The following is a 72089-nucleotide window of genomic DNA, read 5'->3' as shown; positions in this document are numbered from 1 at the left end:
GATTGTATTAGTTTCGTACGAAAATGCCATCAGTGTCAGATACACGGAGATCTGATTCATTCTCCACCAATAGAATTGCACACAATGTCAGCACCATGGCTATTTGTGGCATGGGGCATGGATGTCATTGGGACTATTGAGCCGGCAGCTTCGAACGGTCACAGGTTCATTCTGGTGGCCATCGATTATTTTACTAAGTGGGTTAAAGCCAAAACTTTCAAGTCAGTAACCAAGAAGGCAGTGGTGGATTTTGTCCATTCCTATATCATCTGTAGATTTGGGATCCCGAAAGTGATAATCACGGACAATGGTGCTAATCTTAACAGCAATTTGATGAGAGAAGTATGTGAATAGTTTACGATTACACACCGTAACTCCACACCATATCGTCCCAAGGCGAATGGATCTGTTGAAGCAGCCAACAAGAACATCAAGAAGATACTGAGAAAGATGGTAGAAGGATCCAGGCAATGGCATGAAAAATTACCATTTGCATTGTTGGGTTATCGCACTACCGTCCGGACTTCAGTAGGTTCAACCCCTTATTTGTTGGTATATGGAACTGAAGCAGTAATACCAACGGAAGTTGAAATTCCATCCCTTCGGATTGTCGCCGAGGCTAAGATTGATGACGATGAGTGGGTCAAAACCCGTTTGGAGCAGTTGAGCTTGATTGATGAAAAGAGATTGGCAGCCGTGTGTCATGGCTAGTTATATCAAAGGAGAATGGCAAGAGCCTACAACAAGAGGGTGCGCCCCAGAAAATTTGAAGTGGGGCAACAAGTATTGAAACGAATCCTGCCACACCAAGTAGAAGCAAAGGGCAAGTTCGCCCCAAATTGGCAAGGACCATTCATTGTAACCAGAGTGTTGTCCAATGGTGCTTTATGTTTAACAGATATCGAAGGGAAATGCGTCGACATGGCTATCAATTCCGACGCAGTTAATAGATATTATGTATGATCTCTTTTGGTTGTAATTGTCATTTGTTTGTGGTTGGCATTTATCGGAGAATGAAATGACGGAGGCAATTCTTTCTTCTATCCAAACACTTTAACCTTTGCTTACCCTTTTGAGCCTTATTTATTCTTTCATATCCCTCTCTTGTAGTTAGTAATTAAAAAAAAGAAAAAAAAGAGAGAAAAACAATAATAAAGACAAAAGAAAAATCACAAGAAAAACAAAGGAAGTGAGAACTACGTTTGACCTGATTCCTCAAAGAAGGATACGTAGGCGCCTCACGGCTGGGTCATAGTGTAACCAAAAAATAAAAATCCCCAAGCAAGAAGAATTGGGGCAGAAGTTGTGAAAAGAAAGTTTGATTCCAAGAGTTGTACTGTTTCACCCCTCCAAATTATTTTAAACTTTTGATACCCCTTTTTCTTTTTAGCCATACACAATTGATGTCCAAAAAAGACCTCCCGATCAGTATCCGAGAAGTGTCAAGTTCATGCACGTGGAAGTCGGGAACAACACTCTGATCCCCAGCAGAGAAGATGATCATAAACTGGAAATGAACTGATAGCCGAAAGAATCCCTAACAAAAAGCGTCATATCGACAACACTCCAATCCCCAGCTGAAAAATAAAATAAAATGAGAGAGTCTTATCGGTGAAAACCTTCACAGGCACCATGAGGCGACGAGAGTTGAGAGAACTGAGAGAGTCTTATTAGTGAAAACCCCTCAAAGGGCACTATGAGGCGACAATGCGAGATTGGCGTAAAAGGTCCACATTTGACAAAAGTTGAGTATTTATTTATCCCCAGCGAGATGAGGCCATCTGAAAGATTCATTGATACGAATAGACTGGGTTGATCAATCCGGAATGCATGACATGATCATTGAGATTGGTTATATCATTCAGATAAGTTCTTTTCTTTTCTTTTTTCCCAGTGTTTGTTCAGAAAGACTTCTTTTTCTATCTTTAAAAATTATCACTCTTTCATTGCTTGGTTTAAAAGATTTTACTTCCCCAATAGTTTATTTTTGAAAAGGATTTTCATAGCTTACTACCAGTTGCCAAAATGGTGCAATTCAAAATGCAAATAGGACAAGCCAAAGATAACGCGACAAAGCGAAAAGAAGTTTGTCGCAAGACCAAATGATGAATGGGTCTAGATCCTAAGAGGCCCAAATTTCCAAGGGAAGTTATGGATCAAATTCCAAGAGGATCCCCAGCAGATTTGCGAGATACAGGAACAACTCCGACAAATTCTCGACCAGGTTCCACAATAGTCGGACAACATAGAGCGGGGAAGGAAGAGAAAATAAAAAACCATCCCCAGCAGGAACATCATCCCCAACAAGTTTTGTAGCAAAGCAGGGAAGAGAAAAAGGGAAAAACCATCTCCAGCAGAAGTGGCACGATCACTCACCACGTTTTAAACTAATAAATTTTTCTTTGATTTAAAGCAGGGAAAGGAAATATTATTGACCACATGAAGACAGGGTCACAAAGAGGATTATTAAACTGGGGAAGAAAATTTTCTCTCATTGTGAAAATTTTCTTAAAATCAGATAGCCATTTGGGAAATAGAGAAAATAACACAAGTTTTGAAGAAAATAAAATCCCCAGCAGTATACAAGAAGGGAGATACAAGTTTTAAAAGAAAAACAATCTTCGAAGAAGCAAGATAACCCAAAAATTGTAAAAGCAATGGCCTTTGAAGCAATATCATCCCCACCATTGTTAAAAAGGAGGAAGATAATTCCCCAGCAGTGTTATTCCCAGCAGGTTTCAGGGAAGCGAAAGCACCAACTTTAAAGGAAATAGTCTTTGAAGAAGGAAAATGACATATTGGTGAAATAAAATATCGGTGTTATCCCCAGCAATTTTCAGAGGAATAAAACACCAGTTTTGAAGGAAGCAGTTGTTGAAGTCAGGAGTCCGCCTGGAGAATGGAGGTTGAATTATTTTGAGAAAGTTGTTGAAGTCAGGAGCCCGCCTGGAGAATGGAGGCTGAATTATTTTGAGAAAGTTGTTGAAGTCAGGAGCCCGCCTGGAGAATGGAGGCTGATTTATTTTTCGAAGTTGTTGAAGTCAGGAGCCCGCCTGGAGAATGGAGGCTGAATTATTTTGAGAAAGTTGTTGAAGTCAGGAGCCCGCCTGGAGAATGGAGGCTGATTTATTTTTTCGAAGTTGAAGAAGTCAGGAGCCCGCATTGAGAATGGAGGCTGCATTGTTTCGAAAAAGTTGTTGAAGTCAGGAGTCCGCCTGGAGAATGAAGGCTGCATTGTTTTGAGAAAGTTGTTGAAGTCAGGAGCCCGCCTGGAGAATGGAGGCTGATTTATTTTTTGAAGTTGAAGAAGTCAGGAGCCTGCCTGGAGAATGGAGGCTGATTTATTTTTCAAAGTTGAAGAAGTTAGGAGCCCGCCTGGAGAATGGAGGCTGAATTATTTTGAAAATTATTAAAGTTAGGAGCCCGCCTGGAGAGTGGAGGCTGATTTATTTCTCGAAGTTGGAGAAGTCAGGAGCCCGCCTGGAGAATGGAGGCTGAATTATTTTAAGAAAGTTGTTGAAGTCAGGAGCCCGCCTGGAGAATGGAGGCTGAATTAATTTGAGAAAGTTATTAAAGTCAGGAGCCCGCTTGGAGAATGGAGGTTGAATTATTTTGAGAAAGTTGTTGAAGGCAGGAGCCCTCCTGGAGAATGGAGGCTGATTTATTTTTCGAAGTTGAAGAAGTCAGGAGCCCGCTTGGAGAATGGAGGCTGATTTATTTTCCGAAGTTGAAGAAGTCAGGAGCCCGCCTGGAGAATGGAGGCTGATTTATTTTTCAAAGTTAGAGAAGTCAGGAGCCCGCCTGGAGAATGGAGGCTGATTTATTTTTCGAAGTTGAAGAATTCAGGAGCCCGCCTGAAGAATGGAGGCTGATTTATTTTTCAAAGTTGAAGAAGTTAGGAGCCCGCCTGGAGAATGGAGGCTGAATTATTTTGAAAATTGTTAAAGTTAGGAGCCCGCCTGGAGAGTGGAGGCTGATTTATTTCTCGAAGTTGGAGAAGTCAGGAGCCCGCCTGGAGAATGGAGGCTGAATTATTTTAAGAAAGTTGTTGAAGTCAGGAGCCCGCCTGGAGAATGGAGGCTGAATTAATTTGAGAAAGTTATTAAAGTCAGGAGCCCGCTTGGAGAATGGAGGTTGAATTATTTTGAGAAAGTTGTTGAAGGCAGGAGCCCTCCTGGAGAATGGAGGCTGATTTATTTTTCGAAGTTGAAGAAGTCAGGAGCCCGCTTGGAGAATGGAGGCTGATTTATTTTCCGAAGTTGAAGAAGTCAGGAGCCCGCCTGGAGAATGGAGGCTGATTTATTTTTCAAAGTTAGAGAAGTCAGGAGCCCGCCTGGAGAATGGAGGCTGATTTATTTTTCAAAGTTGAAGAATTCAGGAGCCCGCCTGAAGAATGGAGGTGTTAAAATTTAAGAAGTTATTGAAGTCAGGAGCCCTCCTGGAGAATGGAGGCTGATTTATTTTTCAAAGTTAGAGAAGTCAGGAGCCCGCCTGGAGAATGGAGGCTGATTTATTTTTCGAAGTTGAAGAAGTCCTGAGCCCGCCTGGAGAATGGAGGTGTTAAAATTTAAGAAGTTATTGAAGTCAGGAGCCCGCTTGTAGAACGGAGGTCGTTATATTTTTAAGTTGAAGAAGTTAGGAGCCCGCCTGGAGAATGGAGGTGTTAAAATTTTGAGGAAGTTATTGAAGTCAGGAGCCCGCCTGCAGAACAGAGGAGTACATTTCAAGATCAAATAGAAGTCAGTAATGAGGGGGAGTACAATAAAGATCCCCAGCATACCAAGCTTTAATGTAGGAAGCGGTGTCCGCAGCAGACAGAACAGAATAATAATACTTATGTTCAAAAAGGCAAAAGGCCAGTGTCATCCCCAGTAGTTTTTCGAAAAAAGGCACTAGAGGAAACACAAGCCGACAAGAAAGCAAGGCAACCAGAGCAAGGGGAAGACAGATAAGATTTTGTAATTCCTAGCTTAGTCTAGCTTCTTATTTTCTTTTGGCACGGTGTAATAAGGAGATCGAAAAGCAGTAGCAACAGCATGTAGCAGTAGTAACATTGCAGTCCCATGGTAGTCCCAGCTACCAAAACTTCCCGAACTACATTGACTTGATTCCTGTTTAGCCCAGGATATGTAGGAAACCTTTGAAGCAAAGGTTTAGTCAAATCTTTTAAAATAAATAAATAAATAAATAAATAATAATAATAAAAAAATGCTTCGCACGGAGTACTCGAACGGGCAAAAATCGCTCGTATCCGCTCACTTTATTTTTGCACGAAAACTCTTTGTGTTTTCGGACAAAGAGGGGCAGCTGTGAGCACGTGATTTTGCCCTATATGAGAATTACTCCCAAATTTCAAAACAAAACAATTTTCCTTTGTGTGCAATTTTGTGTTCTTCGTGGCATTTCTGTGTAATTATTTGCATTTTGTCTATGCATGTTTATTTGTTAGATTAATAAAAAATATAAAAATATCTCGCATTTGCGTTTAATATTTAAGTAAGTTTGTTTACAAAATGAAGAAATCATAAAAATAATGTACGCTGCATTTTTAGCACTTAATGTTCAAATTGTGTGATTTTCTCGTTAGTCGCTATTTAATTGTGTCTTAATTGTTATTAAGAGTTAATTAGTATTTCCAGATAATTTTTGGTTTTATAATTTAATCTTAGCATTCTAGCTTTATTATTATTTAGGAAATTGAATAAATAGAAAAGGATAAAAATAGAAGAGATCGGATTGGGCCTTTTCTTCAATTTTAAGTCACAGGCCCAAAGAGACCCAATCTTCCCAAACGACCCAGTCCATTTCGAACTAGGTCGACCCAGTCCATTACCCAAAAGACCCCAACCCCTCTTTTCTTTCATTTTTCATAAAAAAAAAGAGAACAAAAACAAAAACAAAAAAAAAACCAAAAAACCCTAAGACTACCCGACCCCCCCTCTCTTCTTCTTCCTCTCCTTCTCCAAACTCTCCCATGGCTGCCCCTCCCCATTGACAACACACACACACGCACAACAACACACAGCAACACACACACTCACGCATACACCCTCGCACACACATACACACACAACGAAACACACACACTGCCGCGTCTTCTTCTTCTTCGACGTCTTCACGTCGTTCACTCCACCATCATCTTCTTCGTCGCTGCTGGTTGCTTCTTCTTCGTCGCTTCGCTGCTACCATGGATGCGTCCAGATGTTGCTGAAGCCCGTTGCTGTTTCTTCTTTGTCGATCTGCTTCACTGTCGTTGCTGCTCCATCGTGTTGCTGCTGCTGCGTTCGTCGTCCATGGCTGCTACTATTCTTCTCCATTGATGCCGCTGCTGCTCTGTTCTTTTTCTCCATAGCTGCTGCTCCCGTGCTGCTACTGTTTCAGCAGCGTGGCAGCAGCATGCTGCTACTGCTTCAGCTATCGTCATCGCCAAACACCCCTCCATCGAGCTTCGTCTATTGTTTAAGTTTCCGGGCAGATTCGAGTGATTTTGGTCTAATAATTGTCTCCGGACATATTTGGTTCCGTTCGAGTTCGTCGTCGCTTCGATCCGGTTAGTAGGTTTGAGTTTCTTTTTTTTCCGTATTTTGTTTTGATATTCTCGGATCTAAAATCGGTAAATGTTCGATTCTTGTTTTGTTCATGTTTATCGTTGAATTAATTTTCTAGTTTGTTCATATGTTTTGTTGATTTAATTTTCAGATTCAAATGGAACTTTGATTAATTAGTTTTTCAGTTTATTTCATGTGCTTTTATTTATTTTTGTAAAAGAAATTGTTAGTTTAATTTTAATGTTGTTAGATTCGAATTGAAATTTAATTAATTGTTTTTCAGTTTATTTCATGTGTTTTATTTGTTTTTGTAAAAGAAATTGTTAGTTTAATTTTTAATGTTGTTAGAATCAAATTGAAATTTAATAACTTATTTTGGTTTGTTTCATGTTAATTTCATTTATTTTTGCAAAAAAGAATTGTTAGTTTAATTTTAATATTGTTAGATTCAAATTGAAATTGTTAGTTTAAGTTTATTGTAAAAGAAATTGTTAGTTTAATTTTAGTTTAATTTGTAAAAAGGAATTGTTAGTTTAATTTTAATGTGGTTAGATTCAAGCTGAAATTCAATCAATTATTTCTTCTTCGGTTTATTTTTATTCGTTTAAAAGAATTTAGTTGTAATATAGAAATATGTTAGTTTAATCACTTGAATCGTCCATTTTTATTGATTAGTTTATATTAAATTCGTGTTCATCTTTTGGTTGAAGTTCGTTCTTAATCCGGTAATTTAATGTGAATTTATGTTTTAAATGCTTGATTTAATTTGAATATTCATCTTGGTTGTAATGTTGTTAGATTTAGTTTAAAGATCAATTGGCTATTGAATTTAGAAACTCAAATCTATTTGTTGGTTATGTTGAATTTGTTAATATTGTTGAATTTGCAAATATATGTGTTGTTAAAAATATCGTTCAGTCAAAATAATTATGATTGTTGATTTGTTGTTCACAGTTTAAGTTTGAATTTGTTGATTGAACTGGATTAAGGATTGGTTATAGCTGGTAATTTAATTTTAGGTTCTTAGATAATTTTGAAGTTGAACAGATTTTTGAATCGGGGCGTAATAGTAGTTTTAGGGGTAAAACAGGAATTAACCAATTACAGATTATTTAATTATGGTGGGGACCTGACATAATGATAAAAGCAAAAAGGAAAAGGTGGGTAATGATATCTTCTTTTCAAAAAGAGGGAACATCCCATTTTGACTACTTTTCACAAAGAGGGAACACGGGGGCCCACGTTGACTACTTTTACTAAAGTAAAAGTGTGGGTAATAAAAAAAGTTAAAGGGTGCACATAGTGGAAGAAGATTGAGTCTTGCTTTTGGTATATAAGAGATTCATTTGACACTTAAGAAAAAAGGAGAATTTTGGGGAGAGATAAAAATTTCAGAACTAAAGAGGACATAAGAACATACTTTTAATCTTGAAGAAGAGGATTTCTAAAATATCCGAATACTATTTCCATGTATTCCTGAATGTGATCTCTGCCTACTGTTTGCTTCCGGGATTTTCAATTGGCTTCTTGAGTTAACTGTTGGTCCTTTGTTATTGCTTTATTGAGTGGTTGCTGGAATTTCTGTTCGGTTTTCAAGTCTACTGCTGGGTTTTCTGACTGCTGGTTGTTTGTTGTTGCTGCGCTGTTTTTACTGCTGCTGATCCTATTCTTCCTTTCCTTGTATTCAAATACCAGGTACACGACTGTAATAGTAGCTATTGCAAGCTGAAAAATGTGAAGCATGAATACTTGAAGAATGGAACTTTGAAGTTTTAATTTTGTTTTTTTTTTCTTCGTTTCTTTTACTGATTGTATTTAGGTTATTTCATGTATTACTGTTTAATAATTGGAATAAGAGAAAAATAACATAAGTTGGTCTTTAGTGAATCAGCTTGACAAAAATGGGTTAATTCACTAGCTATGAAAGTTTTAATATGGTCAACAGTAGGTCAATCATGAATGGATAGTTAAATTTAGTTAAAGCCAAACAAGACTAGATAATGTTTAAGTTTAATAATCTTTCTAATAAGCATTAGTAATTATGGTCAAATCTAGTTTCAAATGGTGAATAATTAATTCCAATAGTTGTTTTTTTATATAACAATGCGAGCTTCAATCTAGCTATATTTGATTTCTTTTGAATATTAGTTGTCGAATTTCTTATTTTTATTTATAATTTCGATTTTTTTTTAAAAAAAAATTCTTTCCATTAATATTGGTCCTAATCTAGCAATTAGTATGTCACGTTCTTAAATTTTTTTTAGCTCCTAATTAATTAGGATTTTCTTTATTTATTTTAGAGACTAAACTTAATAGAAAAAATGTAGTCATTCTAAGATTAATTTTTTTTAATAAAAATAATGATACGAGCCTCGCCAAATAAAAATACAAATTGCGGGGCCCTCACAAAATGTACGTGTTAATTACTTAGAACTCGGGATAGGCCACTTAGTGAACTCCACGGCCTTACCCAAAATAACAACACGCTAGTTTCTTTACGACGCGTCTTAATTAATCTTACTTTCTTAAACTCGGGTGCACATTTATGTGACCCAAATTCAAATCCCAGCGGAGTCGAAATGTGTCTCTAATCATGGGTACATTGATTGTGATGTGGTTCGAGAAGCGTGTCCATGACGTTGCAAATTCCTTTTAAAAAATAAGAATGAGATGAGCCTCGCCGAATAAAAAATACAAATTTGCGGGGCCCTCAGTAAATATTTGCTTTAAAATTGCTTAGACTTCGGGATAGACCGTTTAGCAAAATTTCACGGCCCTACCCAAAGTAAATAATACGCTAGTCGCTTTAGGCGCGCCTTTAATAATTTAATCTTCTTAAACTCGGGTGCACATTTATGTGACCCAAATCCACATCTCAACGGAGTCAAAGTGTGTCGACGATCACGGGTACATTGATTGTGGCGCGGTTCGAAATACATTTTCATAACGTTGCAATTCCCTGTAAAATAATAATAATAATAATAATGACAGCGGTAAATAGTTAAAATCTGCACATAAGCTCATAATTGTATAAAAAATCTGATAAACAAGCCAAATATGACAATTGAGCGACCGTGCTAGAACCACGGAACTCGAGAATGCCTAACACCTTCTCCCGGGTTAACAGAATTCCTCATCCGGATTTTTGGTTCGCGGACTGTAATACAGAGACATTCTTTTCCTCTATTCGGGATTAAATTGGTGACTTGGGACACCCTAAAATCTCCCAAGTGGCGACTCTGAAATAAATAAACAAATCCCGTTTCGATTATTCTTTAATTGGAAAAACTCCTTGTACCCTCGCGGTGCCGAAAAAAGGAGGTGTGACAGGAAAGTTGTGATAAGCGGGAGAATCTAGAGAGTATGGGGAATCATCTGGCATTATGACCGAAGTTTGGGTAAGGGTAACATCTAGGAAGCTAGGTGGTGGCGGGGGTGGTGTCTTCCCAGTCATCCAAGCCTGATACATGTCCATTATGTGTTGTCTTAACATCCTTACCTCTTCAACCAACCCATTGTCCTGTTCAACCATTGCTTTTGGGTACCAGTATCAACCAACTCAATTCTGTCGTCATATGCCATTGCCTTTTGACTTTTTGTTGTAGAGAAGAGTTACCACTTTAAGAACCACAAACCAACCACCCTTCTGCTATAATGAAGATAACAAAGAAGAACCAAATGAAGTCATCATGTTAGCATTAGGGCATTTAACATAAGATAATCTCACTTTATGTGCTATGCACCTAGTCACAGTTATCGGTTCTAAAATGACTTCGAGGGTACGAAGGTCAGATGGCATCATCCCAATTTCACTCTTCTTGCCTTGTTTCCTCTTCCTTTTCCTTTCTAGCACCGCTTGGTTTTTCATTTCATTCTCCCTCTTTTCATTTTGATTATCGCTCTTTTATTTCCTCTCATTTCTCACATCCCACAACTTCATTCTCTCTTTTTCTCTTTTTTCTATTTTGTTTTGTTTTTTTAATGATGATTCAATCGAACCCTATGTAGGTTGCCTACGTATCATGTCCCTCATGAATCAGATCGAGCGTAGTTCTGAAAAGTAATAGATAAATTAAACTAAAAAAATAATTTTTTTTGGATTATTCATTACAACTTTTTTTTATTTTCAAATAAAAAACAGGAAATATGATAGCGAGAGACTCAACTTAACTATACTACGACAAACTCCGACACCAACTAAAATAATCATTACTACTGGATATGACTATAAAGTACAAGACAACATAAAAAGAAATAGACTCAAAACATTAAAAAAAATCTCCTTAAACAACTCCTGGATGCAATGGTCCTGACCAGATGATCCTGAGGTGTCTGTTATGCCCAAACTCCGGTAAGTAGATCCACACCTGTATAAGAAAACTAAAAACAAATAGAATTAAGGATTTAGAACACTATGTGAGACAATAACACTCCCTATTGGACACATGAAAGACATGATTATGCAATATAGCCTATGTGTCCAAAAGGTGGCTTTGAAATGCAAACTCAACAAAGGTGACCTCTAAGACATGGAAAAATTACTTTGCAGAAATGACCGATTTTGTAGAAATGGCCAATGTGGCCAAAAAATGGGTAAGCATGCAAATTCAATAGAATGGTCCTTAAACATAGAGGACACCTTGTTGTGGACTTAGGACTCTAAGACATGGGTTAATTGAACCACTTTTTGCAAAAATGACCCCATTTTGCAAGAACGGTCGATGTGGCCAAAAGCGGCTAGACATGCAAATTCGACAAGGATGGGCCTTAAAGTAAAGAGACACCTAATTGTGGATTCAAGACACTTAGACAATTTAACAAACCGCTTTTTGAAAATAGCCATATTTTGCAAAAACGGCCAATATGGCCAAAAGTGGCTAGATATGCAAGATTTGGCTACGACCCTCTAAGCCAAGAACCTAAGACTCAGAAAGACCGGACCCTATGTGGGTTGCCTACGTATCCCGCCCCGAGAGACGATAATCAGGTTCGCGTAGTTCGGGAAGATTGGATACGGGCGAGAATTAAATAAACATCTAATTTAGAGAAAATATATTTTTTGTCTTTTTTTTTAAAAATGATGAAACATGTAAACTCTTTTTGGATTTTCTATTCCTTTTTTTGATTTTTTTTTCGGAAAATGATGGGAAAGTACAAAATATTTTGGATTTCCATTTTCATTTTTTTGAATTTTTTTTCCTTTTTCTTTAAAAAAATGTGAAAGAAAAATATAACTGGGTCCTACTTGCTTTATTTTCACATTTCACCCCCTTTCTCTCTCATTTACCCTCAACTATCATTGGTCCGCCAAATGACCCTTTTTACTTTTGAAGAATGGAACATGTAGCACATATGATGCATCAGGAAGATCTTTTATTTTTGGGTACACCTGTCCTAGATGGACCCAACCCCTGTGTTGAGTCCCCAAAGTCAAATGCACATGATGCCAACAACGTTCCTACTAGGGATTCGGCATGAGGTTATGTCATTCTAGGTTGAAACCTGGGGTTATGTTCTAGAGCTGGCTTAACCGAGTGGACAGCTCGAGCCGAGATGGGGGCAACGTACCGGGAGCACGAAAGTCTACCCGACCTTGTTGCTGCCCAACCTCACTCTATTTGGTATAACTTCTAATAGAAAAGTGGGCCACACGAACGTGTGCACCATTTTTTCGAAGACTCAGATGGGAGGTGTAAGAAGACAGTTTAATACAATTCAAATAATATCAAAGCGGTAAATAAGCGACAATTAGCACATTAGGTCCACAAATACAGTAATATGAACAATAAATAAAGCCAAATAAAAATCACAAAACAAGCTTGAATTCCTGAACCCTGAATCAGAGATTCTGGGTTCTTATCCCCAGTAGAGTCACCATCGCTGTCACACCTCCTTCTTCTACCCCGAAAGGGGTATAAGGGAGTTTTTCCAATTTAAGTGACAATAATCGAAACAGGATTATTTATTCAAATTCAGAGTCGCCACTTGAGATAATTTATGGTGTCCCAAGTCACCGATTTAAAATCCCGAATCGAGGAAGTCAACTCTATTATGCAGTCCGTGAAATACAGAAATTCGGGTAAGGAATTTTGTTAACCCGGGAGAAGGTGTTAGGCATTCCCGGGTTCCATGGTTTTAGCACTGTCGCTTTGATCATACCTGGCTTATTAAATTGTTTAGCTATTCATTTTGGAACTTATGTGATTTTACCTCTTTTAATTAAGAAATAATGTTAAAATGGGTCACGCGCACGTGTACCCATTTCGTTTGGCGCACCAAAAATTATGTCACGCGTGCGTGTCCACAATTAATAACTCTTTATTAGTATTAAGAAAGTTTAGTCGAAGTTGCGCGAACGAAAACCTCGATTTATATTTAGAATCATAATTATGTCACACGAACGTGTACACAATCACGATGATTCAATGAATTTATATTAAGATAAGAACGCGAACTTAACCCCAATTCTACTTTACTTCATCTAAAATCCAAACCCAATTTTCAAGTGAATCACATTAGGGAAATTCATTAAACTGAAGAAAAGAATAACTGTAATTCAAATAGGTAATAATATCGATGGTCTAATCACAAGCAATTCACAAAAATAACACACAATTCATAAGAAATTCATGCCACTATCATTCCAATAAATAAAAATATTAAGGTAAAGATCTCTATTGGACCTCGGTAGCAAAATCTGAAATTTCAAAACCACAGACAAGATCTCTATTGGAACGTCTCGCCTAAAACCTCAAACGGAACCAGAACCATTAAACAGAAACCTCATCGGAGACCAACGACAAAAACCTCGATGTGCAACCTTTTGCTGGTCTAGTTCGAATCCTAGATTTCATTCCTTGAAGCAGTAGCAGCAGTAGAAAACCTTTATCAGATCCGACCAAAACTGGCACTGGAAACCTTGAATCAACACAACTTCGGATGTTTCTGCATGTTCCCCTATTTTCGCTAGTGGTTTTCGAACTCCCTTTTTCTTTTCTTTTGCAGCTAGCTGTTGGTTTGGTCAGAGATAGGGGAGGAGCGACTAGTTTTGTGAAGAGCTGAGGGGTCGCTCATGGCTTCTGTTGTGAGCCGTTGTTGATGGAGCTTCAAATCTTCAGGTTTTGTTTAGGGTGTCTCTTTTTTGTTAAGGCTTAGAAGAAGAAGCCAAGGGTATTCTCAGGTTGTATCTGTGTGTGTGTGTGTTTACGGGTGAGGAAGAAGAGAATCAGATGAGGGGAACGACTCCTTTTTTTCTAATTTTTGGAAGATCGAGCAGAGGGTCTAGGAGGTGTCCTTTTGTTGAAGTAACGACTGCTATCCCGAAGGTTCTCTAGTGTTCTTTGTTAGGGTTTCTCATTCACATCAGAAAACAGCTCCAACTCCTTGGTCTCTAGGGTTATTAGCGTTAGTTTTTGTTGAAGAAAATGATGCCTAGCGTCCTTTTTTCAGAAAATGGTTGTCCTCTTTTAGGCCTCTTAGGGTTACTTTTAAGTCTATGTTTAGGGTTTTAGGGGTATTGGGTTTGGGTTATTATGGGCTAGGTCTGAAAATTAGACCTAAAAAATGGGTTATTCGAGCCCAAATTTTATTCTTTCTCCGTGAACAAGACTAGAAATACGACCTCATTTACTAATTAATCCTACTTAAGTAAAATAAATATTAAAATAAGACTAACCGTTAAAATAAACCTATTTTTGGTATTTTTTAAATATCATACTAAAATATAAAAATGGGAATTAGATTAAAATCATTAAAATAATATTCCTAGAAACAAAGTGGAACTTTTTTTGTATTTTTGAATTTTATGTAAAGTAGATAAATTAAAAGTAACTAGATAAAATATTAATTAGCTAAATAAAAGAAAATATTTTTGTAATTTTTATTTTTGTGATAAAATAAAGTAAAAGAGTCAAAACTATTTAAAATGACGACATTAGACCTAAACTAAATATTTAATACAAAAAATGTATAAAATCTTGGGGAGGGTAAAAAAATACATGTCTACAAGACTAAGCTGTCGTTGCAAATATAATCCGGTCTACAAGTCTAGAGTGGAATCCCATAGGGAATTAACATACTAATCACAACTGCTAGTTTCGCAAAAATTCAAATAATCAACTTCCAAAAATATTGAATAATGAGTCGAATATGTACTAACTAACAACAAGCTAATTAAAAAGCTGAAATTTTATTACTAACAAAGCAAATGTTATAGACAAGATTGGAAAGGTCTAGGGTTACGATTTCCCCTCTTATCGGAATCCTCCATGCTACGTCTCCTATAAATTCGCCTAGATACTCTCTACCGATCGTGAGTACTTTTGGTGTCAGAATTTTCTTCCAAGAAAATACAACAATTTAATAAACGTATTCTTCTAAACTACGTTAGCTGGCACTATTTTACCGCTCACTAAGGTCGCACCAAGGTTTCATTATTCCTAATCCCACCTTTAAACCCTCCGTATTGATCCCTCATATACGTTAGAAATGATATTGTTCAGCAACAACCTAAATATGTACCCTTTTTCAAGTAATACACACTAAATAGGCATAGTCAATTGAGGGCCCTTCAATCAACCACAATAATTACGTAGCTGAACAAGTAGAGAAAATCCAATGGCAAACTTATATTAAACACAACCAAAATTCATCCTCCAAGAGGTTCCATCAAACCCTAGAATAAATAGTTTAGCTACTCATAATTGTTTTCACAACTACAATATATGAATTTATCACCAATAATAGAAAAAGGGAAGAAGAAAGATAAAAACTCGTTCCCGAATCTTCTGTCTTGCTCCTTGCTTGTTCTTTTGCCTTAAAATATGTTTTGTAACTCTTAAAAAGTCATTCTTTGATGTATTTATATTACTTAGGGTTGCTAAGGGGCGGAATGTTTCACTCCCACTTCGGATGGGAAAAGTTGGAATCCGCATCTACTTGCGTCGTGCGCCCATGGATGCGGGTTCAACTTTTGCGATTCTTCCACTTCACGAAGTCGCTTTGCTATTTTGTGCCTTCACTTTCTCCTTTTCACGTCCGTTTTTTTGTTCCACGCACGAGAATAGACTAGCTCTCAATCCTTCCATTTTTTTCCTTTTTGCAGTAATTTGATATCGTTTGCTCCATTATCATTCAAGCTCACTCCTACAAATAAGAAATACGTAATGAGTATAGTTTACTTCAAATATCATGTAATCTCCCGCAACTCACATGACAAATGAGATGAAAATACACTTAAAATCATGCACTTTTGGCACATTGGCAAGAAACAAATTTCTAAACCTACTCAAGTCTCACGCCAATGACAATGGCTTATACCAATGCTTAGAACCTAGCATAAGCACTATTCATATTTTTCCTCAAGCTTTACGTCATGCCAAGACTAATTAAAATAATTGTGTTACTTTCTCTAGCATCCTACCCTCAAAATTTGACTCCAATACATCCCAAACTAAGACTCGCTTTTTGTGCCAACTCAAAAACCAAGGCCTTTACCAATATTTTGCAAGTCCCGAGCCCTCACTAACAAACCAAAGAGAGAAAGTAGTCCACACACTCAAACATAAGTTTAAGTATAGTTTAAGGACTCTCCAGTCGAATGAATTCACTAACTCTAGCAAGAATAACTGATATGCCACCCAAGTTCGTACCATAGGCTTGCTCGTAGTGTAATACTTGACTAATTTAAGTTCGCATAGACTCGGATCAAGTAGGACTTAATAGGTTGTAATGTAGGCTAAGGGACGGGTAGGATATATTTGGAAAAAATAGTGACTATCCCTCTTAAGCACTTTAATACACTACACTTCACTTTCAAACACCTTCTCATCACGAACAAGTCAATGTCATGCCACAAACTAATACACAATTAGGCACTTCTTCTTTAAACATATCATCACGTCGATGCTCACTAGCCCGGATCAATCCCTGGGTGGTGTATGATGTTTAGCTTAAAGTATATATATATTTGTATGTATATTGCCTCATATTTTACTTTTGTTTCATGAATTTAGGATGTGAAATATATTGATTTATATTAATTTGATGTATTTTTATGTGTAGGGACAATCGGAGGCGAAATGTGCGAAATGAGAGAAATTAGATCCAAAACGGACGAAAACAGGAAAATTGGACATTGCAGCGCCACAAGTAGCGCCTAGCCCTACTTGTGGCGCCAAAAATAGAAGCCTCAAATTGGCAGCGCCGTTGAGGGCGCCTGGCACTGGGCAGGGCGCCAGTGGCGTGAAACTTGTCCAAATTCGCCCGGGACACGGTTATTTTGGTCCTAGACCTACCCAACACGTATAAAAGCAAGACTAAACATATTTTTGAAGATATATACACCACTTTGGGGATATCCAACATATTTGAAGGAGGATTCACGTGGGGAAACATACACAATGCTTTGGAGGAGGCTTCTAACTAGTTTTTCTTCTCTTCTCTTCCTTTAATTTTATAGTTTATTAGTTCTAGAGTTTTGTGGTGCTATATGAATGTTGTAGTTTGGAGCTTGAATTGTTCTTATTATTTTATCATATTAGTTTATTTATTCAATCTTGCGCTTAATTATTTGATTGCTTGATCACCAATTGAATACTATCTACACATCTAAGATTGAACTAGGGAGAGGGAATTCTAGATTGCACATAAGATTGAGTAGAGCAAGATCTTAACTCTGAGGAGGGGCGGATTTGCGGTTAGGATAGGAATATACCTAATCGCCTTGCTTGGTTACTATACATGAATTATTAATGCGTTCTTGTTAATTCTAATTCCATAGGAATATAGACGTTAGGTTAGCTTGAATAGACGAGTTGTACTTCAGGAGAAGGCTACGAGCAATATTAACCCTGTCAACCAATAAACCAGATAAATTAATTAGATAATTTAAGTGAAAAACTCAACGGGATTTTTAGCTAACCCATAACTCTAGAATATCGTCTCTTATTGAATTCGTGTCTAATTTTGCCAACTTGTTCCTTTGTTTCTTAGTTTAATACTCTAGATTATCTTTAGTTAAAGATTCATACTTTAGAATTCGCTTGAATAGATTAATTATTTGGGTTTAATTTAGTTTATAGTTAATCACAAGTCACTGTGGGTACGATATATGGACTTACAATCTTATATTACTTGTCAACCACGTATACTTGCATGTGTATTTGGGAGCGACACGTTTTTTGCGCCATTGCCGGGGACTTAGAAATTAACTAGTCTACTAGATTAGATTTTTACTCTTTGTCTATTCAAGTTTTTAAATTTGTGCCTTAGTTTAATATTTACTATCTTTGTTGATATGGCATCTTGGAGGGAGAATTGGTCAAATATTGGTTATTCTTATTATGGTGATCCTTCTTGTGGAAGACCAAACTTAAGGCAAAATTGTGCATCTCAATATGATGTGTGGAATTTTTGTAATGTGTGTGGCTGTCAAGGTGGCCATTGGGATGGTTGTCCTAATTCTTATTATCCTTCTCAGAGTTCTTATTATAATGTTTCTAATAATGTTTATGAGTTTGATAGGAGCAATGAAATGGAGGATATGGAAAGCATGGCTCATATTATGGACATGATGAGGCAAGTAGCCGAGCAACAGGACATGATGAAAATCGAAAGGCTATACAAAGAATTAGTGCAGCAATCATGAGAATGAAGGCCGAGGCGGAGGAAGTGGTCGAAGAGAGCGAGTTCCCACCAGAAGATAATTTAGAAGAAACAGATATAGTGAGTCAATCATGGCTAGAGGAACAAGCTCAACTGATAAAATATCATGAGTTTCTCCATGATGGTCTTTCAAATATGACAGAACAACTGATAGATGAAAGAACTGAGCTCAGGAAAGAGATAGACCAATTTGGCTTAGATATTCATGACCTGCATGATCAATTGAATAAAAAGGTTGAGGCGTCTGATGCGCTCCTACCAATTTTTGTGGATATTGGCCAGCTTGAGGAGCGAAAAGAGGAACTTCAACTATTCGACCAAAATATTATTAATGATGCCAAGGTTGACGAAGAGTGCAAAGTTGAAGATGTCAAAAATAATGCAATTTTTGAATTGGAGCGTATTGGACCTGATTCTAAACACTTTTTAATATTGTGTTTGGTTGGTGACATGAAAATTGATCTAGTCGAGGAGACAAAGTATTTATATTCTGAAATTTGCCACACCAAGGAGACAAAACGACATTCCTCACTTAAGGGCCAAGAAGTACAAGATGCGATATGTATTGTTTGCTTCCTTTATTTTTAAACCACCACCCCAGGAACGTGACAGAAAAATTGATGTAAAATTGGGGGCGCAATTCATATCTTCAAAGTGGAAGGAAAAGTGGTGAAATTGATGGTGTCATGCCGCAACATTAAATCAAGAGCTTGTTGGGAGGCAACCCAATTTTTTTTTTCTTTTTTTCTTTTGCTATTTTTTTCTATTGGGTTATTTTTTGTAGTGTTGTTTTTGTGTTTTTGTAGGAGTAGGATCATGGAGTCAAAGCCAATAGGCAAGTGCAAAAGCGAGCAAGTGGTTAAAACTAAGTGTGAAGTACTTGCACAATGGATCATACCTGGGAGAAGTCTGAGTATCATGTGAGCTGCTAATGCTTCGGCCTTTAGCCTACCAGGGAGTCTCTTTTACCCTCTTGTTATTTTCAGTGTGCATTGAGGACATTGCACAATTTTAAGTGTGGGGTGAGGAGATTGTCTGGATGATTTTTTGTGTTATCTTAGCTTAGTTGTACTACTCGTTCTTTATGTAGTAATTTTTGTTACAAAATATATAACAAAATAAAAAAAATTCAGAAAATTTGGACTTTTCCCGACGATGAATTTTGTGGGCAGCTTTTTTGAGGGATTAAGATCCAATAAAAAAATGAAAAAAGGGGTGAAAAATAGAAAAATCCAAAAATATGTCTTTTGATTTTCTTTAGGTAGCAATAATCCCCCGTGGTTTTTCTTTGTGCATCGGTTCTTTTTTATGGGATGTAGCTTGAACCGGATAGTAGTTTTTTTATTTTTTAGAGTAGATTAGGACTTTAGGAAATAAAGGGAGGAAGATTGATGAACTTAGGTTCCTTTGACTTGTTTGATAGTAGCCTATTTAAGCTTTGGCATGTGGAGTTCCTTCCCAATGTTCTGAAATTGTTCATGATGCCTTGCTAAAATTGAATAGCATATTTTGTGACGCTTATGTCTCTTTTTCTTGACTTATATTCACTTTGTGCTTAATGCCAAATATCTTGTGGCTCCGTGAATACTTGCATTATTTGAGAGTCGGAATGAGACCATCCTTAGTGAGTTATGTGCCATGTGTGAAGTGACATTTGTGTAATCCATGTTATTGTGATTGAGTCTAGAACTTGCCCGGAATGTGAGTTGAAGCGAAATTTTAGGTGATGCTCAGTTTGAAAAATGATTTTAGGCCTTCTTTTATTTTTCTTTCAGCTTAATTGCTTATCAAAAATAAAATCTATCCCTAGTAAACTCTTTTGAGCCTATAGACTTTTATTTGGCACCCACATTACGAGCCTATATCCTTTTATTCTTAAGTGATATTTTTTTGATCCTATTACCTCTTATGGCACTTTAATTGTGAAATGAGCGCTAGAAGAAGTAAGGACTAATTGTGGGGTGGCTTTTGAGTGGAACCATTAGAAGAAGAAAGGTGCACTTATTTTGTAAAATAATACACCACTAGCGGAAATTGAAAAAGAAAAAAAAGACTAGTTGAAAAAAAAAAATCGAAAAGAAAAAGAGAAGGAAAAATTGAGATGATTAAATTGTTGTCTTGTTCTTACTAGTGGGGTATAAATTAAAGTAATGCTTAAAGAAAGAGGGAATCATTTTGGGAGTGATCTTGTTTGTGAAATTGAATTGGATTGAAGATTTGAGTTTAAAGTTTATTATGTGATGTGTTAAAGTGCTTAGGAGGGTGAACCACTAATCCTAAATATATCATACTCGTCCCTTAGCCCACATTACAACTATATAAAGTCCTAATTGATTTTAGATCGAGTGAGCCTACGTTAGTGGAGATTTACATTATGGGCAAGTATATGGTAGTTTTTGCTTGCATGTGACTTCTTTGTGAGGGTGAGAGATTTTCTTTGATAGATGTGAGTCATTAAAATATATTTGATCATGAGATTCAAATGTGTGGATTCAACATACTCTCTTGTTCTTGTTGTGAGGGCACATGGTTTCACGAGGGATAAGTAACATTATTAGACTTCTCCATGATATTGGGTGTTCAAGCCATGGGTGCATTGTGATATTGAGTCAGCTTTTGAGGCTAGGATTGTTATGAGCACGCTGGCTTTATTGTGAATATGTGAAGAATGGCATAAGCAAAGGGACGTGTAAGTGATTGCATATGCTACAGTTTAATTGTTGCTATCAACCATGGTCATTGGTATAGTGTATGTTGAAAAAAATAAAATAATAGCTCTTCCCTAATTGAGATGTATGTTGTTGGGGTATATTTGTTAGTCCCATTGCTCGAGGACGTGTAAGAGTCTAAGTGTGGGGTGTTGATGTTTAGCTTAAAGTATATATATTTGTATGTATATCGCCTCATATTTTACTTTTGTTTCATGAATTTAGGATGTGAAATGTATTGATTTATATTAATTTGATGTGTTTTTATGTGTAGGGATGATCCAAGAGCAATCGGGGACGGAATGTGCAAAATTAGAGCCAAAACAGACAAAAGCAGGAAAGGTAAACATTTAGCGCCATAGATGGCGCCAGAAACAGAAGCCTCAAATTGGTAGCGCCGTTGAGGGCACCTGGCGCTGGGCAGGGCGCCAGTAATGGGAATTTTCTCCAATTTTGCCCGGGATAAGGTTATTTCGTCCCTAAACCTACCCAACACGTATAAAAGCAAGACTAAACATATTTTTAAAGATATATACGCCAATTTGGGGATATCCAACATACTTTGAAGGAGGATTCATGTGGGGAAACACACACCACGCTTTGGAGGAGGATTCTAACTAGTGTTTCTTCTCTTCTCTTCCTTTAATTTCATAGTTTATTAGTTCTAGAGTTTTGGGGTGCTACATGAACGCTGTAGTTTGAAGCTTGAATTGTTCTTATTATTTTATCATATTGGTTTATTTATTCAATCTTGAGCTTAATTATTTGATTGCTTGATCACAATTTGAATACTATCTACGATCTAGGATTGAACTCGGGAGAGGGATTCTAGATTGCATATAAGATTGAGTAGAGCAAGATCTTAACTCTGAGAGTGCGTGGATTTGTGGTTAGGATTGGAATATACCTAATCGCCTTGCTTGGCTACTATATGGGAATTATAAATGCGTTCTTGTTAATCCTAATTCGATAGGAATATAGGCGTTAGGTTAGCTTGAATAGACGAGTTGTACATCAGGAGAAGGCTACGAGCAATATTAACCCCGTCAATCAATAAACTAGATAAATTAATTAGACAATTTAGGTCGAAAACTCAACGGGATTGTTAGCTAACCCATAAATCTAGAATATCATCTCTCATTGAATTCGTGTCTAATTACTTGTTCCTTTGTTTCTTAGTTTACTACTCTAGATTATCTTTAGTTATATATTCATACTTTAGAATTCGCTTGAATAGATTAATTATTTGGGTTTAATTTAGTTGATAGTTAATCACAAGTCCCTGTGGGTATGATATCTGAACTTACAATCCTATATTACTTGTCGACCACGTATACTTGCGTGTGCGTTTGGGAGCAACAGTGTACAAAATCTATTTTTTTCTCTTTTTTTTACACTCCCCTTAATTTTTGGTGTTTCCATCTAGTAATTCATTTAAACACAACGTGCCTTCTCGGCCTTCCTATAGTTCCACTCAAAATCTACTCGGTCTCTCTCTTTACTCTTATAGCGACTTAAGTGCTTTTAGAGGTAAAGGGTGAACAAGATTTGATTAAGAACAAGGGGAATTTAGCTTGTAATGTGGGTGTCAAGGAAAAGGTCTACAAGCTCAAAAGGGTTGACTATGGATAATATTATCACTGGTGGACAAAATGGCTCAATGATCAATCAAAGAAATGCATATATCATCTCCTAGCCCAACGATACTTAATCGTTTCGTTTCGACTCACACACGGGACAAGTTCTAGACTAGCTCGGGATGTCACAAAGTACAACTCAAACTTCTCACCTTGCACAATGCACATGACCTACTTAAGACGGCTCAGACCCGACTCTCAAGTTAAAGCATCTAAGCATAGTCATCATAAAACTAAACCATATAGGAAGTACATAACAAGAGTCAAAAGATGAGCCCAAGAGTCAGAGTAAAGTCACATATATTCTCAAGGCACATACTCACAAGAATTATGAGGAAAGTACCAAGCACAAATGCTCGAAGTCTAAGCCCTAAGATAAAATATGTCATGAAGCACAATAATCAATATCTTCCCATTCCAATATCAGTTCACAACAAATAAAGGGAAAAACAATTGTATTTTTTTTAAGATATTAAACCCTCAAGAAAACTGTCTAGGCAATACATCATCGGGCAAAGCCCACAAATTCTTTTACAAAATTTGAGAAAGAAAAACTACCTAAGACCACTCAGTTCAAGAAAATGGCATCCTCGAGAAAGAATCACGGTTTAAATAAAACCCGGGATTACGCCAATAAAAAGCTGACTACAATTATACAATTACAATGGCCTTTGAGTGTGATCATAAAATAATGTATCACTAGCAATTAAACACATGCCACAAAAATCAAATTCTGACACCCCCACCCTACACTTAAGAGAGTGCACTGTCCCTAGTTGCACAATATAACATAAGCAAATAATAAATAATCAATAGTAGAGTGGCTGTTAGAAACACCCTCATCATATCTCAAGCTGCGGGGAGAATCGATAGCGAACCTCGGTCTGTAATGCTGATGGTGTCCACCTCGCAAGTTACATTATTTTTCTTATCATGCCTAGCCTTTATTCGCGCCTCTCTATCACCCTTCTCCGCTACATTCTTGTCAGTTGGTGGTTTCTTTAGGGGTGGCTTACCACTACCACCTGCTCCATAGCTTCTAGTTGGTGTTTTAGAGACGGCCATTTCACCTGCAACGATACAAAACACAGATTAGTATAATGTGTAACATTGCATCATAGCGGTATACATTGCACTCCACACTTAGCCCGAAAATGTAAGTGCGCAACTAGGGTATAAGTGTCTACTAAAACCTAATGACATTGGTATAAGGTACTTAACATCATTAAAAATCAAGTGGGTAGGACGACGCACATGTCGTGCACGAGTCGTGCCTCAGTTGGCCGCGGGTTGACATTCCTTCTAAAACGAATGCTCTTTAAGTGAAAAGAACCCCAAACGGCTACCCCACACTCAAGAGATGTTCATATTACCACAACAATGAGTCTTGCTATTCAGACTTCGCAAAACCTATCAAAATTCTCATTCGGGAAATTTTTCGAATACCTTATATGCATAATATTTACCTTCATGTTTCAATGCAACGAACATGTGTTTTTCCCTCCCAATTTGAGTAAGGTGGTGGGAATTATAGTTTCCTACCTCACTATGAACAACAACCAACAAAATTTTGAGCAAACTATGCTCCAAAATTCAAAATTCAACTACTCCACCAAAATAAACCATACAAGAAAGAAGGATAAAAACAACAAAAATAAACTTAAGGGAAACAAGGGAGAGGTCTATTACTTACCAGGTCGTTTGAGGGATTTGGGGGGGGGGGGGTCTTGGTGCGAGAGGGAGAGGCAGAAACGGGGTGGTGATGTTTTGGAATGGAGAGGAAGGGGGATTTGATGGGGTCTATTACGTGACGGAGATAGAACAAAGGTTGGGATGTTGGAAAAAATATACCTGGGAACAAATATTAACCTTAAAGAAGAAGAAAAATAAAAAATAAATAAATAAAAAATTCCCGAAGTGGGGCGTGCCATGCCCCCACTTTACTGTTTTTTTTGTTCAATTGGTCGTCCTGGTCCGCGTCGGTCTTCGCACGAGGCGCGGATTTAGACGAGCCCAGTGCTGGCCATTTTTCAGCTTTTTAAATTTAGCCACTTTTGGCCTTTTATCATGATTTCTTCACCCCGAGTCATTCCAATTTGCACAATGTCATTCCTGCGACATTCATAAACATGTCAATACTTCCACAATTCAAAATCAAACACGAAAAATAAAGAAAAATACTAAAATTGGGTTGATTTCCAACAAACGCTTGATTTAACGTCGCGGCACGATGAATTACAACAAAACCATGGGTTGCCTCCCAAGAAGCGCCTTATTTAATGTTGCGACATGAGTCGGGCTATCCTTTATCAAGGATCTTTCAAGTACAAGGTCGAGATCACTTTATCTTCCTAAACCATGCCTTGATAATATTTTAGTCTTTGCCTATTAACTTTAAACTTGCGGGACCCATCTTCCGATGTAATCTCTACGGCTCCAGTTGAATGCATCTCTACCACATGAAATGGTCCCGACCATCTTGACTTCAACTTGCTCGGAAACAACTTCAATCTCGAATTGTATAGTAATATCACATCTCCAGATTTAAAACTCTGCTCGAGAATATTTTTGTCATGCATCATCTTCATTCTCTCCTTGTATAGTCTTGTGCTCTTAAAAGCATGGTAGCGGAACTCATCGTGCTCCTGCAACTCTGTGACTCTACTTGTATCAATGGCTTCCATATCGAGATTCAACTGCCTTAATGCCCACCAAAACTCTATACTCCAACTCCACGGGTAAGTGACATGCCTTCCCAAACACCAATTTATATGGCGACATGCCAATCGGAGTTTTGAAAGAGGTACGATAGGCCCAGAGTGCATCATCTAACTTTCTCGCCCAATCTGTTTTTGTAGCATTTACGGTCTTTGTCAAAATGCTCTTTATAACTCTATTCGAACTTCCACTTGCCCACTCGTTTGTGGGTGATATGCGGTGGCAACTTTGTGGCACACACCATATTTTTCTAACAACTTTGCGAAGGCTCAGTTGTAGAAGCTAGTGCCTCCATCACTAATTATTGCCCTTGGAGTGCCAAACCGGGTGAATATATTCTTTCTCAAGAACCCAATGAACCCCTTTGCATCATTTGTAGGGAGTGCCACAGCTTCCACCCATTTTGACACATAATCCACAGCTACGAGTATGTACTTGTTACCTTATGAGCTGACAAAAGGCCCCATGAAATTGATTCTCCATACATCAAACACTTCCACCTCCTGAATTGGGTTTATGGGCATCTCATGTCAATTGGAAATATTCCCGGTTCGTTGGCATTCATCATAACCCTTCACCCAAAAGTGTGCATCTTTGAACAATGTCGGCCAGTAGAAGCCCGACTCCAACACTTTCGTAGGTGTCCTTACTCCCCCGAAATGTCCACCATATGGGGATGCGTGATTAGCCTGCAAAATAGAAGATTGGTCTATCTCAGGGATACCTCTCCAGATAAGGTTCATCCCAATAATACATGCGATAATCATGAAAGAACTTTTTCTTTTGGACAGAGAAAAAGTCACAGGGGACAATACTGCTCGCCAGGTAGTTTGCAATGACTGCCTACCATGGAGCTACCTCAAGGCTCGTGGTCAACAATTGTTCATCTGGGAAAGTCTCCACAATCTCTTCCACCTCAACCTTCCTCTCTGCTCCTTCCAGCCTAGACAAGTGATCAACCACTTGGTTTACCGTTCCCTTTTGGTCATGGATTTCCAAGTCAAATTCTTGCAGCAGTAGCACCCATCAAATCAGGTGCGACTTTGACTCCTTCTTCTCAATTAGGTACCTGAGAGAAGCATGGTCAGTATAAACAATTACTTTCGAGCCTATCAGGTATGACCTGAATTTGTCAAATGCAAACACCACAACTAGCATATCCTTCTCGGTTGTTGATACCTAATATTTCCCTCATATATTTCAAAATACATTTATACCTTCAAAATAATGCATGAGCACCAACCAGTATTTTTCATAATTTTTCTGTAATTTTAAAGGGACTTTAAGTAATTTATTCTAGCATTTTATTATCCAAATAATTACTAATTGCATCACAAACGATTTTATGATAATTTAATTGCTTAGTTTGGTCATTTATATTTATACCAAGCTTTAATTATTTCATGAATAGTCATATGTACATGTTAGGATTATAATTGCAATAACTTTGCAATAATAGCCCTATGTGTGCTTAATTACCTTATTTTACAAGAAAATAACCTTTTGTATTTTTATAATATTAAGTAATTTTTTTAAATTATTTTCATGCATAAAAATTATTTTTTATCATTTGATTAACTATTTTTACAAATTATTTTATCAATTAATTGGGCATTTAACAAATAGCCTCTTTAATTTTTGTTTAATTTAGGACCTAGCCCAAAACTACCCTAGCCCATTTGAATATAACCCGTAACCCAATCTCCAAATAACCGCCCCAGCCCGAATGAAATCCTGGCCGTTGATCTCAGAAGATCAACGGTCCAGGATTCGTTTCCTTTTTTATTAACCAAACGACCCCCCAAACCTACCCATAATCCCAAACTCGCCGCCCCTGAATGCTCTCAATCTCTCCTCTCTTCACTCTCAAACCCTAAAGCGTCATTACCCAAAATTCTCTCTAAATCCCTTTGATTCCCAACCAGATATGGAATCATCTCATGATTTATAGCCTTATCCGGCTTCCTTTCTCTACTGGTTACTCGTTTGGCAAGTGGATGTCTTTCCTAAACATGGCAAGTGGATGTCTTCAATTTCAAACCAAAAACCAGTTCAGTTCCTTGACCCCCTCCGTTTGTGTTTGTTTGTTCTGTTCTTTTATGGTATGAATCTCTGTGTATCTTTGAGATTCTTACTTACCCTAGAACTAGGGTTTTCAGATCTCTTTAGATCGAACCAAAATTGGTTCGATTCCCTGATTTTAAGAGTTATTATGTCTATGTTCGTCCTATATTTTACCATGTGACCGATTTTTGTTATATTTCTGTCAATATTCATTTTCCCAAAAAACTAAGATTTAAGACTATTCCCTTTTTATCACTGGTTCTGATGAACCTTTCCTTTGCTATGTCTGATTACTCTATTTTCTGGCGTTTCCCTAATTTTTATTTTAGTATTTGCTTTAAATATTCTGAACGATTTGTGTTTTGGTATTTTTGTGCATTTCCCTTAAATATTCGGAACGATTTTTTGTGTTTCCCTAATTTTTGCTTCTAGTATTTGCCTTAAATATTCTAAAAAATAATTTTGTGTGTTTCCCTGACTTGTTGAATCCGTGATTTGTTCCCTAAATTACTTCTAATTGATTTCGGAATTATTCTGTAACGACCCGACTGGTCGTTTTGAGCATTTGCACTTCGCTCGCTAGTTCTCGGGAATGACTAGCCCCATGTGATGCATTATGACTTATGTAAATCATCGGTTATGGTTTTCAGGGTAATCAGAATGAATTTGGAGGAACAGATCTAAGTTTGAAGCTTAAAAATTTGAAAGGTTTGACTTGTTAGTATATGATCTCGGATTGAAATTTTTATGATAAGGTTAGCTCTATTAGGTGATTTGGGAGTTAGGAGCATGATCATAATGTATTTCAGAGGTCCGCGGAAGGTTTAGGCTTGAATTAGCAAAATTAGAAATTTGGCGTTTTCCGGCTGATAGGTGAGATTTTGATATAGGGGTCGGAATGGATTTCCAGAAGTTGGAGTAGGTCCGTTGTGTCATTTTTGATGTGTGTGCAAAATTTTAGGTCATTCGGACGAGGTTTGATAGACTTTTTTATCGAAAGCGGAATTTGAAAGTTTTTGGAATTCTTAGGCTTGAATCCGATGTAAATTTGGTGTTTTGCTATTATTTTGAGTGTTCTGAAGATTGGAACAAGTTTGAATGGTATTATGGGATATGATGGCATGTTTGGTTGAGGTCTCGAGGGCCTCGAGTGAGTTTCGGATGCTCAACGGGTCATTTTTTGGACTTAAAGAGTTGTTGGTTGGTGTTCTGCAACTGGTATGTTCTTCATCGTGATCGCGGGAGGAGGTCCACGATCGCGTGAGGCAAATGAAAGGCTAGCTGGGTTAACGCTTCGCGTTCGCAGAGAAAGGGACGCGATCACTTAGGTCAGTCAAGTTGTGCAACGCGAACGCGTGGGCCAGGCCGCGTTCGCGTAGAATAAATAAGGCGGCAGAGGAATCAGGTGTTACCCATCGCATTCGCGTAGGGTCAAGCGCGATCGCGCAGCTCAGGTGTCACGACCCTAAATCCGGACCCGGTCGTGATGGCGCCTCTCGTGAAGACAAGGCCAGCCGACACTTTCCATTTAATTTTAAGCAATTAAATAATAAGATTCAAGTCTAAAGCATGATAAAATAACCCAAGGTTTAAGCAGTCAACAGTACAAATATGCGGAAGAACAACCCAACACAGCCCGATACCGGGGTGTCCACTAGTCATGAGCATCTACAAGTTCTAATACAAGTCTGAGAAGTCTATAAACTATTACAAACTGTCTGATAAAGAGATGAAAATGATAAGGGGGAGAAACACGGGACTGCGGACGCCAAACAGCTACCTCGTAGACTCCGAAATCTGTTGAGAGCTCTCAACTCGCACTAGCAGGATCTGCAACGCCTGAATCTGCACACGGGGTGCAGGGAGTATAGTGAGTAATCCAACTCAATGAGTAATAATCATAAATAAAGACTGAAAGCAGGAAATCACGTAAGGCACATTGCATGCTATAATGAAGCAGTAAAACCATTAAAACGGTGAATCTGTAAAGGTACGAATAATCATATAAGTCCAATTTAAACTTCAGGAAATACCTTTTCAACAATTAAACAGATAAATGACAGACAAATAAGACAGATAAACACATAAAGGTTTTTGCCCCTCGGGCACAATGTCAATAATACCAGCCCCTCGGGCTATCTCTCACATCACAATGGGTACCCGCGCTCACTGGGGGTGTGCAGACTCCTGGAGGGGCCCCTTTCATCCGAAGCGCAATATCAAGCCATCTCGTGGCATCACCACTAGGCCCTCGACCTTTTATCAACAAGCCACCTCGTGGCATACATATCTCAGGCCCTCGGACTCATAATCATAATCAGTGTTTCCTCACAAATAGGCCCTTGTCCTTACTCAGTCAAAATCCTCACAAGCCACTCGGGCAATAGCAAAACATGATTCCCAGCTCAAAATATCATTTAAAAGATCATTTAAGTGTTAAAATAGAGTAAACATGGCAGAGTTATGAAAACAATGGAATATAGCATGACTGAGTTCAAGTATAAAGTCAAAACAATGAGGAAATATCAATAAAAATCCCCTAAAGTGTTCAAATAGTTGGCACGAAGCCCAAATATGGCATCCGGCCCAAATAATGATGACAACAAATAGATTTCAGTCAATTACGTGGTAAAATAGTCATTCGGGACGGACTAAGTCACAATCCCCAACAGTGCACGACCCCACGCTCGCCATCAAGCGTGTGCGTCACCTCAACATAGCACAATGATGTGCAAATCTGGGGTTTCATACCATCAGAACATCATTTACAATCATTACTCACCTCAATCTGGTAAAATCTCTAGCCCGCAACGCCTTTATCCCTCGAATCGGCCTCCACTTGCGTCGAATCTATACAAAATCAGAATCACAGCGTCAAAATATGCTATAGGAACGAAGCCCAAGCAAAAATAATCAATATACGACGCAAATCCCGAAATTACCAAAATCTGACCCTTGGGCCCACATATCGGAATTCTATAATTTTTACAATAATAGATTCCTTATATCCTCACGAGTTCATACATATCTAAAGTTCTGAAATACGACCTCAAATGGTCCTTCAAATCCTCAATCAAAGGTCTAAGTTTCCAAGCCCTAGTTTTTCCAAACTTTGATCCTTAAATTCCATAAATTACAAGCCTAATCCGTGAAATAATACCATAGAAATGAGTTTTAGGTCCAAAATGCTTACCTCAATGAAGTTCCCTTGAAATCCCTCTTTAAAATCGTCCAAAAAGCTCCAAAGCCGACTCAAAAATGGTGAAATAGCTCAAAAATCGCGAAGGACGCAATTTATACCTTCTGGCCTAGGCATTTTTGCATTTGCGTCCATATACCCGCTTCTGCAGTAACGTATTTGCGGTCAACCAACCACTTCTACGGTTTTGACTTAAGCTCCCATGCTTCCGCATCTGCGATGAAATATCCGCATCTGCGACATCTCAGGTGCAGTCTTCCTAACTGCTTCTACATTTTTGCCTCCCTATCTCATTTCCGCTTCTACGGCTCCCATCCTCGCATCTGCGGCATTGCACCTGCGGTCCCTAAATCTGCAGGTGTGAAAATACTAGAAGGAGGAAAATTTGCAACTTCACAAAATCTCAAACTTCTCCGTCAACCATCCAAAATCACCCCGAGGCCCCCGGGACCTCAACCAAAAGCACAAACATATCCCATAATCTTATTAAAACTTATACCAATCTTCAAAACACCTCAAACAATATCGAATAAACCAAAATACATCAGATTCAAGCCTAAGTTTCCAAAATCTTCCGAATTACGGTTTCGATCAAAAACCAAACAAAACCACGTCCGAATAACTTGAAATTTTGCATACACATCCCAAATGACACAACAGAACTACTGCAACTCTCGGAATTCCATTCCGATCCCTATATCAAAATCTCACCTATCAACCGGAAAACGTCAAAAATCCAATTTCACCAATTCAAGCCTAAATCTACTCCGGACCTCCAAAACACCTTCCGATCACGCTCCTAAGTACAAAATCACCTCCCAAATCTATCTGAACAATTAGATCTTACATCCGAGCCCTCTAACATATAAGTCAACATCCGGTTGATTTTTCCAACTTAAGCTTCCTCAAAAGAGATGAAGTGTCTCAAATCTTACCAAATGCTTTCCGAACCCGAGCCAACCAACTCGATAACATATAGAACCGATAGACAAAGCAATAAGAAGCAAAAAGGGGGGAAACGGAGTGGTAATTCATGAGACGACTGATTGGGTCATCACATCAGGGGAATCTATGCATCACGTTCGCCTGTGGATTAACGCGGTCGCGTAGAGTAAAATATTGAGGCAGCAAAAATGTTCTTCGCGATCGCGAGGATGTTTCCGCGATCGCGATTAAGGAAAAATGTCTGGGCAGAATATTAAGTTCTAAAAATGAGGGTTTGGTCCATAATTTCGAAATGTCCATTAGAGAGCTCGGGAGAAGTGAAATTTGAGAAGATTTTCAGTGGAGCAATTGGGGTAAGTATTCTTCACTCACATTTAGTTTAATTTCATGATTTAGTCTTGAATTTCATCATTTAATTTGAGAAATTAGAGTGAAAATTGGGAAAAATGGAGGAAAAGTGGTATGTACGAACTCGTGAGAGGATAAGAATACTATCGATGTGATTTTTATTGGATTCCGAGATGTGGGCCCGGGGGTCGGGTTTGGCCAATTTCTGGATTTTTGGTATAAATTAGATATTTTTGAGTGGGCTTTGTTGCCTTAGCATATTTTGATGGTATGAATTTGCTTTTGGCTAGATTAGAGCATTCAGAGGCCGAGTCGAGAGGAAAAGGTATCGCGGGCTAGCGTTTGGACCGGATAGAGGTAAGTAATGGTTGTAAATGCTATCTTGAGGGTATGAAACCCCAGACTTTAAGTCGCGTATTTTATTAAAAACAGTTTGATATCATTGTGTTTTTGAAAAGTATTACTATGTTTTGGACCCTTATAGGGCTTTGTAACTATTGTTCCTCACTGTTTTGACTTAATAATTGTACTCAGTCATACTGTGTTTTATTGATTTCTTAACTTGGCCTTACTTACTAAATTTTGATGCTATAAACGGTATATTGAGCTGAACACCCTATTTTACTGATAGTCCGAGTGGATTGTAAGGTTGATAGCTGAGATAGACCGAGGGTCTGATTGTGAGGTTAATGACTGAGAGAGGCCGAGGTCCTGGTTGTGAGGATTGTATATTTATGGATCAGGTTACACGCCGCAGCAATATATATATATGGATCGGGCTGCACGCCGCAACAATATATGGATCGGGCTGCACGGTGCAACGATATATTGGATTTGGGCTGCGTGCCGCAGCGATATAGCATTTGGGCTGTAGGAGCGATGCCGAAGTCTGCATACCCCCAGTGAGCACAGTCGACTATATATATGGATCGGGCTGCATGCCGTAGTGATATATGGATTGGGCTACACGTCGCAACGGTTATCATATGGTACTATTGAGTGTGAGTGCTGAGTGGGAGCATTGATTTATAAGAGTTGAGTCATAAGTGATAAAGAGGCTTGCCCGAGGGGCTGAAGTTGAAAATTTAACGAATTGATTTGAATGGTATACTGTTTTGGGAACATACTGTAACCACTGTGGTGCTATGACGTGGTTTACGTGATTTCTTACTGTTCAGTCTTCATTTACTTTTATTACTTACTGAGTTGGCGTACTCACATTACTCCATACACCTTGTGTGCAGATTCGGGTATTTCTGAGCTTGGTGGAAGGTTCTTCGGAGTTAGAAAGGTAGCTGCCTGGCGAACACAACCCTACTTTTCTCTCTCCTTATTCTCCCTTAATGTATTCTTGCGATTTCCCCGGCCATGTTGGTTTTAATGTTGTTAGACAGTTGTAGTAGGTGCTCATGACTAGTGACATCCCGATGTCGGGCTTGTGTATTTATTCCGCGCTGATCATTTAGACTTACATCATGAGATTATTAATTAATAAATTGTATAAAAATGACTTTTACTGAATAATGGTTGATTCGAGAATTATGTCGGCTGGCCTAGTTTCACAATAGGCGTCATCATGACTGGGTTAGTTTTTGGGTCGTGACAAGTTGGTATCAGAGCCTAGGTTACATAGATCTCACGAGTCATGAGCAAGTTTAGTAGAGTCTTGTGGATCAGTACGGAGACGTCTGTACTTATCCTCGGGAGGCTACAAAACCTTAAGGAAAAACATCACATTCTTAAATTCTTATCGTGCGTCCTTGATTCAGCTTGAAATGTTACTCCTTGAATTCCTTCCACACATTCGTATAAGTGCATGAGCGCTCAGTATCAGATATGCATCGATGGCTTGAGATTCCCTGATCGAGGGGCGAGATGTGATCTTTGTGTGTTGATGTTGGGCCAGTCTGGAGGACTTGAGGCCGGGCCTTGCCGGTAGCTTGAGCCTTGAGTTGTTGATTTTGTGAGTGCGTGTTTCTAGATTTATATGTTCGATAATGTCCCTATTAAGGGAAGTGTTGACTGTATAGCTACGTGATGGGTGTGATGTGACTGCGAAATGTGTTCGTATGATTTGAATGAGGCGAGAAGGGTCTGCTTGGGGGTAGTAAGAACTGTCCGGTGATTGATTTCATCATGAGTTGATGTATAGCCCGAGCTGTAGGCATGCTGAAGGTTCTTTTTCACGTTGCCTAGTTAGGAAGTGAAGTAGATTTCACGTTGTAATATGAGTTCATACTCAGGAAGATTAAGTGACCACGTAATGTTTATGACGGTGGAAGGGTATAAAGAGATGTTAGTTTGAGGCGAAGCAGGTGTGTTATCTCCTACGGAGTGTTCTGAAGTTTGTGTGATCCTTATGTTGTTGTTGGAAGATCTCTTTTACTAGTGAAATATATGTGTTGCAGTTTAAATTTGGGCTTCTTAAGAGAGTGGGCTTGACTGTTACAAGGATGAACACGAGATTTGCAGAAGATTTGAAGTACTAGATGGTATGTGTTGCACGAGCTTATGAAGGATTGAGTTTAATCTCACTATGGTATTATGGCAGTAATGAAGTATATGCATTATGAGTTATTGTGTGTTTTGATCTATATATTTAAGCCAAGTGGGGGAGTTTGCTATTGATTAGTTGATTGCACGGTTATGTGTTATGTTCGTTCCAGTTTGAGCCATACTGGTGAATCAGTTATGGCTTAAGGAGGTTGAGACAGAGGATGACTTGAGTAAAGGAAATTTCAATAAAGGTTATGTTATGCTTTATGGGTGTATGAGAATCATGGAATGACTTGAGTTGTTATTGGTAAAGGATGTACGGTGCATAGAACAGGAAGTTGCTTGGTTACATTAAGGTGAGGTTATATTCTGTGGTGTTGGAGTGCTATTGAAGCAAAGGTCGTCCGATCCATTTGATAGGTCTAATTGCGGTTTGAGTAGAGTGGATGATACTCGAGAATGGTTCAAATGGGTTCAAGATTCCGCATGTAATAACTAGAGATTTTCAGGTTGTATATTTGCCTAGAAATTGAGGTTTGCATTGGAGGGTGTCAAGACTCGTGGTATTTCTATTTCATTTATTGATTCTACACATCAATATCAGGAAGATGAAAGTAATGGCTTTAGATTTGTATAAGGTCTCTTCAGAGTGGGTACCTTGGTTGTGGTACTTTTGGGGTGATTAAGAGAGCATTCAGCGGCTTATGAGCCTCAGGGCGATGTGATTTTAAGCTAAAGTTCATGGGGAAAGTTTTAGTTAAGGATAGTGGTGTACTAACAGGGAAACGTACTAATTTAAAGGTAATTCGGAAGGAGCACAGAGAATTAGGACAGCTTGGTAGTAGGTTAGATCGGCATTGTAATGGATATGATCGATTCTAGGGTGCTTATGATGCAGTGAGTTTCTACATGTGTTTTGTGGCAATGCTCTTAGGTTTTGATGGCCTACGTAGCTAGGTTGAATTAGAGGAATTTAGTTCTGACGATTTGGTCTAGTGCAAACGGAATTCAGAGAGTTCTTGATGGCTCCTACCACGATCAGAGATATATATTTTCTACTGGCGTGAGGAGCATGAAATGTATAGTGATTTTCTCCTAGATGAGATCAAATGGAAAGTCTTGGCTAGTTGAGTATATGGTAGCTTGTAGCTCGGAGTGGATTATGAAGTTCTCATATTTATCATAGGATGGTATGGTATTTGCGGTATGTTGTGTGGGTTTAAGATTTGCATGTGTAAGGTCACGATTCAGTCTGGAAAGGAAGGTCATAAATTCTTAGGCAGCATGGACAGCTTCAGATGGCTAGACAATGCGATCACTGATTGGTGTGGCTTGATGAGGGTATACATTTCAAAAAGGGCGATGTGTTGAGTCATGGATACATCATTGGTATGGCGGCACTCTCTTGTTAGATCAACTACTGATATTCAAGTGCGCTTAATAGCATAGGAGAATTTTAGGAGTATCCCTCGTGAAATGATCGAGTATCAGATGTATGTTAGATGCACGACAATGTAGTTGGGATCCGATATGGTGATTCGTGTGCTTTATGGATTAGGAGACTGAGAGTTTTCGTGAGTAAATGGTTTTGCGGTTGTGGATTGTGAAAATGTAGCAAAGGTTAGTCAGAGGGTAATATGCATTGTGATTCAGTCACTGTGGACTTTTGGGGGGTTCTTTATCTGTGTTGGTGACCATAGTTGTTTTGTGGTTCATTGGTAGGCCCAACATGGATGTGTGTTCTGCACCGGGTCGTAATTGTTGACTCCTAACTATTATTGTTGATAGATGTTCCATTCGATTAGTTGAGCTTATCCGTGTTCTGGAGTGATCTATGAGTTACTCTTCTGTGTTACGAGGAGTTGTGATTTGTTGGTTATATGCGCATATGGTGCAATTCCATTTTAGATTTATAACGGAATTTAAGCGAGACGGGTAATTGGGTGTTGCATGATTTGTTGCGCATTGGGTATGTTCTTTCGGACTGATATGACATTGTGTCATTTGCTTCTCCATGGTTATGGTGATTCACTTTTAGGTGCTAGGCATCAAATTGCGCTTGATTGATGATTTTGAGCATGGTGACTTGAGGTGTCTCATGTGAACCAGCGTTTGGGTAAGGTCACGCATTAAGGAGAAGTTATGTCGAGCTATGATCCTTTGGGTTAGATTTGTATGTTCTGGTTCTACGATGTGTGATGGGTTCTTAGCATTGTGTTGTGGTGGTACTGGTGAGCCTGCGGTACAACTCTCTCATTTGATTCACTTTCCATGGTTTGAGTACATTGGGGCTGTTGCTTATAGGTGCACAAGTTACACGAGTTGTGGCTTTGGATTGTATTGATGTGTCATGTCACTAGGGTGGTTGTGTTGGATTAGAAGAGACCGTTGGGATCTAGAATAAATACAAACGGAATCAGTTTCAGTGTGTTGGAAGGATAATATCGATGTTCGGCTCAGAAATTTGCTATGGCCCTTGCCAAAGGAGAGGGAGCTTCACGAATAGTTGATTTGAGGAATGGATATGATTTTCTACGTGTTACATTCGTCATTGGCAGTATACGGAAGTGTTGGAATAAGGATTTATTTGATAAGAGGTTTATTATTGATATTCGGTTGTTTGGAGCAACTGTTGTGATTAGAAGTTATCGCTACGAGTGTTTGAGTTATGTGGTATATCATGTAAATGCATCCGAGGTTGCTGGTATGGTTCATCACAGCTGGTTCGAACTTATTCGGTGTATAAATGGGATATTCTGATCTTAAAGATGATTTCGGAAGTGGAGAATTGGTTCCAAGGTTTATGGGCTAGGATGGATTGTGGAATTTCAGTTGCATTGTGTTATCGGACCTATATGAGATAAGGTGACATAGGATCACCCCCGGGTATGTGCATGGTAAGGCTACACAGCGATTTGATGGATTTCGGAACAACTCTAGGCACGTTGAAGGACGAACGCATGTTTAAGTGGGGGAGGATGTAATGACCCGACCGGTCGTTCTAAGCATTTGCACTTCACTCGCCAGTTCTCGGGCATGACTATCCCCGTATGATGCATTATGACTTATGTAAATCGTTGGTTTTGGTTTTCAGGGTAATCTAAATGAATTTGAAAGAACAATTCTCAGTTTGAAGCTTAAAAATTTGAAAGGTTGGACCAAGTTTTGACTTGTTATTATATGATCTTGGATTAGAATTTTTATGACTTGGTTAGCTCTGTTAGGTGATTTGGGACTTAGGAGCGTGATCGGAATGTATTTTGGAGGTCCGTGGAAGGTTTAGTCTTGATTTAGCGAAATTGAAATATTGGCGTTTGCCGGCTGATAGGTGAGATTTTAATAGGGGTCGGAATGGAATTCCGGAAGTTGGAGTAGGTCTGTTGTATCATTTGTGATGTGTGTGCAAAATTTCAGGTCATTCGGACGAGGTTTGATAGACTTTTTGATCGAAAGTAGAATTTGGAAGTTTTTGGAATTCTTAGGCTTGAATCCGATGTAAATTTGGTGTTTTGCTGTTGTTTTGAGCATTTCGAAGGCTGGAACAAGTTTGAATAGTGTTATGGGATATGTTGGCATGTTTTGTTGAGGTTTCGAGGGCCTCGGGTGAGTTTCGGATGCTCAACGGGTCATTTTTTGGACTTAAGGAGTTGCTGGTTTGCTGGTGTTCTGCAACTGGTATGTTCTTCATCGCGATCACATGAGGAGGTCCATGATCGCGTAAGGCAAATGAGAGGCTAGCTGGGTTAACCCTTCGCATTCGCAGAGAAAGGGACGTGATCGTGTAGGTCATTCAAGTTGTACAATGCGAACGCGTGGGCCAGGCCGCGTTAGTGTAGAAGAAATAAGGCACCAGAGGAATCAGGTGTTACCCATCGCGTTCACGTAGGGTCAAGCGCGATCGTACAGCTCAGGGGAATCTATGCATCGCATTCGCATGTGGATTAATGCGGTCACATAGAGTAAAATATTGAGGCAGCAAAAACGTTCTTCGCGATCGCGAGGATATTTCCGCGATCGCGATTAAGGAAAAATGTCTCGGCAGAATATTAAGTTCTAAAAACGAGGGTTTAGTCCATAATTTCAAAATTTCCATTAGAGAGCTCAAGAGAAGGTGAAATTTGAGGAGATTTTTAGTGGAGCAATTGGGGTAGGTATTCTTCACTCATATTTGGTTTAATTCCATGATTTAGTCTTGAATTTCATCATTTAATTTGAGAAATTAGAATGAAAATTGTGGAAAAATGGAGGAAAAGTTTGAGAATTTCTTTTGGGATTTGAGGGGCCATTTGAGGTCCGATTTTGATGTTCTTGGTATGTATGAACTCGTGAAAGAATAGGATTCTATTGATATAATTTTTATCGAATTCTGAAACGTGGGCTTGGGGGTTGGGTTTGGCCAATTTCGAAATTTTTGGTATAAATTGGATATTTTCGAGTGGGCTTTGTTCCCTTAGCATATTTTGATGGTATGAATGTGCTTTTGGCTAGATTGGAGCATTTAAAGGCCAAGTCGAGAGGCAAAGGCATCGCGGGCTAGAGTTTGGACCGGATAGAGGTAAGTAATGATTGTAAATGCTGTCCTAAGGGTATGAAACCCAGGATTTCACCTCGTTGTGCTACTTTGAGGTGACTCACATGCTAGATGACGGGCGTGAAGTAGTGCACCGCTGGGGATTGTGACTTGGTCCGTCCCGTACGTCTGTTAAGTCACGTATTTGATTGAAAACTGTTTGATATTATTGTGTTTTTGAAAAGTATTGCTATGTTTTGGGCGGAATGCCATATTTAGGCCTCGTGCCAACTGTATTGGACCCTTATGGGGCTTTTTAACTACTGTTCCTCATTGTTTTGACTTAATTATTGTACTCAGTCATGTTGTGTTTTATTGATTTCTTAACTCGGCCTTACTTACTAAATTTTGATACTATAAACGGTATTTTGAGCGGAACGCCCTGTTTTACTTATAGTCCGAGTGGCTTGTGAGGTTGATGCCTAAGATAGACCGAGGGTCTGATTGTGAGGTTAATGACTGAGAGAAGCCGAGGGCCTGGTTGTGAGGATTGTATATTTATGGATCGGGCTGCACGCCACAACTATATATATATATGGATCAGGCTGCACGCCGCAGCGATATATGGATCGGGCTGCATGCTACAGCGGTTATCATATGGTACTATTGAGCATGAGTGCGGAGTGGGACCGCTGATTGATAAGAGTTGAGTCATGAGTGACTGAGAGGCTTGCCCGAGGGGCTATATATACATGTATATGAGTGATGTTTTGCCTGAGAGGCCTGTTTATGAACTTACTTTTTTTTTCACTCCTCCTTAAAGTGAGTTTCTATTGAATATGTTGATTAAATTACTTCTTTCACTCATCTTTAGACCGAGACTCTATTGAAAATATTTAACAAATGCTTTAAACAACTTTCATTTAAACTGAAGTTTTTACGAGGTGGTCAGAATTTAGTCACTGATCTGGCTTTGTTACTTCCTTCGAGATTTTTAAGTTATGAAATGGTTATGAATTTTTATTTGCCAAGGGGATATATACGAAATATGTTTCGCCCGAGGGACCTGTTATGATTTTCATCACTTTCACTATATATTTCATTAAACCTCTATTGAAAAGGTTAGAAAGATATTTTCTAAAGGATTTTACTGAAGTTGGAAATTTAACGAATTGATTTGAATGGTATCCTGTTTTGGGAACATATTGTAACCACTATGGTTCTATTATGTGGTTTACGTGATTTCTTACTGCTCAGTCTTCATTTACTTTTATTACTTACTGAGTTGGCGTACTCACATTACTCTATGTACCTTGTGTGCAGATTCAGGTATTTCTAAACTCGGTGGCAGGTTCATCGGAGTTAGCAAGGTAGCTGCCAGCGAACGCAACCCTGCCTTTCTCCCTTAATGTATTCTTGTGATTTCCCCAGCCATGTTGGTTTTTATGTTGTTAGACAGTTGTAGTAGGTGCTCATGACTAGTGAGACACCAATGTCGGGCTTGTGTATTTATTCCGCGCTGATCATTTAGACTTACATCATGAGATTATTTATTAATAAGTGGTATAAAAATGACTTTTATCGAATAATGGTTGATTTGGAAATTGTGTCGTCTGGCCTAGTTTCACGATAGGCACCATCACAACCGGGTCAGTTTTTGGGTCGTGACATATTCCTTACCTTATTTGACTACTGATTGAGTCCATTAACTGATGCTAGCCCGATTTTACGCCTATTAATTGACTTATGTCGACCTTATTTGATTGTTAATTGATTTTAATACCTTATTTGTGTGTGGTTGGTTCATTATCTTGTGTGTTCTACTCTATTACATGCTATAAAACCCTTCCCCTTCTCCCTTTTAGAGGACACGGGAACTCTCCTATTTTTTTTCATTACAAACTTAAGCTCTCTCTAGCTTCTGTGCTAAGTGGTTGTTATTTGGCCGGCTGAAAGCTAAGGCCAAGCTATTCTGGAACCTACCTATTTCTGCATATTTAATTTCTCCTCTACTGGTATGTGCTAACTCTTATTATCTCGTTCTATTCTGTATGTTCATGCAGTCAGCTTTATCACAGCCCTCAACATGCTCCTATTTGATACATGATTCCTGACCATTTCTTTGCCTTAGCTCTTGCTATCTTGTTCTAATCCATGTGATTATATGATTAATTCACCTCAAATCTCGATATTCTTTTGTTTGTCATATGTTTCCTGATTGTTTCTTCCTAACTAGTATGCCTAACTCCTATTAACCTATCCTGTTTTGTGTGCTAGCATGGATAGTTTATCTTAACATGTTTCTGTTTGATCCATGATTTCTCTGTACTTCTTTCTAAACTAGTATGCTTTAATTTACTACTATCCTGCTTTATGTGCTTGTTTGATTGTTCATCTTAACTAGGATACTGCATCCTGCATGCTTCTGTTCAATGTCTGTCTACATGTTTCCACCTAGTGGTAATTAATGAACCAAATCAACTTCAGTCATATGTAACCTTGTTGATTTAGTTGTATGCCTCTATTCGTAACATGTTTAGATACTGCAAACATGTGTGGTCAGTTCTGTTTGTAACTCAAGTGCCCCTGCCCTTTTGTGATTTCTTTGGTTGACACAATGTTCATACCAATCTGTCTGGACTCTATTTGCCTAGGTTAAACTAGCTTATGACTTGTAGCACCTATGAACCTAGAGCTCTGATACCAACTTGTCACGACCCAAAAATCCCTCCAAAGAAGTCGTGATGGCACCTAGTTTCTAAACTAGGTAAGCCTAACATTTACTGTAATAATATGGGTATTTACTAACTTTAAATTAAATTACTCTGAACAAAATACAATTCCCAAAACCGGTAGTACAAGTCATAAGTTTTTTTAAGAGTTATACAAAATAAATACATCACTGTTCCGAACAAAAGGAACATATGGAAATAAGTACAATTGAAGGTGACTTCGAGGACCCACGAAGGCTGCAGCAGGTTTACCTCGAGTCTCCACTGCAACGAACAACTACTATTGATCAAATACCTGGATCTGTACACAAAAATGTACAGAAGTGTAGTATCAGCACACCCGACCCCATGTGTTGGTAAGTGCCTAGCCTAACCTGGGGGGACTAGTGATGAGGCTAGGACCAGACTACCAAATAAACCTGTGCCATATAGCGTACAAAAATAATAGGAAGCAGATAACAACGATGGCAACAATAATCAACCAGTGAGATAAATAGCAGGCAACAAGAACACCATAAATGTTTCTCAACAAATAATAAATACAAGTGCAATCAATTAATCAAGTCCTTCAAATATTAATATCTTTCAGATAAGCATCTTTCGAATATAATTCTTTCGAGTAAAGGTCACCTTGTGACACCTCATTTCAAAATTATAAATAATATAGGTCTCAGCCCACTTTCATATTTTCACACACCTCATGCCCATATTTATGTCACAACCGCACGGACAACTCACGTGCCATTAAATAAAACCATAATATTTTCCCCGGCACCTTGTGCCCACATATTTCTGTCTCACATTGCACAACAATATTCTCATGTTACTCAGCTCGTAGGTTCCATAACCCAATACAATTAAGAATGTTCAAGGAGCCTCATTCACTTAACATAAAGTAGAGTACAACTTCCAACCCAATTAGGAAATCAACAAGAAAAGATGAAGTTATTTTTAGAAATCATTTGATAAAGAAAATACCATTTGCAATTAAAGTATAATATCGAAGGAATCATTACCTTTAATACAAAAAATTAATAAATCAAAACATAGTAGAAATTCTTTTTTAAGTAAAGTACAACCTCAAACGGTTTAAGGAAACTTTAGTTGAGAAATCAATTGAGTTAAGAATGTAAAAATTCTTGAAATTTGAAGTATTGAACATATTAAAATGATAAGGCGAAGTATTGTAAACACTATAAATTCCAACACAAAGAATTACAACAGTAAAGGGATCTAAACAGTTAATACACTTGAATTGTTAATAACAAGTAAACACAGCAAACAGAAAGTACACGTTATCACTCTTCGTGCTTTAACACTCTTCCTCACCCAAACAACAATCACAAGGAATAAGGGCAAGAAAATAAATGAAATCACAATAAAATCCCGGCAAGGAAACAATAGTACAACAATCTAATCCCAGCAAGGGAAAACAACATCAAAACAATAATATCCCGGCAAGAGAACAATAATATCAAACAAACATCCCGGCAAGGGAACAATGTTGATAATAACATAGGAAGCGCAATAAATCACAACGAAGTCATAACAATTATAATACAAAGTAAAGCTGGGAGGGGACATGCTATCGGGGAGTAACAGATAAAAATGAAGTATCGGAAATAAACAGAAGAAACTCCGGTTTCCATAATATATATAGTGGACGGCGTGCCACACGATCCCATAATATCATATATAAGTGGACGGCGTGCCACACGATCCCATAATATCATATATAAGTGGACGGCGTGCCACACGATCCCATAATATCATATATAAGTGGACGACATTCCACACGAACCGATAATATCATATATAAGTGGACGGCATGCCACACGATCCCATAATATCATATATAAGTGGACGGCGTGCCATATGATCCCATAATATCATATATAAGTGGACGGCGTGCCACACGATCCCATAATATCATATATAAGTGGACGGCGTGCCACACGATTCCATAATATCATATATAAGTGGACGGCGTGCCACACGATCCCATAATATCATATAATATCTGACTTCATATAGTAGACCCCTTCAGGGGAGGATAACAACTCAATACCTTTAACCCGACAAGGGTACAGCTAACAACCCAAAATATCCCGACAAGGGAGAGTATATATCAGTCTACACATCCCGGCAAGGGAGTACTCACAACATATTCTCTTTTTAAATCACTTCTTCCTCAACTAACACATTCATGTTCGAGCTAACGCTCCAAAAGTACACCAATCACAATTCTACCTTAATCGTTCACATTATGTGAAACTCATCAAGTAAACAAGGAGATTGTGTCACATTATTCGAATTAAAAGCAATTAAAACCCACAGTCATGCTAGACTCCGGTGCATAGATAACCGTTACCATGCCTATACACCGTACTCCACATTAGCAAGTAGCAAATAACATCCTAATCCTATTCCCTCAAGACAAAGTTAGAACAAACACTTACCTCGAACTTCCACGGCCAACTCAAGCCTCAAACGCCGCTTTTGCCACGAGTATCAGACTCCAAATGGCCCAAATCTAGTCAATTCAATTTCATAATGTAAATAACACTTCGAGTAACTAATTCTACAATTAAATTCTAAGCTAATATGCAAAATTATGTAAAATGATCAAAATACCCCTCGGGCCCACATCTAAGATCGGGTAAAATTTTACATTTTTAGAATCTTCATACCCTCACAAGTCTAACCATACCAAAATTACTCAATTTCGACCACAACTCAGCCTTTAAATTCTCAATTCAAGTCTATGGAATTTTCTACCATTTTTTTAACCCAAAACACTACTTTGTTGATAAAAACAATAATAGATTCGTGTAATTTAACCAAATTCGAGTTAAAACCATTTACCCCAATCTATATGGTGATTCCCAATTCAATTTCTCACTATTCATCTTTTTCCTTCCCCAGAAATAGCATTTTCAAGACTCACCCTTAGGGTTCATACAATATCTCATTACAACTTCAAATAAAACTCATAAACATGCTATCCATACTCCGATATTACATATATATGAAGCTCAAGTGAAGGGATTATCTTTTGGTGGAGGAATCTTTTTTTTTTTTCTCTTTTTGGTGTTCTTGAAGATTCAACCCATTTCCTACGGATTTGATCCATAATAATGTTAGTATTCTCACTTAGTGATGTTATATAATCATCTTTATGCCAAAATAACTTACCTTGAAGTGTATCCATGATGGAAGAGCTCCTTCTTCTCTCTAAAATTCATTCCAAGTTGAAGAACTAACTCATTCTCTCTTTAAACCCACGTTTTCAGCTCTTTAAAAAATCAACTCTAGTTCTGCGTAGCCTCCTTGCGTAGCCTACGCATGAGGCTTTCAATTTGACCAGATTCTGATTTTGGCTACGCAGGTTGCATAGCCTGCTCTGCTACCTTTAGTAAAACGGTCATAACTTTCTGTATACACCTCCAAATGACAAACGGTTTGATGTTATGGAAACTACACTCATAGAGCTTTAATTTGATAGGTTATGCCTTACACAAATTATTATATATATGTAGATATTATCGTCCAATTTGAGGTCTTGTGCGTACTCATTTGCAACTTTAGTCTATTATGAAATTTTCCAACTTGGCTTAGACTTAGGACTTTCCTTAGACCCCATATCTCTTCTAATATGCCTCGTACACCTATTATCATATCTAATTGGTATCCATCATATTAATAGACCTCTTCCATATATAAAATAATATAATTAGAACACGTCAACTTTCTTATTTCGCCAAAATGCGCCGAATTGTCTTATGGACTTCCGAATCCAAATTAGGACACACGTCTAAGTCCAAAATTATCATACGAAGCTATTGACATCATTAAAATTCTACTTCGGGGTCGTTTACTCAAAAGTCAACTCTCCGATCAACTCTTTCCATTTGGGCTTCAAAAATAAGATTTTGTTTTCTCTAAATTTAACTCTGAATCTTACGTAAATCAAACTCGACCATACATGCAGTTCATGATACATATTACGAAGCTTCTTAAGGTCTTAAGCCGCTGAACAAAAATGCTAATTCTTAGAACGAAAATTCGGGTCGTTACATTCTCCACCTCTTAAACAAACGTTCGTCCTCGAACGTACTAAGAACTATTCTGAGGTTTCCAAATTGATGAGTTTACTTTTACACATATACTCTCGGTTGATCCTGTATTGCCGCATTCGATATAAGTACGACAATACCATCTCAATTGAGATTATTCCTTTCCTCCATATTATTTTTTTTCTTTTAAACTTTAAGACCAAATTTCTTACACTCCGATCCTTTTCAAAAGGTCTGATTTTCACATCATCACACGATATTAGTCTCACCTGGCTATAGCAACTCGTGCCTACACACGCATCAACTTTTTAATAGCACTTAACGGTTGTTACATCCTTCCCCATTTAGGGTCATTCATCCTCAAATAAGAAGTAGAGTCCGTCCTCAAACACATAATGTAACTTATCCCTTTCTCTACACATCTCAATACCCCAAATTTTTCTAACTCCTAGATTTTTCAGAAAATTCAGCAGAGTCTCCCCTGTAATTGGGCCTATCCACCTATCGGAGTAACACCAAAACAACTCCTAACAACACTTCCACAACTCAACAAATCACCACAATGTATATATCAATAACTCAAATCTACGCATTACAAGTGTGACATTATCATAAAGATATCTGGACATGAAACACATCATATGTATGACCATAACCACATTTTTGGTCTTAATGGTTGTTCATAATAGATTACAACATCGCCAATTAACCCCATCTTAACAAAATTTTGTTTCAAACATCCAGTTTACTAACAACAAGACATGAAGATCTTATAATTACTTACCCGAAGTAACGAGTCACAATTTAACGCCACCTAGGCTCTCACCTTGTAGGATAAAACTCAATAGTTACAATACAATTTTGGCAAATTATGCACAGAAGTATTCATACAAGGATTTTCAAATAAGCCTAATAGGCATGACTCCCTACAAGTGCTATAGCACAAATTTTAATTTTACAAAAGGAGAATTTAAAAACATAAATTTTTCAACACCAGGACCTTATCCTTATATAACATTCACCTCAGCTTGTAGCTCGGTTTAAATATTTTATATCATATAAAAATGTGAGGATCTCATCCTCAACTCTGAATCACAAGTATTTTGCACATTGTGCCAACTAAAATTTTCCATTTCCTTTCTTCCTTCTTTCAAATAATTTTGGTTAAACAAAATCACAACATACAATGATCCCTCATACCGGTAGGGCATATAATTTACAACTAAAATCAATTATTTAGAAATTACATCAAACTCATCGAATTGATTCACAAAAGTCACTTTTAGCCTCACAACTATTTTTAGTGACCAACACATAGTGATAGACATGGCTATCTCCATATAAACTCCTAACAGAAGTATTCACATATGTAGATTTAAGAATTACGAAGCTCACTCATAAGTGGAGCACAATAGGAGAACTTTCCTCGATACTCAAAACCGAATCAAGTTAAGGAAATTTTGACTTTATAATAATTCGAGACCGTACTTATAACGATACCGTCTGGTGTAGCAACCTCAGCCATACCATAGAAAATATATCAACGGACTGGGTCTCCACCTCTAGGAGTCTCACCTCCACCTCTAATATCCTGACCCCTACCTAGGGTGGGTCATGTAAGTAAAGTAGTAACTGCAATGGGGCACGTAACCTGAGTGCTTTGACGAAATATGTCTCTCCCAAGTCTAGGATAATTTCTCAGGATGTTCCTAGTATCACCATTTTCATAACAACCCATCCGCAGTTCGACTGCTCATACTAAGTCTGTACCGGATAACTTAAATAACCATTGCAGGAAATTCCATGCCACTGGTACATTTAAAGATGACTGCACCACGCGAGTGTTGTGATTAACTTAAGCACTACGAGTATACTGAATATGTTTTCATGACCCCGCTGATACTGAAATGTAGAATTATCAAGGACGCGGGAATATCTCAAGTCTCATCATCATCCCATTCAAATCTCAGCTATTGATCATATACAAGTTTCGACAAATCTTTCAATATCACATATATATAGCTCAAGCCAAAACTAATATAACACATGACCCCGCAATCTGATCGTTGATAGTGGACTCCCCTCACTTGGTGAGAAATCATAAGACACATTCCCGACGACCCACAATACTAACCTTCACCGCTCGTACGACACCAGTCATAAGACGCCTCAAGCCATTTACTTGGCGATTGTCATCCTCATGACAATTAAACTCACTTCCTCCAGTGTCTTGGCTGCGAGTATGTATTCTTCACTAATTAGAAATCCCATACGAACCACATAGTCTCTAATACCACTAACTATGTTTAGATCTACATCAACTTGTGATGATTACGTAACCAATTAAACCTTCTTAAGATTGTACTTATCAACCCGATGTCAAAATTTGATGCACTCCCATGCGCACAACTGAAAGATCTCTCTACACTTCCATAACCGCGATTCTGAACGACACGTGGTAACAACGGTTGAGCAACCCTGGCTCTCTTATAACTTTTTTTTTGGTATCACAAACCATTGGCGTATTGTGCAAATTCCATACATGAGTGGATGCAAAAAGGACATAAGATATATGCTTCAAGCTGAATAAATGTCGCACGATAAGGAATGAATGAAGTGAATTTTTTTTTACTAGTTCTGTAGCCTCTCGAAGATGAGTACAGACGACTCTGTACCGATCCGCAAGACTCTACTATACTTGCTTATGACTTGTAGCACCTATGAACCTAGAGCTCTAATACCAACTTGTCACGACCCAAAAATCCCTCCAAAGAAGTCATGATGGCACCTAGTTTCTAAACTAGGTAAGCCTAACATTTACTGTAATAATATGGGTATTTACTAACTTTAAATTAAATTACTCTGAACAAAATACAATTCCCAAAACTGGTAGTACAAGTCATAAGTTTTTCTAAGAGTTATACAAAATAAATACATCACTATTCCGAACAAAAGGAACATATGGAAATAAGTACAATTGAAGGTGACTCTGAGGACTACGAATGCTGCAGCAAGTTTACCTTGAGTCTCCACCGCAACGAATAGCTACTATCGATCAAATACCTGGATCTGTACACAAAAATGTACAGAAGTGTAGTATCAGCACAACCGACCCCATGTGCTGGTAAGTGCCTAGCCTAACCTCGGCGAAGTAGTGACGAGGCTAGGACCAGACTACCAAATAAACCTGTGCCATATAGCGTACAAAAATAATAGGAAGCAGATAACAACGATGGCAACAATGATCAACCAGTGAGATAAATAGCAGGCAACAAGAACACCATAAATGTTTCTCAACAAATAATAAATACAAGTGCAATCAATTAATCAAGTCCTTCAAATATAAATATCTTTCAGATAAGCATCTTTCGAATATAATTCTTTCCAGTAAAGGTCACCTTGTGACACCTCATTTCAAAATCATAAATAATATAGGTCTCATCCCACTTTCATATTTTCACAGCACCTCGTGCCCATATTTATGTCACAACCACACGGACAACTCACGTGCCATTAAATAAAACTATAATATTTTCCCCGGCACCTTGTGCCCACATATTTCTGTCTCACATTGCACAACAATATTCTCATGTTACTCAGCTCGTAGGTTCCATAACCCAATACAATTAAGAATGTTCAAGGAGCCTCATTCACTTAACATAAAGTAGAGTACAACTTCGAACCCAATTAGGAAATCAACAAGAAAAGATGAAGTTATTTTTAGAAATCATTTGATAAAGAAAATACCATTTGCAATTAAAGTACAATATCGAAGGAATCATTACTTTTAATACGAAAAATTAATAAATCAAAACATAGTACAAATTCCTTTTTTTAAGTAAAGTACAACCTCAAACGGTTTAAGGAAACTTTAGTTGAGAAATCAATTGAGTTAAGAATGTAAAAATTCTTGAAATTTGAAGTATTGAACATATTAAAATAATAAGGCGAAGTATTGTAAACACTATGGATTACAACATAAAGGATTACAACAGTAAAGGAATCTAAACAGTTAATACACTTGAATTGTTAATAACAAGTAAACACAGCAAACAGAAAGTACACGTCATCACCCTTCGTGCTTTAACACTCTTCCTCATCCAAACAACAATCACAAGGAATAAGGTCAAGAAAATAAATGAAATCACAATAAAATCCCGGCAAGGAAACAATAGTCCAACAATCAAATCCCGACAAGGGAAAACAACATCAAAACAATAACATCCCGGCAAGAGAACAATAATATCAAAAAAAACATCCCGGAAAGGGAACAATAATATCAAACAAACATCCCGGCAAGGGAACAATGTTGATAATAACATAGGAAGCGCAATAAACCACAACGAAGTCATAACAATTATAATACAAAGTAAAGCTGGGAGGGGACATGCTATCAGGGAGTAACAGATAAAAATTAAGTATCGGAAATAAGCAGAAGAGACTCGGGTTCCCATGATATATATATATATAAGTGGACGGCGTGCCACACGATCCCATAATATCATATATAAGTGGACGGCGTGCCACACGATCCCATAATATCATATATAAGTGGACGGCGTGCCACACGATCCCATAATATCATATATAAGTGGACGGCGTGCCACACGATCCCATAATATCATATATAAGTGGACGGCGTGCCACACGATCCCATAATATCATATATAAGTGGACGGCGTGCCACACGATCCCATAATATCATATATAAGTGGACGGCGTGCCACACGATCCCATAATATCATATATAAGTGGACGGCGTGCCACACGATCCCATAATATCGTATAATATCTGATTTCATATAGTAGACCCCTTCAGGGGAGGATAACAACTCAATACCTTTAACCGGACAAGGGTACAGCTAACAGCCCAAAATATCCCGACAAGGGAGAGTATATATCAGTCTACACATCCCGGCAAGGGAGTACTCACAACACATTCTTTTTTTAAATCACTTCTTCCTCAACTAACACATTCATGTTCGAGCTAACGCTCCAAAAGTACACCAATCACAATTCTACCTTAATCGTTCACATTATGTGAAACTCATCAAGTAAACAAGGAGATTGTGTCACATTATTCGAATTAAAAGCAATTAAGACCCACAGTCATGCTAGACTCCGGTGCATAGATAACCGTCACCATGCCTATACACCGCACTCCACATTAGCAAGTAGCAAATAACATCCTAATCCTATTCCCTCAAGCCAAAGTTAGAACAAACACTTACCTCGAACTTCCACGGCCAACTCAAGCCTCAAACACCGCTTTTGCCACGAGTATCAGACTCCAAATGGCCCAAATCTAGTCAATTCAATTTCATAATGTAAATAACACTTCGAGTAACTGATTCTAAAATTAAATTCTAAGCTAATATGCAAAATTATATAAAATGACCAAAATGCCCCTCGGGCCCACATCTCAGAATCAGGTAAAATTTTACATTTTCAGAATCCTCATACCCTCACGAGTCTAACCATACCAAAATTACTCAATTCCGACCACAACTCGGCCTTCAAATTCTCAATTCAAGTCTATGGAATTTTCTACCATTTGTTTAACCCAAAATAACTAATTTGTTGATAAAAACAATAATAGATTCGTGTAATTTAACCAAATTCGAGTTAAAACTATTTACCCCAATCTATATAGTGATTCCCAATTCAATTTCTCACTATTCAGCTTCTTGCTCCCCAAAAATAGCATTTTCAAGACTCACCCTTAGGGTTCATACAATATCTCATTACAACTTCAAATAAAACTCATAAACATGCTATCCATACTCCAATATTACATATATATGAAGCTCAAGTGAAGGGATTATCTTTTGGTGGAGGAATCTTATTTTTTTCTCTTTTTGGTGTTCTTGAAGATTCAACCCATTTCCTATAGATTTGATCCATAATAATGTTAGTATTCTCACTTAGTGATGTTATATAATCATCTTTATGCCAAAATAACTTACCTTGAAGTGTATCCATGGTGGAAGAGCTCCTCCTTCTCTCTAAAATTCATTCCAAGTTGAAGAACTAACTCATTCTCTCTCTAAACCCACGTTTTCAACTCTTTAAAAAAATCAACTCTAGTTCTCCGTAGCCTACGCATGAAACCTACGCATGAGACTTTCAATTTGGCCAGATTCTGATTTTGGCTACGCAACTACGCAGGTTGCGTAGCCTACTCTGCTACCTTTAGTAAAATGGTCATAACTTTCTGTATACACCTCCAAATGACAAACGGTTTGATGTTATGGAAACTAAACTCATAGAGCTTTAATTTGATAGGTTATGCCTTACACAAATTATTATATATATGTAGATATTATCGTCCAAAGTGAGGTCTTGTGCGTACTCATTTGCAACTTTAGTCTATTGAAATTTTCCAACTTGGCTTAGACTTAGGACTTTCCTTAAGACCCCATATCTCTTCTAATATGCCTCGTACACCTATTATCATATCTAATTGGTATCCATCATATTAATAGACCTCTTCCACATATAAAATAATATAATTAGAACACGTCAACTTTCTTACTTCGCCAAAATGCGCCGAATTGTCTTATGGACTTCCGAATCCAAATTAGGACACACGTCTAAGTCCGAAATTATCATACGAAGCTATTGACATCATTAAAATTCTACTTCGGGGTCGTTTACTCAAAAGTCAACTCTCCGGTCAACTCTTTCCATTTGAGCTTCAAAAATAAGATTTTGTTTTTCTTTAAATTTAACTCCGAATCTTACGAAAACCAAACTCCGACCATACATACGGTTCATATTACATATTACGAAGCTTCTTAAGGTCTTAAGCCGCTGAACAAAAATGCTAATTCTTAGAACGAAAATTCGGGTCGTTACAAATTGTGACAACAACAACATTTAATTAAGATAGCAAAGGTATTCTTCTAAAGGTTACTCCTCATGTGGAAGAGCATATTATATTCCCAGGTTCAAGATCTCTTACACATTGGAGCTGGTTTCCAAACTTTATGAATTTTGCGTTGATTACATGGCTCTAGTGTGAGCATTGCCCGGGGTCTTTGAGGCTCTTTGGGAACTTTGACACACTAGAAGTTTGGTTGGATGTGCTATGAATGAATTCCTACTACTGTTTCAAGACTGTTGTGCTGAAGGCCTGGCTCTCAGGTTTATATTGGGCCTGCTAAGGCTCCTTATAGTGTAATGAACAATTTTGTGTAGTTCATTCATATTGGTATGTCATAATAATCTTTGTAAAACAGATATTGGGGTTATTAGTAAAAGCTGGTGGGTGTCTATTCTTACATCTCTGTTGAAATTGGGTGGATACTTTGCCTATAGAACTTGACTATGCTGATTGCACTATATGGATACTGTATTATGTTTAGAGATCCTGCCTGTAGGATTTTATAATCGTTTGACTCTGTGCTGCACATCTACATGTTAGAAATCCTGCTATAGGACTTTACGTTTAATTCTGCACATTAGAAATCATGTTTATAGGATCTGCACGTATTTTCAATTCAATGTGCATTAGTAACTATCTCTATAAGATCTTGTCTGTTTGAATAACCATTTTCCTGGCAATGTGCTTAAAGAGTTCTGCCTACGCATGAGTAATAGAGATCCTGCCTATAGGAACTAAAGTCACCTAGATACCACGCCTATAGGAAATGAGATAATCAATTCTGCATATAGATATCATGCCTATAGGTTTACAATTGTAGATACCATGCCTATAGGATTTTAAAATCAGTTTCTGCACTTAGAAATCCTACCAATAAGGTTTTAAAATTAGTTCCTGCAATTAGAAATCATGCCTATAGGATTTCAAAGCCTGTTTCAGCACTTAGAAAGCATGCCTATAGGATTTCAAGATATAATCTCCCTGTTAAAAATTGGTAGTTGATTTACAGCTTAGGTTCCTTGTCTATAGGTTTCTGCCTGACTATCACTTATGCAAGCTTGTAGGCTAAGTAAATTCTAGATCTAAAACTATGACTGCTTGTTTGAAGTGTTCCCGAATTCGAAGTCTTCACGAAAATCAATATGCAAACTGATAGGTACTTGTCTGCTTGCTTTAATAAAACTGCTGCATATTCTGTTTGTGATCATTTAGATATCCTGCCTATAGGATCCTAAAAAATCATTTAAAATTAATTGTTTGAATTGCGTGCATTTGTTTGTCTATTTGTGGAGGTTAACATGAGCCCACTTAATTGCTTCCTTGTGTGATAGTCCTATTTGAGTTTTGTTTTTCGCTTAGTTTTATCTTTTTAAACAGCATAGGTGAGTCTAGAACCGCCTTAAATAGAGTCCCTAAACACATCCAGGGCTAGAGGTAAGGACGGGTAGTACACGCATATGGTACGAACGGGATGTCATTAGAACGCTTAGGTAATAATCAAAAGGGGAGGGTGATTGGGTAGTAAAAGAAAATGATGACCTGTGCGCTAATATTATGTGTAGCACCCCAACTTGGGGACGATTACCAAGTATTGCACAGAAGTGATCCTATAGGCTCAAAAACTTAGGACCCCTTTTACTCCTTATTTTAAAAGTAATATCTGTTTGTTTATCTGCTTATAAGACTAATTCTCTTAAATTGAGTTTGGCCGGGACCCATCATTGTGGATCTCGAGGGGTGCCTGACACTTTTCCCTCAAGGTAATTACGAGCCCTTACACAATCTCTGGCAATGTAAACTAGTTCATGAGTTAATTGCTCTTGGTGCCCTAACGCACCTTAAATCCATTAGGTGGCGACTCTTCAAATCTCTTACCCAATTCCCAAAAAGAAAGGAGTTTGTCCTGAAATGTCAAAACCCGGATTCCGCGAGGAAAAAGGGGGCATGACATTATGGAGACTCTGCTGGGGATCTTTTTAGGCTCTTACCATAACAAACTTATTTTTTGTGAATTAGTCTTAAGCATGCTTTATTCTATTAATACATGTGCACCCTTTCCCTTTCCCCCTTATTTGGATTTAATTGCCTATTTTTCAAGTATTTATGATTTCCTTTATTACAGAAACTGACTTGTCTCCTTGTTTTATTTCTTAAACATCTTTCAATTATTAAATACCGCATTTATCATTCTTTTTAACGTGTAAATATGTGACAACGTGCTATTTACTGTTGCATAAATCATGCTCAACATCATATTCAACTCGTGCGTAATCAATCTTATAATAACTCTTGATGAGTGTTTGCGCCCTTCCTATAGATCACCCTTTAAATTCAGAAAGGCGTATTTGCGGTAAAACTAGCCGATCAGCGGTGCAATCAACGGTTCCGTGCCTTTCCCCCTCAAGTTGTACACTTGAGGGTACCAGTCTAGACCTCTCTAGAAACCTTATTCTCATTAATTGTACATGCATCATGGTCAAACCTAGTCGGGTTAATATGTTGTCCACATAATAACCCTTTAAGACAAGCCTCGTCCAAAAGTCCATCGGGTTTTACATAATCCCAATGGATGCAACCACGGTTGTGTGCATTAATTTTGGAGAAATAAATGCCAATATGCTAATCATTGTTGTATAAATAGTTGGATCTGGAGGGGGAAAGAGCCTAACCATATTTGTTTTGCAAAGAATGAGGCACGAAGTCCCTAGGTTCGGCATGGTCCATAACATACCACCATTGTTGCTAGATTGGTGGGAGGATCTTCCATCAAGTGATAAAAATCATGTGAAATGGGTCTTGGGAAATTTGCCTTCTTTATTGGACCTCCAGCCGAATAACATGTTAAATGAAGCTGCCACAATGTTCTAGGACAAAGAAAGAGCCATGTTTCGCTTTGGTAACATAGAAATGACCCCTCTCTTGGAAGAAATAGGGGGATTCGCTGGGCTACCTGGGGATAGTCCTGGGTTATTGGTGTCGGAAAATCGCTCTACCAGGGGGTTTATGAAAATGATGGGATTAAAGAAGAATGATGACTTGGAGTGCCTGAAATATTCCTACATACCCTTCGACTTCCTCTATGAACGATACGGTCACAGCAAATCTTGTCGTATTTTTGATGACGAATTCTCCATCATTTCCTTGGGTTGGATTCACCGCAGGGTTTTTGTGTTCATCGTTTGTTCTTGGGTATGTTAGTGTTCCCGATCTAAGGGGACAAAATCCACACTAGACTGGCCATGGTAGCCAAAACCTTGATGGATGGGATCGAGGGGCAGACATATACCATTGTCCCTATGATCATAGCAAACATAGACCAGGCCTTAGAGCGCTGTCAGAAGGGGTACAAATACTTCGAAGGTTGTAATATGCTGTTACAAGTTTGGTTGTTAGAGCATCTCCAAAAAGGTCAATATCGTCAAGAGCTTCCGCGAAGATCGTGGAATGATCACATAGCCTTCCATCATCCTAAGAGAATGACCCTACATCCCAAACATGTTTGCTCAACCCAAAAATGCTATAACATGGGCGAAGTTTTTCAACAATTTGACTGAGGATCAAGTTCAATGGATTTTCGAATGGTTCCCTACCGATAAGTTCATCATCAGATCTAGGGATGTTCCACACTTGGTACTGATCGGGTTGAGGGGCATATACCCTTATGCTCCCATCAGAGTTATGAGACAGGTAGGCAGGAAGCAGGTCATACCGCGAGTTGCTAAAATGAGTCACTACAGGGCAGATTTTCAGGATGACGACGTCCCATACAAATGTGAGGCTCAACACATGTGGCATTTAAAAATTATCGTGGAAAAAGGATACCATCGAGCCAGATCGATATCATGCTGGTCATGTGTACTTTTACACATCATGGTTAGAGGATAACATAGCAGGAATATTCGAGCCAAGGGTTGGTGTAGGAAATAGAGTCATAGATTAAGTTGCCGAGGCACAAGTGAAGTACAACAAACTGCTCAAAAGAGTTCACGAGTCCGAGTCCGAGGCCGAGCACCTAGAGCGACACAAGACCGATATGGAACTAATCAATGAATGGAGGGAGAAGGCTGTTAAATTAAGCGAAAGGTTAGAATATCTGGAGTACAGTCTGATGGAATTGGAGGGAAAAATGAGGAAGAGAGTCACCGATTGCCGAAACACCGAAGGAAGTGAAGGAGGACATTTAGCAAGGGCATACCTACTACTAAACCTTCGCGAACTGGGGAATTTGATCGACAAAAGCATCCATCCTGGAGAAGGTCCTTCTAGGACCAAGTAGATTAGGTTTATTTGCTTTTTTAAATGTAATAAGGCCTAGTGCCATTAGTGATTTATCTTATTTAGTGTCATTTTAGATTCATCTATTTTTACATTAATGAAATGAGGCAATAATTGGCACTAAAATTCTCCAAATCTATTTGTTACTAGGCCTACCTCGGGCACAACGAGGCTCCCAAATTAGGACGTGAATTTACATTCCCGCAGTATGTGTTTAAATACTGCAAACATTTTCAGAATCCTTACTAACTTGTTTACCTTTTGTTTTACTTTATTTTTATTATTCTCATCCCCTAAGGTTGGTTCGCTGGCATCATCAACATATCACACCAGATCTAGAGGCCCTCTACCTCCTCCTCCTCTGAGTAATCTGAAAAGCAGAGGAAAATCTAAGATGGATGACTTGAGTTGTATACGAAAAGAAAATGCTGAGAATATTGAAACTTTAGACGGTCAGAGTACTCCGACCCAGAATGATTTGGTCCTACGATTGGAGCAGAAAATACTGGAGTTACAAGGAGAACTTGAGCAGGTCCACAACTTGGAAAACCTTTCTCTCACTCTGAACGTCCCAGACGTTAACCAACAAAATGCTCAAAACCCAGCACCTCCTCAAAATACGCCAAACCAACATCCACAAAATCCTCCTACACCCTATCAATACGCCACACCACCTCAAAATCCTAATCTTCTACCGTTACCAACTACTCCACAACACCCTCATCAACCAACCCAGTACCCACAAACCACTACCTATCACACTCCTCAGAACACACCACAACCTATTCCCGATCCTCAAAACTCGACCAATGACCACCACTACACCCAAATCCCCGGCACCCACCAAAACAACCCCATATACGTGGAAACCCTACCTCACTCCACTCAACCAATCTCCTATATACTAGAATCCGCTGAGAAGGACCTGCTCATCAAGAACATGGTCGAGGAACTCAAGAAGTTGACAAGTCGAGTTTAGGGTATTGAAGGAGGTAAAAGGATAGAAGGTCTGAACTATGAGGATTTATGCATACAACCCAATGTGGAACTGCCGGAGGGTTACAAACCTCCCAAGTTCGAAATGTTTGACGGAATGGGTGATCCCAAGGTTCATTTGAGAACTCATTGTGACAAGCTCATGGGGGTCGGAAAGGATGAAAGGATTCGAATGAAGCTCTTCATGAGAAGTCTTACCGGAGATGCCCTATAGTATTATGAAAGGCTAATGGTTATTGAGAATCATAAGTTTTCCGATATCATCAAGCTTGGAGAGAGGATTGAAGAGGTCATTAAAAGCGGGATGGTGATAAATTTTAAGGCACTACAGGCCACGAATAAAGCATTGCAATCAAGTGGCATATCAAAGAAGAAAGAAGTAGGGGCAATAATGGTGGCCCAAGGCCCAAAATTTCCACTCATATACCAAACACCTCCACCTACATATCAACCCTCACCTCCCAGATATTCTCAACCCTCCACCACTTATCACACTTATAACACAAAACCAGCCTACTATCATTTACCTCGAACTCGTCCAAATTACGATCATCGGAGAAAACTACAGGCGAGGGAATACTTTGTCATCGAACATTTAAACAAGACCCTCGCCCAGATATCCATCTTGCCACTATTGCAAAATTTAGAGGAGCATAAGAATGCTCTAATAAAGGTGTTTAATAAAGCTTATGTGCCCAACAATATCACTAGTGGAGAGATGGCCAATATGGTAGGGCAAGTACTGGAGAGTCACAAGATCACCTTCCACGAGGATGAACTACCGCCTGAAGGGTTAAGTCACAACAGGGCCTGCATATCACAATACAGTTTGAAGACAAATTCATTGCCATGGTCCTAATAGATGAGGGTTCAAGTCTCAACATTTGTCCATTGACTACTTTGAAAAGATTGGGCAAAGATTTCCATGAGATACGGGCAAGAAGTATGAAAGTGAAAGCATTTGATGGGTCTCAAAGGGCCACGATTGGGGAGATTAACCTTTGTCTGCAGATGGGACCAACTTAGTTCGATGTTAAGTTCCAAGTACTAGATATATCAGCTACATACAATCTTCTATTGGGTCGACCTTGGATACATGCCATTGGGGTCGTGGCTTCCATGCTACACCAGGCTGTGAAGTTCGAATGGAACCATCAGGAGGTAATCATTCACGGAGATGGAAGTAACCTAATTTACACAGTCAAACTATCATGGTTATCGAGAATAGAAGAAGGTTGGGTGGAGAAACTTATCACCACATTGAACATGTCATCGCAATTGAGAAGGACAAGTGGTGGAGTAACAAAATAGAAAGCATATTGGTATGGTCTGGGTATAAACCCGGCAAAGGGATTGGGAAGGAACTCCAGGGCATTACCAAACTGATACAATTGAAATGTCACAGCACAACTTTCGGGCTGGGATATCCATACACTAGCAAGAATATGATGATTGGTCGCCTCTATGGTGTGGTCTTTATTACCCTCTCGAGCAGCAAGTACCACACCTAAGTAAGACTTTTCACCAGGCCGATACAATATGCAGATCTGCAAAGGAAGAAACTTTGGCCGGGTTGAGAAACTTGTTCCTAGAAGACGAGAATATGGATTGCAATGTGATAATTGAGGGGGAGGAGAAAGAAGGCCTCACCATTCAGACTGTAGAGAAGGGAGTTGTCCTCAAATTGGACCGCCACACCATCCCGAACCCGCCGAGTTCCTGGGTAGGTTGGCAATTAGCCTGACTTGTTTTAATAGCCACTCTAGGCATTTAAGATATTTTTAGTATTTTGTTTTAAAGACACATTTTGTTTTGAAATAATTGCTTGAGTCATCGAGCCGTACCTGTTTTGAATATTTTCAAATTTAATTAACGCATTGCTATTTATTATTCATTATTATCTTTTACATTTTTCTTCTACATCATTATTATTACTTTTCCTGATGAACCGATGACTGTGACATGTAATGAGACAACGCAATATAAGGATAGAGACTCAGAAAAAGAAGATGAAATAACTGAGGAAGTTGTACGAAGTTGAGAACTTTGAGACCAAACCTAAGTCCAACCTAGACGAAACCGAAGCAATCAATTTGGGAGACACCGAAACCGTCAAGGAGACACGCATAAGCAATAACTTATCACCGTCAGAGAAGGAAGAATACACTCGTTTCTTAAAAGAGTATGAGGATATTTTTGCATGGTCATATGATGACATGACCTGTCAGAGCACATCCATAGTGGCTCATAAGTTGCCTACCAATCCAATGTGTCCGCCAGTGAAGTAGAAACTAAGAAAATTCAAACCAGACATGAGTTTGAAAATTAAGGAGGAAGTCACTAAGTAGATCAAAGCCAAAGTCCTCAGGGTAGTTGAGTACCCAACCTAGTTAGCCAAGAAGATACTCAGTGCTGGATATTTTTGGATGACCATGGAAATGAATTGCATCCGGTACGTCCAGAAATGCCACCAATGCCAGGTACATACAGACATGATAAGGGTACCACCTAATGAGCTCAATTCAACAGGTGTACCTTGGCCTTTTTCTGCCTGGAGAATGGACGCCATTGGTCCAATCGAGACCACCGCTTCTAACGGGCACCGGTTCATTTTAGTGGCTATCGACTATTTCACAAAATGGGTAGAGGTTGCATCTTACAAAGTTGTAACCAAGAAAGTCACCGTAGATTTTGTCAAGTATCGTATTGTTTGCCAATTCGGGGTCCCAAGTCTATTATCACTGACAATGCCGCCAATCTCAACAGTGACCTAATGAAAGCCATGTGTGAAACCTTCAAAATCAAGCACAAACTCTACAGCATACATGCCTCAAATGAATGGAGCTGTGGAAGTTGCCAACAAGAACATCAAGAAGATACTAAGGAAGATGGTAGAAAATCACAAACAATGGCACGAGAAGTTACCCTTTGCCTTATTGGGATATCGCACTATGGTCCACACATCAACTGGGGCAACTCCCTATTTACTGTTTTATGGTACTGAAGCTATCATTCCAACTGAGGTAGAAATTCCTTCTTTAAGGATCATATAAGAAGCCGAACTCAGTGATGTAGAATGGATAATGTGCCTCTATGAGAAACTAACCCTCATAGATGGAAAAAGAATGAATGCAATATGTCATGGTCAGCTTTATTAGAATAGAATGTCCAGAGCTTTCAATAAAAGGGTCAGACCAAGACAATTCACACCGGGGCAGTTGGTGCTGAAGTGGATCTTCCCACATCAGGATAAAGCCAAAGGGAAATTTTCACCCAACTAGTAAGGTCCTTACATAGTTCACCGGGTGATAAATGGGGGAGCACTCATACTGGAAGAAATGAACGGAGAAGTTTGGCCAAAACCTATCAATTCAGATGCAGTCAAGAGATATTATGCCTAGAGTGTTTGCATTCATTCATATGATGTAGCTGAACTATGCTTGACTTGATTCCCGCTTAAGAGGGGATACGTAGGCAGCCATGTGGGTTCGGTCACATCTTAATAAAATCTGTATTTCCCTCAGAACCAGAAACTAGGTAGAATTTTGAAGAGGACACTCAAAATTCCGGAACAAGTCCAATCGATGCCATCATATGCTAGAAAGTCAGAAATTGGTTAAGTAACTGAGGAACAATTTTGAGAAGGATTCTCAAAATTCTGGCACAGATCCAACAAATTTTGTTGCATGCAGAACGACCAAAAGATCAAACTGGGGCAGAATTTTGAGGAGGACCCTCAAAATTCTATTACAAGGAAGTTGTAATGTCTCTAAAAGTGTCGCAGTTATTGGTTCATCTAATTTACTTGATATTACATATTACTATGTTTCATAAAATACAATAACTCTATTTCACCAATAAGTGCATATTTTTGAAAACTTTATTTCTATGGCAGCCAGGTGTTACCCAGGACGACTCGAACAGGGTCTCTAGAGCAAAGCACAGCAAAGCAAACAGACAAAGGCACGAACCAGCCTCCCTCTACAAAACTCACAATTTTTCTTTGGATGCAAGCATGATGAACATAATAGGAGTATTCACAAATATACATATATCAAAATCACTATAAATCAGGCCACCAGACGCAAATATATATCCAACTAAGAAATATACTACTCCTATCACTACATAAGGCTAAGCATTGTCTTCTCTTTGCATGAGGCTAAGCCCTGCCTCCCTATTCGCATGAGGCTAAGCCCTGCCTCCATATTTGCATAAGGCTAAGCATTGCCTTCTCTTTGCATAAGACTAAGCTCTGTCTCGATCCTTGCATGATGCTAAGCCCTACCTCCCTATTTACAAAAGGCTAAGCATTGCCTTCTCTTTGCATGAGACTAAGCCCTGTCTCAAATCTTACATGAGGCTAAGCCCTGCCTCCCTACTTGCATAAGGCTACGCACTGCCTTCTCTTTGTATGAGACTAAGACATGTCTCGAATCCTGCATGAGGCTAAGCCTTGCCTCCCTATTTGCATAAGGCTAAGAATTGTCTTCTCTTGTATAAGGCAAAGTGTTGCCTCCATATTTGCATAAGGCTAAAGCACTGCCTTCTCTTTGCATAAGGCTAAGCATTGCCTTCTCTTGCATGAAGCTAAGCCCTGTCTCCATATTTGCATAAGGCTAAGCACTGCCTTCTCTTTGCATGAGACTAAGCTTTGTCTCAAATATTTCATGAGGCTAAGCCCTGCCTCCCTACTTGCATAAGGCTAAGAACTGCCTTCTTTTTGCATGAGACTAAGCCATGTCTCAAATCTTGCATGAGGCTAAGCCCTGCCTCCCTATTTGCATAAGGCTAAGCATCGCCTTCTCTTTGTATGAGACTAAGCCGTGTCTCAAATTTTGCATTACGCTAAGCCCTTCCTCCCTATTTGCATAAGGCTAAGAATTGCATTCTCTTGCATAAGGCTAAGCCCTACCTCCATATTTGCATAAGGATAAAGCACTGTCTTCTCTTTGCATGAGACTAAGCCTTGTCTCAAATCTCTCATGAGGCTAAGCCTTGCCTCCATATTTGCATAAAGCTAAGCACTATCTTCTCGTGAGACTAAGCTTTGCCTCCCCTTGCATAAGTGTTGCTCTATTCTAAACTTTGCATTATCTTCCTCTCTCGGGGCTAAGCTCTGCCCCAAAACTCTGTGCAAGGCTAAGCATTGCCTTGTTATTACCTTTGGTATCATGTCTTTGCATTTCATGGGCTGACGTATAGCCAACTTGTCCAAAGGCGTCATAGTCCAAAGGCATCATCCTCATAGCCTGAAGATGTCGTGTCATGTCCTGAGAATATCTCAATACTGCACATCATTATTCAAAGGCGTCATGGTTCAGAGGCACCATTTTCATGGCTCGAGAACATCATTTCATGGCATGCGAATCCCCTATCCATGATTCATGGCCTAGGACGTCATGGTCTGAGGACGTCATCCTCTCTGTCCAAAGACAACCTTCACGGTCCAAAGGGAATTTACATGATATTTAAATTCTCGTAATAATCTATATACTTGCATGCATCGTGTTTTAAGTTTTACTGGAAATCCAAGAAGTAACTGTTCTTCAAACAGGAGCAACCTTCGCTCTGGTTTCTGCTCATACCTTACTGTTATTGCAAATGTAACCGATTCTCATAAATTGCTTGCCTTCACTCCATGACCGTTCAGATACCTACCATGTGATGCATCCGGCGTGATTCAGATTCGCCTTCATAACTCCGCACAGACCCATCCGATATTATTCTTCTTAAAAGAAACCCTTTTCTAAAATAGACTGCCATTCCTATTTTGTCGGTTTCATTCACCGGCGGGTCCAAAACTACACATGGCCTGATTCCTGTAAAACCAGGGATATGTAAGCAGCTCAGAGACCAAGGTGCGGCCTATATTCTTGAAACACCCCATTCGGTCAAAATCGGTCATCATTTCTTTACCCGAAAACTCTTTCATCTTTTCGGGGTAAAGAGGGGCAGCTGTTGATACCCAATTTTTCCCTCATATATTTCAAAATGCATATATACCTTCAAAATAATGCATGAGCATCAAGCAATATTTTTTCATAATTTTTCTGTAATTTTAAAGGGATTTAAGTAATTTATTCTAGCATTTTATTATCCAAATAATTACTAATTGCATCACAAATGATTTTATGATATTTTTATTGCTTAATTTTATCATTTATATTTATACCAAAAGCTTTAATTATTTCATGAATAGTCATATGTACATGTTAGGGTTATAATTGCAATAACTTTGCAATAATAGCCCCATGTGTGCATAATTACCTTATTTTACAAGAAAATAACTTTTTGTATTTTTATAATATTAAGTAATTATTTTAAATTATTTTCATGCATAAAAATCATTTTAAATATTGGCTTTCAAGCTATCTGCCAATCACATGTAAAACCTTGGTCCCAACATCTGTTCTGAAATGCCATTATGGGGACACTTAACCAGCATTCCTTTGAACCTCTCTCACGTTTCTTGTAGTGTTTTAGTTGGTTCCTTCTTGAAGCTCAATATATCATCAACTTGCTTGGCAGTCTTATTGGGTGGGTAGAACTTGTTCAAAAACTGCTTGACTAACTCCTCGCAAGTGGTGATGAAGTTTATGGGGAGCTAATTGAGCTAAGTTTAAGCTTCTAAACAATAATAGTCTAATTGCTTCTGATTTCACATTCGCTTGCCTTTGAGTGATACAAATTGACAAAAAGTTTTTCAGATGCTGTTGTGGATCTTTAATGTAAGACCCGGATAACAGTCCCTTTTCTGCAGCAGATGTAGCATCTTATTTGTGATTCAAAATGACTCCGCTTGTATCTAAGGGACTGCAATTGCGGTTACTAGATTTTCAACAGTGGGTTGGCCTAATCATACAAGTTGCATCTGGCACAAGAGGTTCCACACCCTGATTGTTCAGGTCATTCCCAATGTTTCTGTTGTTTGGGATGTCTATTACGTCACTCATGTCTAGTTCGATTCATTCTGTTGAGTTCTGTTGTCATTTGTTCTTCTTGTTTGCATGATTTAATGCCTTGAAAGCTTTCTCAGGATCCGGTAATGCTTCAAATAATTCACCAGTTCTTGAGGAGTTTCTAAGCATGCACTTGTAACACCCATGACTACAAATGTTAGAATTTTAATATAATGAATTTAAAATGAAGAAAATTGACTAAACTAAGAATCCTAGCAATTCTTCTAGTTGTAATAAATAATACCGTTAATTCCCCGGTAATGGCGCTAAAATTTGATCACGCCCAACTATGCCTTATAAAAAGGACTAAGCGATCGTTGAAAATTTAATCCGGTTTACAAGTTCGAAGTCAAATCCCACAGGGAATTAACATACTAATCACAACTGCTAGTTTCGTAAGAATTCAAGTAATCAACTTCCAAAAATATTGAATAATGCGTTGAATGTTTACTAACTAACAACAAGGTAATTAAGAAGCTGGCTATTTATTACTAACAAAGCAAATATTGTAGACCAGATTGGAAAGGTCTAGGGTTACGATTTCCCCTCTTTTCGGAATCCTCCCTACTACGTCTCCTATAAATTCACCTAGATACTCTCTACCGATCGTGAGTACTTTAGGTGCTGTAATTCTCTTCCGAACAAATACAACAATTTACTAAAAGTATTCTTCTAAACTACGTTAGCTCGCACTAGTTTACCGCTCACTAAGATTGCACCAAGATTTTCTTATTTCTAATCCCACCTTTAATTCCTGCGTATTGATCTCTCATATAGGTTATGAGTGATATTGTTTAACAGCTACCTAAATATGTATCCTTTTCCAAGTAATACGTACTAAATAAGCGTAGTCAATTGAGGGCCCTTCAATCAACCACAATAATCACATAGTTGAACAAGTAGAGAAAATCCAATGGCAAACTAATATTAAATGCAAAAAAAAAATACATCCTCCAAGAGGTTCCACCAAACCCTAGAATAAATAGTTTAGCTACTCATCACAACTACAATATAAGAATTCATCATCAATAATTGAAAAAGAGAAGAAGAAAGATAAAAACTCATTTCCGAATCTTCCATCTTGCTCCTTGCTTGTTCTCTTGCCTTCAAAGATGTTGTGTAATCCTTAAAAAGTCATTCTTTGATGTATTTATATCACTTAGGGTTGCTAAGGGACGAAATATTTCAATCGCACTTCAAATGGGAAAAGCTGGAATCCGCGTCTGCCTTCGCGCGTCGCGCGCCCATGGACGTGGATTCAGCTTTAGAGATTCTTCCACTTCGTGAAGTCATCCATACCTTTTCTTTGCTTTGCTATTTTGTTCCTTCACTTTTCTCCTTTTCCACATCTGTTTTCGTGCCACACACGAGAATAGACGAGCTCCCAATCCTTTCATTTTTCTCTTTTTTGCAATAATTTGATATCTTTTGTTCTATTATCATTCAAGCTCACTCCTACAAATAAGAAATACATAATGCGTATAATTTACTTCAAATATCATGTAATCTCCTGCAAGGTACACAACAAATGAGATGAAAATACACTCAAAATCATGTACTTTTGGCCATTTATCACAACACCAAGGTTATCAGCTTTGGTAGATTTTAGGCTTTGTTATGTTTTATTTTGGTACAACCTCTACTTGTGACATGCTTTAATTAATTGTATGACTACTTGAGCTTTGTTATTCATGTCAAAGATCATGTCTAGGTTTTTGTTACTTTATTTGGATATGATGGCTATTTGCATGACGAATTACATGTTGGAGCTATAGTCATACAATATACATATGCATACATTATGCATAGAGATCATATCTTGTACACATGAATATATCCCTTCATAGTTATTTCTTTGTTCAGGTGTATCATACATGTTTATCTCTTATTCATATGCATACATCTCTGCATATGATTATTTTAACGGACTGAGATTATGGTACGTGAGTTGGTCGTACAATTGAGATGATTATGGCACAATGGTTTATGCAATGCAGTTCTTGTGATATTCAAATTTGACACTTGCTATATGTGATAGATCCATTATTCGGAGTTAGGTGATTACCCATGTTACATTGGACCCTGTGACCGCAGGTGATATGTGTATCGTGTTGGAGAATGTGGGATGTACTAGATCATGTTGGAGCATGTGAGACATTTTTTATCATGTTGGAGAATATGTGATGTGGTGTATATTGGTTATGGTTGATTCTCGAACATGTATTGACTAGACTCATGTAGAAATATTCAAGAATAACATTAATATATGCACATTCATGCATTTTACATATGCATGAGACTTGTTAGTGAATTCATGGACTCTTGGAGAGTGTAGGATTAATGTATATGTTGAGTCTTCACCTGCATAAACATTTTAGACTTATGTAAGAGCATTCACATAAATTCTATTTGAGAATTGATGTAAAGTTAAGACTTTATCATGCATAGACCCTCTACATTCATGTAGAAGTATTTGAGTATATGTTGCATGGTGCATATCTTCTTTGTACGGGAATTCGATGTATTTGTATATACTTTTGGCCTAATTATTTGAAAAGGCATGCTTATTACCTTATTCTTTAATTGAGCACTTATTATTGTTATCCTTTGTTCCTAGGTTGTTTCTTGTCTATTTCTTTATCATTGTATATTCTTATGAGCTGCGTAAATTATATAAAGTGAGTATCTTTTGCCTAAATCTCACCGCTATTTTGTTGAGGTTAGCCTTGATACTTACTGAGTAAATATGGTGGGTTGTACTCATACTACACTTTTACACCTTGTATGCAGATTTTGGAGTTGAGATGTGATGAAAGTCAAGGGCTAGCATTAAAGATGTACTAGCGTTCCAATTGCCATTTGTATTTATATTTATGCATATTCAAAATATATGATGTAATTTCTTCACACCAATGTTGTATTTATTAATCTTAGTGGCTCATGACTTGTACTATCAGTTCAAGCTGTATTATGTGTTGGTTGGCTTACTTAGCGGGTTGAGTTAGATGTCATCACGATTTGGTGTGATTGGGTCGTGAAAGAGGCTTGAGGGCAAGGCAAATAGACATTGTTCCCGTTAATATGAAGAGAATTTAAGCCAAGGGGAAGATTTATTAATTCTATCTTGAGTTTTATGAATCCTAGTTATATTAGATTTTCTAGCATTTTTAGAAAACCCATAATCCCTATAGGTTTGAGAACCATTGTTCTAATAGATTTTGGAATGAAAAACTTATTGTCCTTGTAGGATTGGGAAAATCTTTCACTTATAGTTTAGGATTATTTGCGGTCTATAGGGATTGTAGTTAGGGATTCTATAGAATGCACTTATTATTCTTCTCATTCATAGTGGAAAACTCTATCTGCTTTTGCCCGAAGATTAGACTTTCGAATCTTGTTAAATTCTTGTGTTCTTTTTCTTCTCTATTTGAATTTTGTGTGTGATTGCGTTTTAGTTAGCCTGCGGTTTTTCACAATAATATTAAATAATGGCTATTTTTTTAACTATATTTCAAATTGTGATTACTTTTCAATATAGTACTAAAAAGTGGCCAATCCACACTACGTTTACTATAAATAATAGCTTTTTCACCTCAAGAGAAGGAATGGTGTATTTGAGCTGAAGGGTTTTGCTTTTTTCTTTTTTTCTTTCCCATCAACAAAAACATTTTTTAAGCATGGTACGTAATTCAAATATGTACAAGAAGTTGAAAAGTTCCCCTACTAATAATGTATTACTTGATGAATTAATATCTTCCTTTAATGAATCTTAACATTAAGAATTTGCATCTTATCTTGCTGTGTAATTGCTTTCAGGATGATCATTATAAAATGAATCTTCACACATTAACGAAAGTTCAATTGCTCGCATTTCTGATCTCTCCAACCAGACGTAAATTAATTAAATTATATTTACTGTTTTTTGTGGATAAGACTTCTATGCCAAATGTTGGAAAATTTATGTGGTACATCAAAAGGGGGTATCTTTCATTGGTTAAGAAAAATTTCCACCAGTTTCTTATGGTATGGTACTGTACATTCAGTCTCTAGCAGACTTGCACGTGCAGTACTTAATGGCTTGTGGGACTAAACATTCATAAAAATGCTGACTTTGTAATTAGTATCATTACGATTTTTATTGTTCCACCCCTTCATAATTTATGCACAAAATACCAAAGTCCACAAAGCGAAGTTAGAGCGGTTAACCAGTTTCCTGCACTCAGACACTGTTTCTTGCATATATAAACAGTAATACAAACTATTAAAATCATTTCACTAATCATGAATAGCTTTGACATATACCTTTATCCTTCACCTATTCACTAGGGTCAATTTCTTGTGAAGTACGCATTCACAATATTACGAGCTACTTTTGTTATAACCTTGTTGAGAATGAGAGGGGATTATTTATGGTGTTTTTGAGAATGCATAAGTGTTCTAATTGATATATATGTCATATTTGCACAAAAAACAATATTCCTCTGCAACAGAAAATATTATATTTCAAAATTCTAAATTTGTTTGGCTATACTTAAAGCGTGTTAATGTGGAGATCAGCGAATTGTCAAGGCTTAAAAATAACAATATAATGATTTTAATTAAATTCGGAATTCACCTCTAAACTTACTGATTATACTCCTTATTCTATATGGCTATTCTAAGCTTAGAAAACGTACATATAACAATTGCATTTGTTTTGAAACCTACTGAATTTAAAAATGCAACAATATTCCAAGTTGTGAGCCGACAAATAATGCTCATTCTTTTGTATGAAAAGCCTATTCTTAATAAGTGGTTGGTGATTGTATATTATTATGGGTATTTACGCTCATTTAAATTTTGGGTCCATCATGACTCTGGCTGCTGTACATTCATCTCCAAACTCATGACGGAGAGAAGGATAACAATATTTTGAATTATTAACTATCAGTTTTCTCGTTTTAAGTTTATTTTCTTAAAAAGAGAATTGCTCCTCACTCTCGAAAATGTTTCAAACTGAAAGATCAGAATAGAGTGGTATAAAAAGAAAGTAATCCAGAAACAGTTTTTATGGTAATTACCACTACATAGATGATTCTTCTTACATTTCTTTTGGTTAAAAGAATTGTGTCAGTGACAACATAAACAGACATGTCTACATGCACTTCTTGTTTTTTGTCCCAGAAATATTTTTCCCAAAATAATTGAGTAGCAATATTTGTTTATGCAAAAACAAATACTATCATAACTTAAAAGTCAAACTATCATGAAATCAGACTATTTTTCAAACTACTGCTGAAAAACATCACAGATTCCTACCCCTAACAAAGTCTACAAACCAACTAGCTAAGCATAGGCAAATATTACAAAAAAGCTGAACATTAACACAGGAACATTAAAAATCGAAAGATATACTATAATAAAAATACAAGTGCGCACTACAATAAACCTTGTATGCTTTGTTACAAAGTTCCTAATGGTGATTGAAAATTTATTCCAGTTAATTGAAATAAATTTTGAATCACCAATAGTGATATTCAAACTAACGAATGAAACTTAGTTAACTCTGAGCTGACCTACCTATCAAATAACAAACACTAAGTGCGGACGTTTTAATCATAATTCTAGGCCTTTCTCTTCTTGTTATGCAGAGGATTAGATCCAGTGGGAACTCTCCTATTCTCGAATTTGAAATCTGGACCAACCCAAGAACTTGGAAGAGGTTGAAAGATGACTTGCTCTTTTCTCGGCGATGGACCGGAATATCGTGGTGGCTGCAGCTGGATGGCCTGAACTCCTGGAGAGGTAATTAAGAGGAATAAGAACAGGAATAAATGCAAGAGATTCATCATGTTTGAAGAAATTTTTGAATTTATTGAATGTTGTTTATAAGTGGTAAAAATGCAGAAGGTGGGTACATTTATATATGGTCATGGTTGGTCCATACCTTTATGTTGGAAAATGATGAATAAATTCGTACACTCAAAAATTCTTTTCTTTAATCACTTCTTCGTTTATTCTAGTTATATGTATATTTTATGTTATATTTTCACACGTTGGCCTCATTTTTTTATTTTATTTTTGGTAGAGGGGGTAGAAACCTACTTCTTTGTCCCAAATGAATGATAAGGTTTGAAATGGGAGAACAAATTTTTTTTTTCTTTTTGTAATAAATAGGACATTGATTCCTTAATTCTTGAACAACTTAATAATTTAGAGGGTGAATTTCAAAAACAAAATCTCCCTTATGTTTCACTCTATCATACTGACCTCCCTCATTATTTATGATATTACGCTTCACTCCATTATTTTTGATTCTTTCATAACGATTCTCTTTAAACTTACTTCTCATTAATGTAAATAAAATACATTTTGATAAATCCGTCCTTTCTAATATTAAATTCTTCAATTAATTATCTCTGTTAAAATATCATATTTGGCAAAATTCTTTAAAAATATAAATAAATAAGACAATTATCTAAAAGAGTTTTTTGTGGAAGCTTCATACTATTATCAGTAGAGATTGGAGAGCTAGGACATATCCCAAATCCCCATTCTGATGAAACTCATCCACTAAACGCTTCCAAGTCGGTACTGTAACAGCAACCTTCATCTTGCGATTGTGAATGCCCAATATAAGAATTTGGGAACAACCCTAATTCTTGATGAAATATAACTTACGATTGCGCAATATAAGAAGTTGGGAACAACCCTACTTCTTGCTGATATATAACTTACGGACGGAAGTTAGCTGAATTTTGGGTTATGTCTCAAAGAAGACTTGTAGGAGATGAAGATTTTATAGGAATTGCCTTTTTACTTTTATTTATAAAGGTGGAGGGTGAAAATCATTTACACCCTCCAACTTTTTTTTTTTTAATAATCAAACTCTCTGCTTAACTTTGAACAATAAAAATTTTCTCCACTTATCCTATGCAATATCTATTTATCCTTCACATTTTCAATATAATCCTCCATCTATGTAATACCTTTTTATATAATAAGACTAGTCAATAGGTACGCGCTTCGCACGATTTCTTTAATAAATTTATTTATTAAAAGTTGTAATAATATAATAAAGAAAAAATTACATGATATAAACCATACAATAATAACAACTATACTCAATGCAACTAAGTCAAGGAACATTGCTAAAGAAGTTAAAAATCAAATGTTTAAAGAACAAAATTACACATATATGAAAAATAGTCATTACGTTTCGGTGAACAGTCCTTCCAACTGGAAAGGCTCATCATATAGTGATTGTAATTAGAATTAAATGTTATTCATAATTATATACTTTTGTATTTTTAGTATTGTTCACAAATAGTGCTCTATTAAATATT

The sequence above is a fragment of the Nicotiana tabacum genome, chromosome 11, assembly GCF_000715075.1.
Source record: "Nicotiana tabacum cultivar K326 chromosome 11, ASM71507v2, whole genome shotgun sequence".
Lineage (NCBI taxonomy): Eukaryota > Viridiplantae > Streptophyta > Magnoliopsida > Solanales > Solanaceae > Nicotiana > Nicotiana tabacum.
This window is presented reverse-complemented; position numbering follows the sequence as displayed.